At 38.5% G+C, this 72089-nt stretch overlaps 3 protein-coding genes across 3 annotated transcripts; 2 read left to right on the plus strand and 1 right to left on the minus strand.

The window, feature by feature from the left end:
* Nucleotides 1-7019: 7019 nt before the first annotated feature.
* Nucleotides 7020-15925, minus strand: LOC103038446 (ATP-sensitive inward rectifier potassium channel 1). Its single transcript, XM_007242439.4, has 3 exons — nucleotides 15867-15925; nucleotides 11906-12066; nucleotides 7020-9008 (listed from the first exon to the last, which is right to left on the minus strand). The coding sequence occupies exon 3, from the start codon at nucleotides 8983-8985 to the stop codon at nucleotides 7879-7881; it is 1107 nt and encodes a 368-aa protein (XP_007242501.3). The 5' UTR covers nucleotides 8986-9008; nucleotides 11906-12066; nucleotides 15867-15925; the 3' UTR covers nucleotides 7020-7878.
* A 9183-nt stretch (nucleotides 15926-25108) lies between these two features.
* On the plus strand, nucleotides 25109-38839 carry kcnj5 (potassium inwardly rectifying channel subfamily J member 5). The gene is made up of 4 exons (XM_022679945.2): nucleotides 25109-25161; nucleotides 33805-33887; nucleotides 34465-35338; nucleotides 37033-38839. Exons 2-4 carry the CDS (start codon nucleotides 33825-33827, stop codon nucleotides 37344-37346), a joined length of 1251 nt encoding a protein of 416 aa, XP_022535666.1. The 5' UTR covers nucleotides 25109-25161; nucleotides 33805-33824; the 3' UTR covers nucleotides 37347-38839.
* A 15221-nt stretch (nucleotides 38840-54060) lies between these two features.
* LOC111196168 (uncharacterized) lies at nucleotides 54061-57037 on the plus strand. The gene is made up of 2 exons (XM_022685328.2): nucleotides 54061-55044; nucleotides 55481-57037. Exons 1-2 carry the CDS (start codon nucleotides 54660-54662, stop codon nucleotides 56533-56535), a joined length of 1440 nt encoding a protein of 479 aa, XP_022541049.2. The 5' UTR covers nucleotides 54061-54659; the 3' UTR covers nucleotides 56536-57037.
* The last annotated feature ends 15052 nt before the right edge of the window (nucleotides 57038-72089 follow it).

A 72089-nucleotide genomic window follows, 5' to 3' on the forward strand; every position in this document is an offset into this window, starting at 1 on the left:
AAATAAGTGATTAAATATATACTGTTGTGTGTACATGTCACTGATTAAATATGCGCTACACCGCGCTGAACTTAGTTCAGAATCAGCTTCTTATCACTGGTAACGCCACGGCTTTCCTCTCACTCATTCCCGCAGCTTCACAGCGCTGCTTTAAACAGTGCACAGACTTCAATAGCGGAGCAAAGCGCGCGGCCAAACCAGACGAGTCATTGGATAAATGCTGGGCTTTGTCCCGCCCATCGGACGCTCAACGTCTCTGGGGGTCTATGGGGCAGTGGGCTGGCCTCGGCCGGCCCGGACGCTCAGCTTCTGCATGATGATTGGATGATCTGTCTGAGGCGGAGTCCCTTTTTGATTGACAGCGAAATGAGCGAATCAGCGATCTTTTAGTGTAAAAGTTGTGATGGGAGCATTTTCATTGAGTTGAACCTGAGACTTTCCTAATCCTTATAGCGGCATTTTCTTTGATAAAAACGACTAATATTGTGTTATCATTAAAAATAATTGAAATAATTTAAATTAATAAAGGGATTATTCAAGGAAATTAAAACTGTCCAAAAAGGAAATAAATTTACCTGCATTTTTTTCCTTTACCAACTTTAAATATTTTGCGTAATGTTTTTTTTACTGATAATTTTATGTTTATTCATGTCATAGCTTTTTTTTTTATGTAATTGTTCAATGTAAAGAATGGGTACCTTTTTGTTGTGTAGTGAAAACTTGAAAATAATGCCTTTTGTTTACAAAAAAAAAACATCTCAGTGAGAGTAGAATTTTTGTATAAATAAAACAACATGTTAAGATGTAGACCGAAATTGAGCTTCCCCCCTTGAAAGACCAGCATCCGCCACTGGTCAAATCATACCTCACTGAGCAAACATTTAAGGTGTCATCTGTCATTCTCGCCTGAAGACCCTTTAATCTATGCACAGTGCCTCTCAGACATATCTACCTACATCTAAACACCACCTACAACCAAACCTTTCCACGACTGAACTGAACAGTCTGTCCAATTCAACTTCACCATAACCATCGACTCACTCTTACTCTAGAACTAGAATTACAGTAGGTAAATTCTACCTACACTACCCATTTCTTAAAGGTAACAACTGCAACTTAAAAAAATTATAAAAATATATACCGTATTTTTTTTTTTTTTTTTTTTCTCTGAAAAATCTCCAGCGTGCCTTGTAATCTGGTGCTCCTTATGTATAAATTTTTACCAGTCAGGTATTAAGAAGCAGTAAAGCCACTCTGCTGAAGTACAGAGTTATACAGGAGTTTCAGTTTAGTTCTCCAGTAACTGAGACTGCAGACTGCAACAGTATTAGCATTAGCCGCTAACCACACTAAGTGCTAGCTCTTTCGCTGTCCAGAGGTGAGTATTATAGTCCTGTAGCCTGCTGCTAACCCCAGCTAGCACTGCTGCTAGCCTCGTTAAGCAGCTGCCCTTTCGCTGTTCAGAGGTGAGTATATCAGACTGTAGTCTGTGTGTTTACCATATTAAAACAAGCATTGTAGGATGAACCGCTAGTTAATTTCACCCTGGTTCACCTGAACACTCAGGGTTCCTCAGTGTAGGGCTGTGTGGCGGCATTTACTAGCGCTAACCGCAGCTAGCCTTTGTGGAAATCTGCAAATCTAAGCTTACTGTAAATAAACAGAAGTGCTTTACTCACCCAAATAAACAGTTTTCAGGAGATAAATCTGTGTAGTTTAACATCCAGAGCTCATTTGACTTCAAAAGAAATTGTTTTTTTAAGAATTACAGTTTTGTTAAGTTTATTTTACTTAGCTTTACATTAGTTGTGAGACCTGCTGAATTACAAGAAAAACATGGTGACACCCCTGTTCCTTTCTAGTGTTGCTTAATGCACCCTATGTAGGAAAATAGATGTTTATTGATAGTGCGCCTTATAGTTCTGTGTGCTTATAGTAGGCTCACGCAGTAGGCTAATTATTAAACCACGAAGCCAGTGCTAACCCCTGCGTACAAGCAAAGTAAATTTACCCTACCCTATTTTCATCCAGTTCCGCCAGTTTCCTTTCTCTCTGTTTCAACTGTGTTAAGACCACCTGCCTTAGATGAAAACTTGATGAAAATGATTTTAGTATCGCTAACCATGCTGTAAATCTGTGTGTAAAAAAATGGTGTGAAGCGCATTTCGGTAGCATGACAGATATTTTTCTGTGGCCTAAGTAACCAAGACTGTAATTCTTAAAAAATATATATATTTTGAAGTCAAACAATCGCTGGATGTTAAAGAGGACATGAAACATTTCAGTTTTACAAGTTTTCTAAGAGATTAAATATAATGGAATTTATTTGGGGGATTTTTTATCTAAGGAAATGAGCTTCTTGTTTGTGGAGATTATGGATGAAGACGAAGCTGAACTAGGCTAACATGAGCATTTACTCAGAGATCTTTCTTGCAGAAACCTGAGCAGAATGTTTCAGATGCGTTTCTGAGAGCGAGACGTTTTGGAGGTGTCTGTTCTCTCTCTACCTGCAGCGCGTCCACAGCAGGTACTGCCATCACGTTAACTAACTTGTTTATATACATTTATCTATTTATAGCATGTAAAGTCCAGAGTTAATTTAGACGGAATGAAACGTACATGATTTAAGTGGATATTGATATTGTTTGGTTGATAAATCGTTCAGTTTGGAAGTTAGAAGGCTTGCTGGGTAGCTAGCTACATCTAGTTAGCGTTAGCTAGCGTTGGCTAGCCATGGTAAGATAGCTAGATAAGTAGCTAACGCTAGCTATGTTATCTTTTAACTCTCAGCTTATCTAGACTGTCGGTAAGTTACCTCTCGCTGCTCTGCTGGGTGAGCGCGTTGTTTGGCTGGTGCGGCTCACAGTTGCTGCTGCTACAGTACCTCCAGTCGGACGGTCTGTACATCCCAGCTGTTCAGAGGAAAAATTAAAAGCGGAGGAAAAAAGCCTCGGACTTCAGCTTATTTGTCCGACACTAATGCTCCCGACTCAAAACCCCTCTCCTCCACATAGTCCTGGTCTAGAAAGTGCTCGCTCCTAACCCCTAGCGTTGCAGCTAACCGGAGGATTCTCGCGTTTCAGCGCCGCTAACCACCGCTGACGAACAGCTGTCCGCTTAATGGGTGAGATGTGAATAACACCCATATAAAATTTTACTACACCCAGGGGCAATACAAAAGTGCCCCCCCATTCCCCCTACCCGGCAACGGTTTTTGGTTTGGCTTTTATTATTTATTGAGGAACTAAATTACTGTAGACTAGAGATGGAACGATCGATCGGCAGTGTATCGGTATCGGCCGATTTTCAGCCAAAATATGGCATCGGCGATCGGCAGATATTCCTCTGATTTTAGCCGATCTGATTCAGGAGTTTAGGTTTAAGCAGTTAATCAGAGCTGTGTGTGGATGGCCGGTGACACTGCTCGCTCACAGGAAGCTGCAGTTCCTCATCCAACCACTAGTCGGAGCTGCAGCAGCAGCACAAGCCCCGCTGTCTTTACACCAGTCAGAGCTACAGCCCAGCCACGGCTACAGGGCTCAGCTGAGCCAGTCTGGAGCGTTTTTACAGTTTCTGCAGTTCATATGTAGGACTAATGCGCCTCGCAGTGAAAAGAAAAAGGTTTTAACCACAATAACAAGATCAGGAGCAGTGACAGAGCTGTGTTATCTCACAAGCTCAACAGCAAACAGCCGCATCAGTGACAGAGCTGGGTTAGCTCACAAGCTAACAACAGCAGGCGGCTGTAGTCAGTGTTTTTAGAGCTGGATATGCAGGAGTTTTCGCTCCTCACTGCAGTTTCTGTGTGCTCACACTCCAGCTCCTCCACTCCGTATAGGTTTATACTGGACACACTGAGGAAGCTGCAGTTCTGCTCAGATAAAATTAAAGGCACGGTGCAGTTTGCGCGCTGCTCCCCTCAGAATGTTTACCGTTATAATTACGTGGTTTAGTGAACACGGCTGCAGGTAAGACTGTCCAAAGCGACTTGCAATAGTCAAGTACAAAAGTAATAGAAGTTAAAGGTAAAACATCTTTAGATAGGGCTTAAAGGAGGTCGAAGGGAAATAATAGGATAGAGGAGTGAAGGAGGGGAAGAAGGAAATGAGGTTAGACGTAGTTAGTGTGTTAGAGGTGTTAGGAGAGTAAGTGCTCTTTGAAAAGCTCTGTCATCAAATAATATATTATTAGTTATATATTAACAGTAAATATGACCTATTTTAAGCAGTAAGCTCCGAAAAAAAGGCTGTGAGGTGGCTGATGTTGAGACACATTCCTGCAGTATTCTGGTGTCTTATAACTATTTACACATAACTTATATTTCTCCTGAAAAGCGTTTTTTTGGTCAGTAACACTCTTCTGTTTATTTATTATCAGCCTAAATTACATGTTTTTTTTGGTAATAATGGATGTAATTAGGAGAATCTGTACCAGGTTTGCCTGGCACCTGTGTGACATTAATGTGGCATTTGGCCCCGCCCAAGATCGGTATCGGCGATCGGCCGATCGAGATGAAAGGTGATCGGAATCAGCCCCAAAAACACTGATCGATCCATCTCTACTGTAGGCTAATAGTTTATGTTAACTAGGCGTCCGAGAACCAACCTCGTGACGTCACTTTCAGCGCTGGGACAGGATGGCGCTGCGCTTACTTAAAAAAATGGCATTTAGATTGCTCATTATTTTAATTCCGCTTCACTGACAACTGTTAAACTTATAAGATTTGTTAGAGTGAAAATACATCTTGTGAATTATACTAAATACTTGAAGTGTTTCATGTCCACTTTAATCTACACAGATTAAGCACTTCAGTTTAGGCTAGGAATATACAGTATGCCACCACGCTATCTACTCAGCCTTAATAATAAAATACAGAGCTAGCTAGCAGTCTACAAAGCCGGTAGTAGTGTGCATGATAAAAAACGTTGGTACCTTATTTAGGTACCTAATTTTAAAGACCACTGGATCAGAGCACAACAATAATCAATCACACCTACCTATCTTTGATGTGTTTTTCACACAAATAACACAGGAATGAACTGCATGCTGTTCCTAGCGCTGTTAGCCGCTGTCTGACGAGACGGAGTCGCTGCTTTTTTTTAGCTCTGCCTGTGGGCGGTCCCGAGCCGAGGTGGGTGGGGTCATGAATACTAATTCCCGGGTTGATGTAGAGCAGGGGTCGGCAATAGGCGGCCCACGGGTCAGATGTGGCCGACAAGTGTGTAACACCTGGCCCGTGAGTTTGTTTAAACTATAATAAACAATAATGAAAATTTTTTTATGCTTCTTTGACAAGCATGTTTACATCCCTCCCCTGTCTCTCTGTGTTGCACTCAGCGTGACTTTAGTTTTCTCACATTCTCGTTTTTCCACCCATTCTTGGGCTCCCTATCTCCTTATAAGGGCGTTTTTTCCCTGCTGTTTTCCAATTCATTAGTATTTCACAAAGAACAAAAAAACATGGATTTTTGAGGGGTTTTTTTTTGGTAGATAATGTTTTGTTATTTCTGTTGTGTAGAAAATTTCTGGGCTTTCTGATGCTTAAGGATGAAACCCTCATCTGCACACAAATTACATACAGTTAAAAAAATATTAAAACCATGTAATCTCTTAATGTATTTTTGTTTATTTTACCATTTAATTTCACAATTAAAATTATTTTTAAATTGCTGTATGTGAACACTTCAAAACTGTTCAAATGTAATAGAAATCTTACTGGATAACCATACACAGATTATACCTAGCTAACAATTTTTAAATAGTAGAATGTTTTCTGTACGTTAAAAGGTTCAGTCTGTGAAGTTTTCTAGATGTTCTTATGTTTTTAAATGTTCTGATATCGTCACTGCAACTTCACTCTCAGTGTTTTATTAGTTTAAAAAGTTTTGGGGGTGTTACTTTTAACGTTTCCATAATGTTAATAAACGTCTAGCTGGGAAGGTTATGTGAAAAATGTTATGGTAAAATAATACAACCCTTTATTATGTCACACATTTTCAAAACATTCCTGAAACATTATTTCTGTAACGATACAGGACATCTTTCCTGGAACCTTTTTTAAAACATTGCTTAACGTTCCTGAAGCATTCCCTGTTCACTGGGTAGATGTTACCATATTTAAGATGCCATTCAAACCCATTTTTGCCAAAATATAATAAAGTAATGTAATAATCTAAACCTATGTGTTACACAGTTTAAAAGTGCATGATTTGTTATGTTATGTTAATATTAAATAAGATTTAAAATTAGATGATTAATTCATTATTAAATTAGCTCAAATGTTAAATACAAACAAATACAAGTAAAATACATGCTTTGTATTTTACAAAAAAAAAATACAATAGTAAAACATAACAGTAAATACAAACAAAGAAGATAAATAGAAATCAAATGTATTAAAATTTTTTGTTGCATAACAGATCTAAATTCTTATAGTACTACATCTAATGGGCCAGAACGAGGCAGAATAAAGCATTATTTAAACAGTTTCAGTAGAGTTTAACTCATTAAGAGGCTGATCATTAGCTAATTATCAGATGACTATTACAGGAAACTAATCATGGTTAACCAGTGCAGTGCTGTGAGACTGAATCACTGACTGACAGAAACTGATAGAATCCACTTCACTTTTAAAAAGGGAGAAATTATTTATTTAAATACAATATAATTTAAACTTTTTTTCTAATTCATATTTAACTAATTTAAGAGTAAAATACTTATTAAGTAAAATATTTAAGAAACAGTTTAAAACATGCTTATTCACCTCAATAACTTAACCACGCAAGAAACAGGTGTGAACCCTCAGATGAGACAGATTTTAAATAGATTCACCTCAATGTTTTACTTCACTCAGCAAAGTAAAAGTAGATCTCATACGGTCACAGTAAGAACATTTTTTGTAAAGTGTATTAATAGACTGCAGGCTAAATACTACATCTATATACAAACATATAACACATTAATACGAGGAGTAAACAAATGCTTTAGTAAAAGTCACTGGTGAAAATTTTTATAGCATAGAGTATAGCAACAAAACCATCTCCCCCCTTTGGGCTCCCAAATGTGATGAAAAGTAAAACATTTGAATAAAGAGCAGAATTTCTGAAGAACAAAATTTATAAAGATCAGAGCTTTTGAAGAGCAGAGTTTCTGAAGAGCAGATTTTCTGAAAATCAGATTTTATAAAGTAAAGTAAAAGTAAAGTAAAGTTTCTGAAGAGCTGAATTTTTGAAGAGAAGAGTTTTTGAAGAACAGAGTCTCTGAAGAGACAAGTTTCTAAAGAGAAGATTTTCTGAAAACTTAGATTTCTGAAGAGCAGAGTATCTGAACAGCAGAGTTTCTGAAGACCAGAGTTTCTGAAGAGACAAGCTTCTAATGAGCTGAGTTTCTAAAGATCAGAGTTTTTGAAAACTCAAGTTTCTAAAGACTAGAGTTTCTAAAGAGCAGAGTCTCTGACAGCAAAATTTCTGAAGAGCAGAGTTTTTAAAGAGAAGAGTTTCTGAAGATCAGAGTCTCTGAAGAGATGAGTTCCTGAATAGCAAATTTTCTAAAGATCAGAGTCTCTAAGGAGCAGAATTAGTGAAGAGCAGAGTCTCTGAAGAGATGAGTTCCTGAATAGCAAATTTTCTAAAGATCAGAGTCTCTAAGGAGCAGAATTAGTGAAGAGCAGAGTCTCTGAAGAGATGAGTTCCTGAAGAGATGAGAATCTAAAGAGTGGAGTTTCTAAAGATCAGAGTCTCTTAAGAGATGAGTTTCGGAATAGCAAATTTTCTAAAGATCAGAGTCTCTAAGGAGCAGAATTAGTGAAGAGCAGAGTCTCTGAAGAGATGAGAATCTGTACAGCAGATTTTTGGCACTGCAATAGACCACAAATGAAGGTCACATCTCGGTGGCACGAGCTTGGTCGCTGATTTCAATCACTTCAAAGCCCTGGTTTTCTATGCCGTTCCTGAGGTGGTGGTGGCCTTGGTCGTTGTAGTAGCAGTGGGCGCAGTGAGCGGTAGGTACAGGCTCCACTCTCGCAAAATTGGAGAAGTCAACACAGTATTTACCCTCCTTACTTCGGGAGATGATCGGGAGGAACCTGCAGCCCCACTTGATCTCCTGAGGGATGTAGGACGTTCTGACTTGACAGGAGGAACTGGTGTTCTCGTCCGTACCGTCCAGGAACACCACCAGCTCAAAGTCCTGCTGGAGCAGGGTGTCCACAGCCAGGTTAAAGAACGGACTCATCTTGTCGATTACGTGATACAAAGTCAAAGGGCAGATAAAGAAGAGATTGTCTTTCCCAGCATCGACAATGAAATCAACGTTGACCTGGTCCAGGATGATGGTCTCGCCTTCGGGCGTGACCGTCGTCTTTAGCAGCTTGCCGTAGATCTGGCTGCCGATCATCAGGGTTTTGCGGAGGTTGGCTACACGTATCTGCAGGCAGAGCGTGCCGTTTTTAGGGCAGATCACGGCCATTCTGCTGAAGGTGATGGTCTTGGCTCTTTTCTTGGGCAAGGTGATTTTGGCCATGATCAGTCCACACCAGAAGCAGTTGATCAGTAACCCAATAATGGACTGAATAATGAGGAGGGCCACAGCTCCGGGGCAGTAGGGGCTGAGGACTCGCATACCATAACCGATGGTCATCTGGGTCTCCAGTGAGTAGAGGAAGGATGTGGTGAGGCCGAAGACGTTGTATACACATGGTTTGTGGTCTGCAGGTGGGTTTTGCCACCAAACATCTCCATTATTAAGAGCAATCCAGTACCAGATGAGACCAAAGATAAACCAGCTGAGAGTGAAGGAGGCCACAAAGAATAAAATGATGTATCGCCAGCGGATCTCCACGAACGTGGTCCAGAAGTCCAGCAAGTAGGCTAAGCGGCTGGTGTACCTCACGTTTCCATATTCGATGTTGCAGTGTCCGTCTTTGGTAACCAGGCGGTTTTTAGCAACGCGGCGCTTAGACAGGAAATTTCTGAAAAAATTTGGCATCTTCAGAGCGCCGGAATCACAGACTAAAAAAGAGAGAATAAAAACAGTTACGTTTTTTATAGTTTTTTATTAAATAGCCGTTATAACTCAGTTGGCTGTATCTAATTTTCTAACTGAATATTAACAGAATATCAGTCCTTCACAGCTTTCTTTAGTGTCCTTTTCAAAACCAACAGGTTTAGAGCAAATTATTTCAAATTCAAATACATAGAACAACTCAGCGATAAAAAAAACATTAAGCAACATAATAATCAATGCTGTATTTATAGAATATGACAGAATTACCAAGAAAACTTGCAAAAATATTGTGTCACATAGTTAAATACATTTAACCCCAGGCCTCTTAAACCAAAGTGACAGATTTTTATTGGTAGCACTACCTGTAAAGACCATTAACAAGGGAACTTATGAGCCAGAGACCAAGCTAATGTTTTATTTGTAAATTACTATTTTTTAACTCGTTTTGTTAATACTTTCACACTCACATTCCATTTACTATATACGCAGACCATATAAAGTTGCAAAAGTTGATTTCAGGGAGGTTACCCTCTCTGTTTTCTCTCTCTCCTTCCCACACGCGATTAGAGAATAAAAGTCTGTGGCCTGTGTGCGTGTTTGGGGCACTGGTTCTGAATTCTGGGAGATTATATGTGACTCGCGGGCATCAGGGAGCCACTACCCAAATGCAGGAGACTCTCGCAGCTTCAGGGAGACTTGATTTGTCTGTATACGTTCAGATAAATATCTATAAAACTACTTTATCTTTATCTAGCCCTAACTGACCCTAACCATAAACTTCATCTTTAGCCTAAAACTAATCATTTTCTTGTGTAAATGTAAATTGTGCTGCAGTTCTGATACAGGTGGACCTAGTGAATAAAAGTAGATTAAAGTATACTAAGCATTATGATGCTAAAGTGTTCTTGTAGCCACAGAGTTATTAATCAGTATATTTGAAGAGTGCTAAAATGGAACAACTTTTTTTGTACTTATTATACTTTAATTTGTATAAGCACACTTTGTTAAAAATGTACAAAAGTGTATTTGGAAATGTACATTTTAGAAGTTTCAATGACATTAAACTAAAAGTGTGCTTCATAGTCGTTTATTTATTTTAAATATACTACATTGTACTTTAAAAATATGATGATAATATTAATGTACTTTTATTATATTTTAAGTAAGTACATACACCTTTAGTATATTTACAGCATACTTAGACAGAAGAGTATATATTTTTTCACCAGGTTAATTTGTTAATATGTACAGAGTAAGTGGTAAATGGATGTGTGCTTCAAATTGTGATATTTTGTCAGCGGTTATACAGAAAACAACTTTTGTTTAATAAATTATAATTTTGAGCTCAATAAATGATCTTCATGCCGTTAGGTAAATATACAGTGAGTACTGTGAGTGGGATTCTGTATTAAGATGCCGATATCAGATAAATGCTAACTGATTTCACAGGTATAGAAGCAGATGTTCTTCATGAGTTTCTGAAAGATCTCAACAGAACTACATTTTAAAAAAACACAATTAGTTTTACTGTTGTGGAATAAAGCTACAGTAGGTATCTCTCATTTCAGTCATAACCATTAAAATGTAACTGTTAGTACTATAGACAACTGTTTTATTACAGGTTTATTATGTGTCAGATTGCCCTTATTAAAAAGTTCAACTTTTCAAACCCTGTACAACACAGTCAGGATCTTTTAGAGAGGATTGTTTGAAGAGTACATTATATAATATGATATAATAAATTAATTAAGAATTAGCCCTGGTGAAAACAAATATATACTTAATTGTGCTTAAAAGATATTGAGAAATGTCTAAGTATGCTGTAAATACAGATTTATGTATTAACCTAAAATATGTTAAAAGTACATTAATATTATGCTTTCATTAAATGTTTGAAAGTGAACGTTGATCATACTTTTTAAAAAGTACAATTTAATATAATAGTGTATTTTAAACAAATAAACTACTATGAAGTACACGTTTAGTTTAATGTAATTCAATATACTTCTAAACTATTTATTTACAAATATACTTTTGTACATTTTTAGCAAAGTGTGTTAAAAACAACAGTTATAGTAGTTCAATTAAAGTACAATGTATCATGTAACTTTTTAGAAAGTAAATTAAATTATTACATTGTCATGTTTTAAAAATAAATTATTATTAATATATTATTATTAGATGCGATATTAAAATGACTGTTAAAATGTATTTCAATGCTCTGTAATTATGATTAGGATATGACATTATAAATCTTAAATAAAAAAATGTAAAGTAAGTTTGTAACACACCAAAAAAATTCTTAGTACATTTCCAATATACCTGGTTTATAATAAATAGTGATACAGTTGTAAGACTCATTAAGTTATAATTATATTATATTTTTTCTGTAAGTATATTTAAAATATGGGGTTACCTACATGAAGTAGTATATTTAAATGTTACTTAAGTATATTTAAAATACATTTTAGTACAGTTAAGAACACTATTTTTATGCTGTAATTAAAGAATAATAAGTACAAAAAAAGTTGTTCCATTTGATGACTCTTTAAATATACTGATTAATAATAATGTGGCTATAAGAACACTTTAGCACTTTAGTGCACTATAGCATAATAATGCTTGCCGATATCAGATAAATGCTAACTGATTTCACAGGTATAGAAGCAGATGTTCTTCATGAGATTCTGAAAGATCTCAACAGAACTACAACTATATTTTGGAAACACAATTAGTATCTCTATCTGCTATCTGTCATTCCAATCATAGCTATTAACATATAATTGTTAGTATTATAGACAACTGTTTAATCCTTATTAAAGAGGATAGTTTAAAGAGTACATTATATAATAAGGTATAATAAATCAACTAATAATAAGTAAATTATGTATAGTAAACTTACCTGCTAGAGATACCGTCTGAGATATCCAATAATAATCCTCTAAAAGAGAAGACTGAAGAATAAGCTTCTCTGAAACATCAGTACAGCAGCTGTTTGTTCCTCTCTTCTCTTCTCCTCCCTCTTTAAGTCCTCTTGCTGGAGGAGGGCTGTTTAATGTTTACCTGTACACAAAACCAGGCTGGGTTATATATTGGCTCCTTTAAAACCAAAACAATCAAACTGAGCTTTTTCCTCTCCTAAAGACAGTCCTGGAAAATCTCTAGCCGATTCCAACAGGAGCTCCTGAGCTCTGAGTCAGAGAACGAGCAATTTATCTTAAGGTCACTGATGTTTTATTCACATTACTATTGAGTAATTACATACCAATTACTTCAAATCAACCACTAATGTACCATATTTAACTCTGTCTGTCTTTAAAAATGAAATGAACACACCTGTAATTAATATTTAATTAGTATTGATCATGTTCTCAGATTCTGTAAATGGTCTTCCGAATATTGACAAACTCAAGCTGTCCTGAAATTTAAGATTTACAACAATATACAAAATACTCACTGTTTACTTGATTGTAAAGATGAAAATGTATTCAAGTAATTCTGTAGAGAATGTGAAACTCATATATTATATAGATGTATTACATACAGAGTGATCTATTTTAAGCGTTTATTTCTTTTATTGTTGATGATTATGACTTACAGCCAATGAAAACCCAAAATCAGAGTCTCAGAAAATTAGAATATTATATAAGGCCAATTGGTACTTTTAGCAGTGTGGGCAGTGTGCCAAGTCCTGCTGGAAAATAAAATCCACATCTCCATAAAAGTTATATCATAATCAAAATTTCTGAGACGCTGTTTTTTTGTGGGGTTTTTTTGCTGTAAGCCATAATCGGTAATAGTAAAAGAAATCAGTGCTTAAAATAGATCACTTTGTGTGTAATACATCTATATAATATATACAGCTCTGAAAAAAATAAGAGACCACTTATTTAATTGGTGGAATAACTCTGATTTTCAATCACAGCGTTCATGCGTCTTGGCATGCACTCCACCAGTCTTACACACTGCTTTTGGGTGACCTTATAAAAGGCCTGACACAAAAATGCAAGCTGTTCAAATGTGTAATCGTACAAATTGCGGACTTCCCACCATGTACAGCCCATAATAGTTAGTGAATATTATAATATTGAATGAATCTAAAAGGGACATGGCTGACTTCAGGCCCTCAGGAAATGAAGAGACCACTTCAATTTCTGAATCAGTTTTTCTGATTTTGCTTTTTATGCTATTTAAACTACAGATAACATTTCTCCCAAATTACAAATAAAAATATTCTCATTTAGAGCATTTATTTACAGAAAATGAGAAATGACTGAAATAACAAAAAAGATACAGAGCTTTCAGACCTCAAATAATGCAAAGAAAACAAGTTCATATTCATAAAGTTTAGAGTAGAGTTCAGAAATCAATATTTGGTGGAATAACCCTGGTTTTTAATTAGTTCTCATACATTTTGGCATTTTCTCCTCCACCAGTCTTAAGTTTCACATTTTGATCTGAATTATTGAAATAAAGTTAGTCTTTTTAATGATGTTCTAATTTCTTAGATGCACCTATTTTTGCCATTTATTAAGCAGTGCAAGGAGACACAGAGGATAACAGGTACAGTGGTATGAAAAAGTTTGAGCACTAGATTTTTATTTTTACCACTTAATTCTTCATTTTTTTGTTTCCCTTTCTAATTTTTTTGTCTGACCTTCAATATCTGATGTGTTCTTGTGAATAAAATATGGGCATATGAGATTTGGAAATCATTGTGTTCTATATATACATACAGCTCTGAAAAAAATTAAGAGACCACTTAAAATTATCAGTTTCTCAGATTTTACTATTTATAGGTATATATTTTAAATGTTACAAATACAAGCGCCTGTAGAAATGGTAAAAATAATAAAAAGGGTACAATACTTTCAAACCTTAAATAATGCAAATAAAACAAGTTCATATTAATTTAGAAACAATAATGCTAATGTTTTAAGAGTTCAGATATCTATATTTGGAGGCCTTACCCTGATTTGTATCACAGCTTTCATGCATCGCGGCATGGTCTCCACCAGTCTTTCACACTGTTTTTAGGTGACCTTATTCCACTCCTGGCACAAAAATTCAAGCAGTTCAGCATCAGATTCAGAAGTTTTTCAATTGGGTTCAGGTATGGAGATTGACCGTCAACTTATTTGAATGTATTTGAACCTATAAAAAGAATGGCAAATGGCAGCTGGGGTGAAGTGCATGGAAAGAACAGTTCAAAACAATCTCTTAGAGGCAGGACTCAAGCTAGAAAAGGACCTTCTTCTATAAGAAGCAAAGAAGAGTCAGGTTGAAGTTTCCAAAAGATCAAAAGAATTGGACTATAAAGGAACTGGAGTAAGATCATTTTTTCTGATTACTCCAATTTTTAGCTTTGCTCAACACCCGATTGTCTAATGTTTAGATGGAGACCTGCAGAGGTGTAGCTGCAGCCAGTGTGAAATTTGGTGGAGGATCTTTGATGATCTGGGGATGGTGTTTCTGGAATTGGGCTGTTTGGTTTTTGTGAATGATGCATGAATCAAACCACATACAAGATTATCCTGTTAAACAAGAAAACTTGCTTCCTTCTGCTCTGGTAATGTCCCCCAACTCTGAGGACTTTTCTTTTCCATGCTCATTTCCACACAACTAGATCAATTAAGGAGTGGAGGAAGAGCCATCAGATCAAGACCCTGTCATGACCAGCACAATCTCCAGACCTGAACCCCATTTAAAACCTATAGAATATAATCAAGAGGAAGATAGGTGATCACAAGCCATCAAACTAAGCTGAACTGCTGGATTTTTGCACCAGGAGTGGCATAAGGTCACCCAAAAGCAGTGTGAAAGACTGGTGGAGAGCATTTAATTCAATTCAATTCATGCTGAGACACATAAAAGCTATGATTAAAAATCTGGCTTATTCTATCAATTATTGATTCTGAACTCTTCCTTAGATAAAACTTTAGTATTGTTGTTTCTAAATAAATATGAACTTGTTTTCATTGCATTATTTAATGTTTGAAAGCACATAATCTTTCTCATTATTTTTACCATTTCTCAGTTTCTGCAAATAAATGCTCTAAATTACAATATTTGTATTTGAAATTTGGGAGAAATGTTTCTGTAGTTTGAACCACAATGTTCATTTTATTTAAATATATACCTATTGAAAGTTAAATTAGAGAAACTGATTATTACTATTTTTTTAAATAAAAATAGTTAAACACACTTAAGAGCTCCTGTCACCAGAACATTATTAAATAAAATGAATAGAGGAATCTTCATGCTTTAACTTCCAGATTCCTTCATTATTATTTCACGTGAACATAAATGAGTTAAATATTTGACTTTTATTATACTCACTTCACACCCTCGTGTTTCACAACACGGAAAAAGGTTCTTTACCAAGAAGAGATTTAGTGGTTGGGTTCACAGCAGTGACACCTTATGCTATTTAAGGCCTGCAGCCATACAGGTAAGAGTTTAACAGGTGAGTGTGAATTTGACCTGAGCATTCACCCTGATTCAGTTTCACACCATTTCTTTCTATTCTATTCACAAGCATGAGAGTGCAACTCAGGAATGAGTTCAAATCTGTGCAATACAATATCAATTCCAAATGTAAAATGCAAAGTATACATGACAATTATGAAACTGTATTGTAGAAACTTTAGTCCAATCAGGATCATTTAGCTTTTCTACACTTTGCTGGAGAGCAGTAGTTTGGTGGTGTTTCAGTCTAAAGCTTTCTGTTCCTTAAATATTAATCATTATCTAGCATTGCTTGCTTCATCAATCTGTTAATAAAGTACTTAAGGTCCGTTTAGCACCTGAACCTGTGAACAAATCCATAAATCTAATCACATGACTGGTAAACCACGTCTCACCTTAAAGCGTCATTGAGATTTCTCATTCCTGAGAACAGTTTTATCTCCTGTGAGCTCCATCAGTAATACCTGCTGGATACATTCACAATACAATGGAAACTCTGTCACACACACACACACACACACACACTTTTTCTGTTCTCCACTTGAGGTCTCTACTGACACTAATGTTATGTAATCAAATAACTGTGGCATTTGTACTAATAATTCTACACATCTCTACAGCAAATCAGATTCACTTGTTGAACAGCAAAAATAAACATTTAAGACTGAAAAGTGTCCTCAAGGATGTTTGGGACAAATACCCATTTTTCTTCTGTATATTTTCTGCTCCAAAATATAAGTTTCAAATGGGAGTTGTGGAGTAACTAATAAAGTAACTTGTGTAGTATAGCACAATATAGTACAACACAATACAGTGCAGCATAGTACAATCCAGTACAGCACATTACAGTGCGGTACAGAACAGTATAGCACAGTACAGTCTAGTGCAGCACAGTACAGTCTAGTATAGTACAGTATAGTACAGCGTAGTGCAGTCTTGCACTGCACAGTACAGAATAGTACGGCACGGTACTGTAAGGTACGGTAGAGTTTTATGCACAGTACAGTGCAGTATACTACAGCACAGTACACTCTAAAAAACAGAGGTACGATATGAGTACTTTTTTGTACTCAAAGGTACATTCTTTATAATTGTACCCTCAAAGGTACAATACTGGTCTTTACAGGGTCAGATTTGTTCCCTTTGAAGTACAAAGTGTTTTCTAACAGCAATAAGTACAAATTTGTACCATTTAACCTGCAGCCAAAAGGTACATTCAGTATTCTGTATCACTGCACTAATAAACTATATTTATTTTAATTGCACATTTTTTATTTGAAAGCCAGACAATTTTGGATCATCAAGTTCTTGACACATATTCAGTTGATGATAATGTTTATAATCTTTATGATCTTTACTGGCACAAAAATATGGGTACAAAAAAGGACTTTCCCTGAAAGGTACTTTTTTGTACCTCAATATAAGGTACAGCCCCAGCGACAAGCTTTGTACTCTTTTAGGTACAAATCTGTACTTACTTTTCTTAGTGTGTACAGTGCAGTACAGTACATTAGAGTAAAATCTAGTATAGCGCAGCACAGTACAGTCTAGTGCAGCATAATGCAGTGAAGCACAGTACAGTCTAGTAGTACGGTAACAGTAACACAACAGTCTGCTTTAAACAGAGACTGACTCTAAGTATTTGACTACTGTTGTATTCTTGACTCTTTTTGCTGCAGCAGTTCTGATCATAAGAACAAAAAAACTACTGCCCACTTTACTCAGCCCAGTTGGCCCTGTCCCATTTCCTCATGCAGCCCTTCCTCTACATGTTGCACATTCAGGCCTAGGGGCAACAAAGGCCCTCACACCAAACAAAGGGTTATTAGAAATCACCAGCAAGGCAAGAGGGTTGAGCAAGCAACTAGTCAAAAGCAAATATTTTATATTTTCATTGTTTAAAATGTTAATAAGCATTGCATTATCATAGTTTAATGTAAATTGAATATGGCTCTTTTCTTTATAATTTTAGCTTTCAATCAAAGATTAATTAATGGGTAGACAATAATAATTAATTGTCACTCCCTCAAACACACACTCACACACACACACACACACACTTTTGCAGATATATGATGCTCTAAATAGAGACCTGCAACAAAGTTACCGTCACTTCATAACAGCCTTGTAATGAAGCAGTGATTTTTTTAGTTGTTTTATTTTATTTTATTAGTTGTTTTATTCATTTTGACTTTGTATTAGGATCAGAAAGGGTTGTGAAATTTCTTAGGAGGAGGATTTTAACCACTTCTAAGGATGCGAATGAGAAACGTCATTAGTTTACATTTTTTTGCCACACCTGACTTGACCATTGTCAACAGTGGAAAAGGTAAGCACTTCTGTTTTCTCAATGTCAACACTCAAACCTCGCTCAGCATTCTTTAGACTAGCTTTCATTGATCAGAATGACTTCCAGGAAGCAGGTCACCTGTTTAAGGCCCTGTAGAATCTGATCCGGTACACCTTGGAAAATTGAAGGAGCAGAGGACGCTCCGTATGACAACTGGTGTTAGACATACAATCTGTGATGTGTATTAATAGACAAGTACTTTTGGAATCTTCCTCCAGCTCAAGCTGCTGGTATGCATGAGATAATCCAGCAGCGTTGCAGCGTTTTTTAATAGCAGCATTGTTTGTTCTGATTAAAACAGACTCTGGTTGGTTTGATGAGGTTCATTTTAGCAGGTCTTAAATCATTAATCGCACTCAGGTTTTGATCAAAACAAAAGTACAGAGACCCACGAGAGGAGGTGGTCTCAGTCCGGTTGCGGGTCTGTTTTTTTGGTGAGAACTTGATCCGACCTCAATCTGACCCAAATATCAAATATACTCCTTTTATTTGAGCTAAACAGCTGTTCAGGTGCACTTTAACCAGATACATTAGCCAGATAATTGCCATAGCTATAAACAAACACTGACTTTACTGCTCCATACTAAGCTGTTTTTACACTGAAAGTTGCATGTGCAGCGTTCAAATCAAATCAAATTTATTTTTTACCCCTGTTGGCACAAAGCAGCTTTACAGAAACATGATCGTTCACTGTGTTGCACAGACTTAACATTGAAGTGTTGGGCAGGGGGAATGCTTCATCCACAACATTCTGATTTACTGTGGGGTAGGGGTAAGGGGTAGGGCCAAGTGGTGAAATTGGATTGGGCCAAAATCTACACTGATGGGCGTGGTGGTCTGGAAATAGAGTGTGTACAGGTAAATTTCTGGAATATTGTTATCTTGGCATCTGAGACCGCAGGTGCTCCACTGACTGAATACAAACTAGACAGATGCCAATAGTAAGATGTTCATTACTATCTCTGTAACACAGGTTCTTCTAAACATCTTTAAACTTAAAAATGTGTTATTTATCCACTTAAAAGGATTATTCAATTTAACCAGGCAGACATTTAATGTGTAAAAGATTTTTTAAAGTGAAGATTAACATTCCTGAATGTTAGACAGTGTTTGTATAAAATTTAAACTGCTATGCTGCAGACAGATAATACATGTTATATTGATATTGACTCATCATGGTCCAACAGCAAACACATTCTGGTGTAGCTGTAACACTCCATACACTCCATAATGACCAATTAATGCAGAAATCCAAGTATAATCCCAAAGGATTCACATACGTTCTTCCTAGCTTTATCTTGTCTCTACGTGAGCAATGTGTCCCCCTTTTTGAATGGCACACTGAAAAATATTTCTGGATTACTTTTTCATAATTCATAATTTAATGATACATCACATGTTCTCTTGGGTTTACCTGCCAGTGAATCAGCTGATATGTTTCTACTCCAATGACAGAAAAGAACACACTGACCTCTTCTCGTCTTTCACCTCATTTCCAATCATCCATTGTTCCAGTTTTTCCAGGCCGGAGTTTCTGAGCCTCTTTCTACTCCAAAAGCATCTCCATTACCGTCATTAGCATCACCTCTGCTTGTTATGGTGAGTTAGCATCTTACAGACGTTTACACTCACCTGTCTTTAGCCTCTGCACTCCTTTACTTTATTCAGCTGTTAAAATCAGTGTATCTCCTCCTCCTCATCACTGTAATACATTAATAAGGAATCTTTAAAGAAAGAACAAAGTTCAGAGCGGACGTAACAGAGCTTCTTCCCTGTGAAGATAAGGGGATCAGATGATTGGAGATAAGAGTTCCAGCAGCTGATGGTATACTGTATTGTAGTCGGCAGAGGATTTGTTTCATGAGGACGGAAGATTGAGAATGAGTTTGTTTGGTGGATTGTATGGTTTATACTAACACAATGTATTATATTAAGTTTTTCTTTTGTCTTTATTTAAAAAGTAATTCGATTGCATTACTATAATATTGTAATATAGTAATAAGTAATCAATAACCCCCCAAACTCTACTCCAGGATTAATCACTGCTCCTCTGCCCCGCCATCAGCAGACCTGAGGAAAAGAGCATGAGAGCAGTGGGTCAACAGCACACCCCAGTTCACCATAAATCTCCACGTCATTTTTAACCAAACCAAACAAGTAAAGTTTTAGCTTAGACTTAAAGACTGAGATAGTGAGTGGGGTGAACACTGACTGGAAGATAAACTCTACAGTATTCTGTAAAATATTAGAGCAATCACAAACATATAATTGATTATTGATCATGGTCTGTGTTTAGCAAGTGTGTTTAACAGATTCTTTGTCTGCTATGTCTCACAGAACATACAGTTGAAAATATGTGAATCTTTGGGTTTAATAACTGGTTGATCCTCCTTTAGCATTAAAAACCTCAACCAATGGTTTCCTGTAGCTGCAGATCAGACCTGCAGAACGGTCAGGAGGAATTCTGGATCATTCCTCTTCACTAAACTGTTTCAGTTCAGCTATAATATTATGGGATATCTGGTGTGAATCTCTCTCTTGAGGTCATGATGCTGCAGCATCTCAGTTGGGTTCAGGAGATCAGGACTCTCCAGAAGGAGTATTTATTTATTTTCTTCTGTTGAAGTCGTTCGGTTGTTGATTTATTTCTATGTTTTGGGTCGTTGTTCTGTTGCATCATCCGTCCTCTGTTGAGCTTCAGTTTGGGGACAGATGATCTTCAGCTGCAAAGTATCTTGGTAAACTTGGGAATTCATTTTTCCGTTGATGGCGGCGATCCGTCCAGACCCTGAGGCAGCAAAGCAGCCCCAAACCATGATGCTCCCTCCACCATGTTTCACAGTTGGGATGAGGGTTTGTTGATGGTGTGCTGTGCCTTTTTTCTCCACACATAGTGTTGTGTGTTCCTTTTTCTTGCAACTGTACTGACAAAACCGTTTTATATAAATCCTGAAAAAGACAAAAATTATATCATATAAAGTGACCTTATCACAGATTTTGTCTTTGCTCTGGATTTCCTGGATCTAACTTTAATTAATGCACAATTAAAATGATGCCTGAGCAAACGTAATTTTAGTCACTTTACAACATCTGCAAGACCAGCAGCAACAACACAATACAATAAGAAACATACTCAGACAAATCAAAACACAGAAGAATAGAAAATATATAAGGCTATAAAAAAAAAAACCTAACTATACAAGGTAAGGATCTATCTGTAAACGGAGCGGTGCAGTAGATGTTGCTAATGGTCATAAATAATTAAATAATTAACAGAGTAAAGTGCAATGACATTGATTACGAAAGTGACTGATGTGACATAGAAATATAATATAATATAAGTATGCATACGTTACAAGACAGTTCTAAAAAGAGAATGTGAAAATGTGAATACCCAATCATGAGTAAGGTATACTTTAATGTAAGCGAGGTTGGGGAAGTGTTAATATAAATAATTAAGTTGTTGAATAATGTCCAAGTGGTGTGCCTGGATTAAACTCAGTCGTCAGCAGCATCCCGTCCCCGATGGGAGGAGTTAAAGAGTCTGATGGCTCTCGGGATAAAGGATCTTCTGAGTCTGTCTGTTGTGCAGCTCTGTGACAGCAGTCTGCCACTGAACACACTCCTCTGCTTCATGATGGTGGTGTGAAGTGGGTGACTATCATTGTTCATGATAGAAAGCAGTTTATCCAAAGTCCTTCTCTCAGCTATTGTAACCAGAGAGTCCAGCTCCATTCCAACCACTGCCCCGGCCCTCCTGACCAGCTTGTCCAGCCGTGATGCATCTCTCCTCTTCATGTTGCCTCCCCAGCACACCACAGCGTAGAAGAGAATGCTGGCCACGATTGATTGGTAGAACATCTGCAGAAGCTTCTTACAGATGTTAAAGGACCGCAGTCTCCTCAAGAAATAGAGCCGGCTCTGTCCCTTCCTGTACAGGGTGTCTGTATTTGTTGACCAATCCAGTTTGTTGTCCAGCTGCAGACCAAGGTACTTGTAGGTCTTTACTGTCTCCACATCAACCCCCTCGATGGAGACTGGCTGCAAGGGTGGTCCAGACCTACGGAAGTCCACCACCATCTCCTTGGTCTTGGGTATGTTCAACTGCAGTTGGTTCAGTCGGCACCAAGCAACAAAGTCATCCACCTGTCTCTTGTACTCCTCCTCCTGACCACCCTTCACACACCCAACGATGGCAGTGTCATCCGAGAATTTCTGCAGGTGGCACATCTCAGAGTTGTACTGGAAGTCTGATGTGTAGAGAGTGAAGAGGAAGGGGGAGAGCACAGTCCCCTGTGGTGCTCCAGTGCTACTGACCACAGTCTCCGATGTGCCGTCAGTGAGCCTCACGTACTGTGGTCTGCAGGTGAGGTAGTCTGTGATCCAGGACACCAGGTGAGGATCCACATTCATCTTCACCAGCTTGTCTCTGAGAAGTGGAGGCTGGATGGTGTTAAAAGCACTGGAGAAATAAAAAAACATGATTCTCACAGCACTACTCCCCTTGTCAAGATGAGAGTAGGTTCGGTGGAGGAGGTAGATGACTGCATCCTCAACACCAATCTTCTCCCGATATGCAAACTGGAGAGGGTCCAGTGCATGCTGTACCTGGGGTCTGAGGAGTGGGAGAAGCAGTCGTTCCATGGTCTTCATAATGTGCAAGGTCAAAGCTACCGGCCTGAAGTCATTGAGCTCACTGGGGCGAGGTTTCTTGGGAACAGGGACCAGGCATGACGTTTTCCACAGTGTAGGAACCCTCCCCAACTGCAGGCTCATGTTGAAGATATTCGACAAGGGTAACCCAAGTTCAAAGGCGCAAGCCTTAAGAAGTCTCGGGCTCACCTCGTCAGGTCCAGCTGATTTCCCTGAGCGGAGTCTCCTCAGCGCCCCTGTGACCTGGTCTGCAGAGAGGTGGAGGGGGGAGGTGAGGGGGGGCGGACTGGATGTGCTGACAGTCTGTGAGAGGGAGACCTGAGCAGCACTCAGAAGAGGTAGGGAGGTGTCCAGTGGGGCAGAGGCTGAGGTTGCTGAGATAGCAGGACAGACAGAAGCAGGTGAGGATGAAACAGGGCAATCAAACCGGTTATAGAAGAGATTGAGTTCGTTCGCTCTCTCCACACCACCAGCTGTTGCACTATCACTCTTTGGCTTGCACCCTGTGATTGTCCTCATACTGTCCCAGACCTCCTTCATGTTGTTAACTTGTAACGTCTGCTCAACCTTCTTCCTGTAGGTCTCCTTAGCCTCCTTTAAGCAGGACTTGAGTTCACGCTGAATATTCTTCAACTCCTCCTGGTTCTTGTCTTTAAAGGCCCTCTTCTTTTTGTTTAAGAGGTCCTTTACGTCAGTAATATGAAAAAGTTTGGGCACCCCTATTAATCTTAATCATTTTTAGTTGTAAATATTTGGGTGTTTGCAACAGCCATTTCAGTTTGATCTATCTAATAACTGATGGACACAGTAATATTTCAGGATTGCAATGAGGTTTATTGTACTAACAGAAAATGTGCAATATGCATTAAACCAAAATTTAACCAGTGCAAAAGTATGGGCACCCTTATCATTTTATTGATTTGAATACTCCTAACTACTTTTTACTGACTTACTGAAGCACAAAATTGGATTGGTAACCTCATTGAGCTTTGAGGTCAACAATACAGCGCACTTTGCACAAGGAGAAGCTGTATGGGAGAGTGATGCGAAAAAAGCCATTTCTGCAAGCCCGCCACAAACAGAGTTGCCTGAGGTGTGCAAAAGCACAAGCTGAGGTGTGCAAAAGCTTCTTTCTCATCACTCTCCCATACAGCTTCTCCTTGTGTAAAGTGCGCTGTATTGTTGAGCGATGCACAGTGACACCATCTGCAGCAAGATGATGCTGCAGCTCTTTGGAGGTGGTCTGTGGATTGTCCTTGACTGTTCTCACCATTCTTCTTCTCTGCCTTTCTGATATTTTTCTTGGCCTGCCACTTCTGGGCTTAACAAGAACTGTCCCTGTGCTCTTCCATTTCCTTACTATGTTCCTCACAGTGGAAACTGACAGGTTAAATCTCTGAGACAACTTTTTGTATCCTTCCCCTGAACAACTATGTTGAACAATCTTTGTTTTTAGATCATTTGAGAGTTGTTTTGATGAGCCCATGATGCCACTCCTCAGAGGAGATTCAAATAGGAGAACAACTTGCAATTGGCCACCTTAAATACCTTTTCTCATGATTGGATACACCTGGCTATGAAGTTCAAAGCTCAATGAGGTTACCAAACCAATTCTGTGCTTCAGTAAGTCAGTTAAAAGTAGTTAGGAGTATTCAAATCAATAAAATGATAAGGGTGCCCATACTTTTGCATCGGTTAAATTTTGGTTAAATGCATATTGCACATTTTCTGTTAGTACAATAAACCTCATTTCAATCCTGAAATATTACTGTGTTCATCAGTTATTAGATATATCAAACTGATATTTACAACTAAACATGATTAAGATTAATAGGGGTGCACAAACTTTTTAACATGACTGTACAGTACAGGCCAAAAGTTTGTTCACACTTTCTCATTCAATGCCTTTTCTCTTTATTTTCATGAATATTTACATTGTAGATTCTCACTGAAGCATCAAAACTATGAATGAACACATGTGGAGTTTTATGTTCTTAATAAAAAATGAGCTGAACCTCCACAGTCACCCGACCTGAACCCAATCCAGATGGTTTGGGGTGAGCTGGAGCATAGGGGGAAGAAGACAAAGGAGCAACAAGTGCTAATAAACACCTCTGGGAACTCCTTCCTTCAAGAGAAAACTTTTCAGTTTGCCACCTCTTGAAGCTCATTGAGAGAATGATGGCAAGAGTGTGTAAAGCAGTAATCAGAGCAAAGGGGGCTATTTTGAAGAAACTAGCATATAAAACATGTTTTCAGTTATTTCACCTTTTTTTATTAAGTACATAAAACTCCACATGTGTTCATTCATAGTTTTGATGCTTCAGTGAGAATCTACAATGTAAATAATCATGAAAATAAAGAAAACACATTGAAAAAGAGAAGATGTGTCCAAACTTTTGGCTTGTGCTGTATATATGAACACATATATAATCACACTCATACACACAGGTATGGCTATGTAAAGGACATACCCTGATGTAGAGTAAAGCTGGAGAAAACCATACTGCTACACGTGCATTCACACACAGTTATCCAAACTCCCCGTCTTCCACATACCCTGCCTGCTGCCCCCTCCCCACCCCTCCCCCCCGAAGTGAACTCGGGCCGAGCAGTGAAGGACTATCAAACAGCAGCTCAGAACAATGCCTCCACGCCGCAGCATCCACCACAGCACCCGGGCGGAGGTAAGAACAACCTGCTGTGTGTGTGTAATGTGTGTGTGTGTGTGTGTATAACGTGTGTGTGTGCAATGTGTTTGTGTGTTTGTCTGATGCACCATCTGTTTTAAATGAGATAAAATGAAAGAATAAATGAGGTGATCTACTGCATGATGAACACTCACTCTGTCCTGTAGTTCAGAAACACACGTCCACCTTCTACAGGCTCTCCTACTGACTTTCAGTCTGTAGCTCACAGTCAGCTTTCCCAACAAATGTGTAATCAGGCAGATGTTTTGTATGTGCATTCGGATCCATTGTGTGTGTGTGTGTGTGTGTGTGTGTGTGTGTGGAAAGTGCATTTAATGTAAGCATGAAAAATGAGTTTAATTGCAAATTGAAGTTGCGATCAGTAGAAGAGAGGGGTTTTTGACAATAATTAAATGACTGGGACACATTAATGAGAAACCAGAATGTAAATGTTAATGTGAAAGTGTCATAATATTTGCATCTCAAAATATTTGCATTTAAAGGAATCTGTCATACATAATGTCTGTGTGAATAATTTGTAGACAGGATTTGCTTTAAATAAATCTCTTTTCCATGTTTAGATTACACAGCTCCATTACAGTTTCATTTAGAAGAATAACTACAGTAGTATGATTTTCCTTTATAAATCATTGGTTGTTCAGATCAGTAATTTCAGTTAAATATATCATATTATCATATACCAGACAAACACAGAGATATTTGAGAAGTGAAATGAAGTTTATAGGATTTACAGAAAGTGATCAATAATTCTTTAAACTAAATTAAGCAGGTGCATAACTTTATGCACTCTTGTAAATTTGATTGATTTGAATATCTTTAGCACGAATTATTGGAACACAAAAAATATGTTTGGTGAACTCATTGACCCTTGACCCACATACACAGATTATGAGAGAATTATTATGAGAAAGAAAGGGTTAAGGTGGACAAATGCAAGTTTTTCTCCTCTTCGCATTTTCTCCGAAGAGCAGCAACATGAGAGCATTAAAACACTTACTGATCTGAACAACCAATGATTTAGAAAGAAAAATCATAAAAATGATCAGTGGTGCCCAAACTTTTTTATACGACTGTACGTGTGTGTGTGTGTGTGTATGCAACAGACAAGGAGCATTTTTGGTTCCATATTTTATGGACTAAAAGGCTCAGTAAAAAAAAGAGATTAAAAAAAAAGATTAGCATCCGGGCTAATGATCAATACATAAAATACAATTAAACAGTTGGGGAGATTCAATAAGATCACAATCACAATTTAAAAACTACACCACTCTCTTGTATTATAGTTAGGCTGATCTGTGTTTTAAAGCAGTAAAGTGATTATTAATCCTCCTCTAATAAATTCCCTTTCCATGTACAGCGTGGCCTGTGTGTTCGGCCCATGGGTCGGTGTTTTAGTAGCTGGAGTGTTTACGCCGCTGTAGGGACGGGGGTAATATCTGTAGAACAGGTTAGCAGGGAATGCTAACGGGCTAACTGTGAAATCAGGACCGGACCGTGAGATCGGACACTTCTAACGGCAGAAGAAAAAGCTGTCTCGTAGTTGCAGTATTACGAGATGATTCCTGGCCGTGATTTAAGTGGAAAAAAGAAACTGTATCTGGCTAAACCAGTCAGTATCAGGACGGCACAGTACCTGGTAACCATAGCAACCAAACTTAGCAGTGGCCGTTACTATGAAGCCCCTAAGGTGACATCTTGTAAAAAAAAAAATGTTGAGGAGTAGGAAAGAGATCCTAAGGCGCTGCCACGACTTATTAAAGCGTGGGAACGAGAATCTTATGCCTGTAAATTAATACCATGAAGAAACTTAAGTAAGAAAATGGAGAGTGAACTGGTTTCCATTTTTTTTTATTTTGGAATAAATTATGGAGATATTTTTGAGTCTCTTTCAGTGAGACATGATGTAATTCTAAATAAAAGACACTTAATTCTCATACTAAAAGCTGACAGGCTCAGACGCAGACAGTATGCAGACCCGTTAACCTTCCTTAGGCAGTCATATCTCGCTCCCACATATTAGGATCTTGTTCCCATACGTCATGGCCACACATTTTTTTTAACATGATGTCACCTTAGGGCAGGGGTCGGCAATAGGCGGCCCACAAGCAGAAAACATCTGGCATATAAGCTTTAAACTATAATGAACAATAATGAAAAAAAAAAAATCTTCTCTGGGGAGATTTTGTTTGCATTCCTCCCCTGTCTCTCGCTCTCCGTTGCGCTCGGCGTGACTTTAGTTTCCAACCATTTTCATTTTTCCACCTGTTCTTGGACTTCCTATCTCATTATAAGGGCGTTCTTTCAGAGGTAGTGTATTGGACCACGACCCTGATTTACCTGCTTTGAGATCAACTGTTCTGCAATTGGGTTCAACAACCCTCTGGGCTGAAGAGCTACTAGTCTGTAGCACTCCACTACATTAATTTTCATTTTTCAAAACTAGGGTTTTTTTGTGGCCCACACTTAATTGTCGACCCCTGCCTTAGGGGCTCCGTATGTTTCAGTAGGGAACACTGTAATAATTTTCTCCTTCGTGTTCCTCGGTGGCGCTTGATCGCTATAAATAAAGAAGCCTCTCAGTCTGATCAGATCTTTGTGTTTGTGTAGATAATACAGTCACACAGTTTAGTTAAAAAAGCAGCAGATTAATACTAAAGTGAAATCTTTACACTCTGATAAACCCACCTCATCACTCAGCTCTCAGTTCATCTCTCTGTTCCTTCAGAACAGTGCAGTCAATAATGTCCGGTAACGGCGCTCTGAGGACATCCTTCAGCTTTTGCAGATCCAGCACAAAATAATTAAATAAGTAAACAAGGACACAGAAACACACGTAAAGGACACTCAGGCACGCGAGGCATCGAGGATCAAAGACATTAATTTGATCCCTGTTTCTAACAAGGTTTACATACCCGCCCCCCCCTTCAGTGCTCCTTAAGATACTTCAGAATGTCGGGCCAGGAATTAGCCTTAGCTTGGTTAGCATTTGCTAGATAGTTGGTTAGGAAAGTATGCAGACAACCCTGCAAAAACTCCTTTATTTAAGCAATAGAACACGAGAGGAAGTGTGTTACTGCAAATAACATAACACAACCTAGAGACTTGTAGCACAACACACAACCTGAACTGTAGCTAAAAAACGGCGTATGGTTTATACAGGCTAACACCACAAAGGTTAGCTTGAAATCAAAATAGGAAATTAAGTTGGTTGGTAAACGTTCGGACCATAAAATAAAGCAGGTCCGCCCCCCCACCGGCTCTGCAGAATCTTCTTAATGTGAAAGCAATGTGTTTGTGAGCATTTCAGCTTGTTTTTTTGGGTGGTGTTGGTAGGTTAGCCGGCTGGACTGTGGTTAGGTTAGCGCAGCTTGATTTAGCTCAGCATTAGCTTAGCCTAGCCTGGCTAGTTACCGTTCCGGCTATCAGACTGCGGCAGAGGTGACTAATGGATTTTCTTTCTTTTTTTTCACAAAAGATGAGCCATGATTATCACAAATAACAGCACGGCCTTCCCACACAAAATCTGTATCACTCCGCGGCTGCGTTGCCGAGTAACGGCATATACACACAGCAGCCTCTCAACCAATCAGATTGTGAGGTCGGAATGAACTGTTGTATAAATATATATATTTATATATACTGTTGTTAACAGTGCAGCATGTTAGGGCGCCGAGTGGTCTAGCAGGAGGTCGCAGGTTTGAACCCCCGCTCATGCAGCTTTACCAACAAGCTGTCGGCGCTCAGAGGGAGCAAAACTGGCCCTGCTCCCTCCGGGTGGGTAGATGGCGATCTCTCCCCACATCACTCCTAAGGTGATGTTGATCAGCACAGGGCGCCTGTGAGCTGATGTATCAGAACCGAGTCGCTGTGCTTTCCTCCGAGTGTTAGCGCTGTGATGCTGCTCGGCAATGCTGCATCAGCAGCAGCTCAAAAAGAGGCGGAGTCTGACTTCACATGTATCAGAGGAAGCATGTGTTAGTCTTCACCCTCCTGGTGTGTTGGGGCATCACTAGTGATAGGGGGGAGTCCTAATGAGTGGGTTGGGTAATTGGCCGTGTAAATTGGGGAGAAAATGGGAAAAATTATAAATAATTTTATAAAAACAGTGCAGCAAGTTGGGTGAAATGTGTTTTATATCTTCTATTTAATACAAGCAGCATTAATACAAGTAGCATCTGGTTTGACCTTTTGGATTTAAAGTTTAATTCACAAATTAAACATGTTACTGAATATTAAAGGCCTGTTTCTCTTTCTGGTAAATCAGCAGAGTGATGTTTAGTTTATATTTACAGTGACTAGGATCAAAATGTAAGGGGTCTAAGCACTTAAAGAGGCAAGCTCCTCCCCTTTTTACAAACCCCTCATTTTAACATTTAAAATTTTGTTGAGAAAAAGGTGAAATTCAGAAGAGTTGTGTGAAATTCAGATGTATGCACGACACTCAGGTGATCAGGTGTAACTTTAATTTAACACCTTTTGGGCAGATAAGAAGGTAAGAAGACTTTATCTTGCTAGATAAAAAACATTAGATAAGCTCTCTTATTACACAATAACAGCATATAAAGAGCACAAATCGAGGGCAGCAGAGATGAGTCTAAAAGTACAGATCATTCATTTTACTGAATCCAATCATGCTTTACTGACACAATAGTGTGTGTGTGTGTGTTTTTAATTTGTTTCAATAAAAACTTCTTTAAAATATAAAAAAAATAGCTTTTTACTTGTACTTTTGTGGATACTGGATGCTGTCGATGTGCACTTTTGCAAACTTTTAGTAAGCAGGGGCTTCTCTTGTCGTGTCCTTCCATATACACCCTGTTTGTTTAAAGTTTCTCGATTGTAGACTCATGAATACAGGTGTATGTACTAGTCTGTCACTCTGGGTTGTTTCTTTACCTCATTGATGAGTCTCCATGTGCTTTTAGGGTAATTTTGACTGGGCGCTTACTTCTTGGCAGAGTATCTATAGTCCCTAATTGTCTTTATTTGTAGATTCTTTATCTAACTGTAGGCGGGTAAATAAAGTCTTTGGAATCACTTTGGAATCCTTTCCAGCTTCACGTAAATCAATTCATTTTAATCGCAGATCCTTTGAAAGTTCTTTTCGCTGCAGCATGGCTCACATATATATTGTCGCTGTCCAATGAAAAACACTTATTTCCATTTTTATTGATTTTTAGTTTACTAAGTAATTTGAACAGACAAACTGTCCGTTACACTGTGCCAAAATGTCTTGATGAACGGACCAATAAAAACTGTTCAAAATGGCCTAAAATAAACTCTTTTTACATTGACTTCCATTGAAAGTTTACAAGTTTTTTTTTTCTCCTGTAAAGTTGCTGTTTTGGAGATAAGTGTTTTTCATTGGACAGCAACGAGATTCTTCTTGTGGAGAGCAAACTCTAAAAGTTTTAAGTAGGTTTTGTTTTTTTTTTATCAGTCAGATTAGCTCTAGTCCACACGTCCAAACTAGAAATACTCCAGGTATGCTAACACCTGACTCTAGTTATTGTTTTTGAGATCATTCACACCAGGGTTCTCATACCTTATCCACAAGCACTATGTTGTTTTTATGGTCGTTCTTTAATGAAGACATGAATTACCACGTATCAGATCAAATCACATTTCATAACAAATTTATGCAGAAAACCATGAAATTCCACTCTATTTTCCAAACCTTAGCCACTGTCTGTCTCGTGTTTTTATTTTCTTTCTCCTTCCTGACCTGCGTTTCTGGATGTCTGGTTTGCAGCTTTGCAGTTGTGTTTTTTTGTTTTTGCCCTGTGCTGTTTTTGCCTTGTCTTGTGGTTGTTTGTAACCCCACCACCTCGTTACCTTCCCCAGGTGTTTCCAGTCTCCCTGTGTATATGGAGCTGTACTCTGAACCCCATTGCATTCAATTGTTTCCCCAGCAGCAGAGAATTTTTGCCAAGGGGTGGAGCAGTGCGGGAAGCGGTTCCACGGTAGAAAGCCAGGGGAAAAACTTCACTACACTCATATAGAGATAACAGGACGAAGATCAGAGTCAGAGCCTTATTCTGATTTCTTTTGCATTTTAGATAGCAAGAAACAAGAACAAAAAGCCATCCCCACGCATGCAAACACACATATATAGATCATGATCCCCATCAAGACTTATTTTCACAGATATCTGTCAACAAAGTCACACACACACACTGAATTCTGTTTCAGAGGTTGTTGGCCTGGTGAGGCTGGCCATGCCCGCTTCCTCCAGTGACACTCATTAGCGTGTGAAAGTGTGAGAGTGATTTATGACTGTCCTGGCGCCGCTCTCGGGAGCGGTGGGGGAGGGGGGCTCATAAAGTGCCCTTTTAAATGCCCTTCCATATAAGAACACACAATAAAGCATCCTTACAGTCTTAAAAACACTGAAGAGAAAGATGCCGTTTCCTACAGTGTCCCGTACAGCCTGGACAGGCTTTCCCATAGTGGGATATATTAGATTAATTTAATTGTGTTTGATTAAGTTAAGTTAATCTTTGTAGTGTTTATTTGGATCAGGGGCATCACCCGAGATTTATGAATGGGGGACTAAAAAACCTTTTGGAACTATGTGGCTCAAAGCCGCCTCACATCATCAGATTATAGCAGGTATCAGTAATAGAAGTGGGTTTCTAAACTGACTAAACTGACAGGTTCAGTGGGCTATCCTCTCTAAAATAGATCTAATGACCATGATTGAACCAAATATTTAAAATAATCAATTGATTAAAAAGCACAAATTAGAAAATACTTTAAAACAGGGACCAAAAATATTGAAACCCATATCTACTTGCCTTTTTCACATTCATTTTAAAATTTGGTTTTGGTCTCTAGTATGAATGAATACCATGTGAGCCGTTTTTAGTCCTGCTTTATTTCACTGAATTAGAGGTCTCTGCCTCCTACTCCGGCTTCAGCGCTGCCTGTGGGCGGTCCTGGGCCGAGGTGGGCGGGGCCATGAACTTACTGGTTGACGTTGATACCCTTACGTCTCTCTGATCAACTCGTATTTCTGAGGATTTCTTTTACTCGCTACTGCAGACAGTGGAGGCTAAATAACAGTTTCATGTGCAGCATCATAAACATCTCAGAGAGACCTATATTATTATACAAAAAACAAGAACAAATCTATTTTAGCAGAATGAGATCTTTAAACTTGTACTCAAATAATTTAAAACTTTCTGTGTGTATCTTTGTGGTGCATGCATTGTACTGATAATCCACAAAAAATGTGTAATTTGTGTAATTAATCTCACTGTATATTTTTATTATTTTATGATTATGTACATTCAGCTTTATAATAATGTTTCATGTGTCTCAAAAATCATATATGTATGAAATTTAGGCTAACGTTCAAATTTATGTCGCATGTCAATGGATCGGATATGTATCTGATTGAGGACCACTTGTGAAAGAGACTCGTTCACATAGCTGTGAAACCACCGATCTGAACCACATTGAGAAATAAACCTGATTTGAGTCACTTTAGCCTGGTAATGTGAACGCAGTGCAGTGTGAGGAGGTGATAAAGGAATAGTTTAGTGTATAGTTGTAATGTGAATGTTAATAAACGAGGATGATTATATTTTACATGGTGCATCACGCAGCGTTTTGAGTGCAGCCGGTGAGGTGGTGATGTGGTGCAGTAGGTGCTCCAGTCAGAGTCGGCTGCTGCCCGGCGCCGCGGCTGTTCCACGCTGTTACTGCTATTCCTGTTCCCACAAGATCACGGTTCTTCACCTTAACCTCCATTTAGGGGCAGTGAGTCCCACCAGCAACACAAGCCTCCACTCTCTCACGTCCCGCAGGATGCTGAAGGTCAGAGGAGGAGAACGCTCCTGGCCCCGAGCCCAACAGGCTGCTCCTGATACCGGAGACGCTTTAAGTAATTTGCCCAGAGCAACCTTACAGTGTCCCAACCGTCAGTGATAAGATACTGACGTTCCCTCTCAGCTCTCTGACTTTAGTCTTCTTTCTGCTCTCTCTCGCTCTTTTTCTCTCTCCCTCTCTTTAAAGATCTCATTCCATCGTTTTTTAATTGATTTTAAACAGCCTTGTTGTGTCTCTAGTATGAATAAAGCCATGTGAGATGATTTTTTGTGGGAAAAAAAAGCTCAGGTGTTTCTATTTAGCCCTGCTTTAGATCACTGTATTAGAGGTCTCTGAAGAAAGACAGGATTTCGGCTTTTGCTCATGAATATTCATACATGCAAATATATCATCTCTGATTGGCTAACAGCACTGCAGCCGAGAACATTTTTATTTAAATAAAATTTTAAAATGTATCATTTTCATTCCAATTTCACAATGATGTGCTACTTTGTGTTGGTCTTTCACCTAAAATCTCTATAAAATAAATTTGAGTTTATGGTTGTAGGATGAGAAAATGTGGTTCAAAGGGTATAAATACTTTTGCAAGCCACTGTATATATTTGTATTACACGTAGTAAAGCAGAACACTATGGTCAAAATGACTTCCTGAGCCATTTGACATGAACAATAAGAACTGTAAGTAAAGAACAGGGATGGATACAACACTGAGTAAGATATGGGTTAGATAGAGTGGGTGAGAATGCACAGTCGATCCTGTTCTAAACTGTGTCTGTTTGATTACAGGTGTGCAGCTGAAGCAGAGGATGGCAGGAGACTTTTGTGTTCACATGGACCACAACATGGAGACAGGAGTGACGCCCAGTGAGGTCAGAAACTCCATTATTAACAGCTGAAAAAAACACTGCCTCATTAAACTAGTAGAAAAACAACAATGTGAATAAAGGCAATAATTTATCGTAAATTCTAGACCATATTTTATTTAAAATAGAACCTAGAACGAATATCAGATGTTGAAAGTGAGACATTTTACTATTTTATGGTATGTTAACTGATATGCATCTGTAATGTCGCTGAATTACAGTGGCAATACTGCACGAAAAACTTACAAAACAGACAGGCTTTTACACACAAAGATGAACGCCCACAGCTGAAAACAATCCTACAATTCTGGGGATGATGAGCGTGAGAAACAAGCTGATTGGTTGAGTCTGAACATGTGATAGAGACAGATGCATGCTGGGGCTTGGAGTCCTGAGACAGGAATGGAGGAGTCTGGGTAAAGGATTTCAACCTGCCATTGGGAGCAATCAATCAACCATGCATACCAGCCAAGTTTAGTGTTGTTTTCAGAACAAAAAACATATTTAAAGTATTTATAAATGTATGTAATACTTATGAATTTAATAGTTAAGTTTAAACTGATATTGCATCTCTCTTTCTCAGGTGAAGAAGCTCCCAAAACACCTGAGGGAGGCGCAGAGCTCCACAGATCGTACCCATCTGATCGCAGACTCACTGAAGAAGCCAAGGCAGCGCTACGTCCAAAAAGACGGCAAGTGCAACGTGCACCACGGCAACGTTCAGGAAACCTACCGCTATCTCAGTGACCTCTTCACTACCGTGGTGGACTTGCGCTGGCGCCTCAGCTTCTTCATGTTCACTCTGGTCTACGTGCTGAACTGGCTGTTCTTCGGTCTCCTCTGGTGGCTCATTGCTCTGATTCGAGGAGATCTTTGGCACCTAAATGAGGAGGGATGGACTCCCTGCGTGGAGAACCTCAACGGTTTCGTCTCTGCTTTCCTGTTCTCTATCGAAACAGAGACGACTATAGGCTACGGTTACAGGGTGATCACAGAGAAGTGTCCTGAAGGAATCATCCTGCTCCTGGCGCAGGCCATTCTGGGCTCCATCATTAATGCCATGATGGTGGGCTGCATGTTTGTGAAGATTTCTCAGCCCAAGAATCGAGCAGAAACTCTCATGTTCTCAAACAAGGCAGTGATCTCAGTGAGGGACAGTAAACTGTGCCTGATGTTTCGGGTGGGAGACCTGCGTAACTCTCATATAGTAGAAGCTTCAATCAGAGCCAAGCTGATCCGCTCAGAGCAGACCAAAGAGGGGGAGTTCATCCCCCTCAACCAGACCGACATCAACATCGGCTTCGATACGGGAGACGACCGCCTCTTCCTGGTGTCGCCCCTCATCATCTCACACGAGATCAATGAGAAGAGCCCCTTCTGGGAGATGTCTCAAGCACAGATGGAGAAGGAGGAGTTTGAAGTGGTGGTGATCCTGGAGGGAATGGTAGAGGCCACAGGTATGATCGTGGGGTGGTGGAAGCTTTTGTTTAATGTAAAAATAAAATATATATATATATTTATATATTTCTATATATATAAGTTTATTCTTGGTCATGTTTTGTAATATTATTCAATGTAATAATGTAAGTAAGATTTGACAATTTGATACAAATGAATTGATCAAACATTTAGTATTCACACCTATTACTCATAACATAATAATTCACACATGTATCTCACTGATACTCTAATGTACTTCCTGTTCTTTTAATGTTCTTATTTTTATTTGTCTATAGTTTAGATACACATAGTGGAAATGTTTTATATCCACCCATAAAGCAGTATAATGTCACAATGGCCAACTGTTAGCTTTGGCTGTGTCCTTGTGACCTGTTTAGTTGTGTTTTTACTGCCACTAGTAATAGTGCTGACTATATCTATGAGAAGTGTAATTAGTGTCTTCTTTGCTGTAAAGTCTTATACAGTTAGAGATGCATGTCTGGACATTAGGGAAGAGCAGGGTTAGCAACTCACTTTCAGAATCACTGTTGGCCTGTAAATGTACTTTTCATAAAAAAACAAAGTGATAAACTACCAAAACAGTTCTTTATTTAACAGATACAATGATGACTAAAAGGTTTAAGCACTGGATTTAAAGTACAGTTACAGTAAAGTACACCTAAAAGTCCACTTTTAGTTTTAGATTATGTCTAAAAATCGGTATCAATCGATTAAAAAATGTAATTAAATTAATTACAGTATTCTGTGATTAACTGTGATCAAGCTCACTTGTTCTTCTTAAGACGCAGGTTTTTATATTGAATATTTAAATGTAAATAAAAGAATGAATGTAAGGAATTTATAATTAAATGATATTTATATTAGTGGTGTCAATTAAAAGCATGATAAATTAGATAGAGGATTTTTTTTGTTACTTTATTAAAAACATCTCAGCCTGGTTGTAAGGATTTCTGAATTAGATCTTAATTCACTGAGTATAAAAGAGCGTTTTCACACCTGCAGTTGTGAAAGTTTCTATGATCCGGATCAGTTGATGAGTTTGTCTTTTTGGTTTGGTTTCACACAGGTATAAACCTAAACGCACCAAAATGTGCACCAATAAACTACGCAAGCACATCGTCTCCTCTGATTGGTCAGAGCTAATAAATATTGGGAAAAGAATTTGTGTTTCACTGTGTATATCTGTGCAGTGTGAAGCTGCTTTAACACAGAACACAATAAAAATATGCTGCACATATCGCACTCTTACTGTGTAAACAGCATGGAGCAGCAGAGACAGCATTTGTTCAGAACAGCTAATATATCAGATTAAACTGCACCTTATCAGCAGTTTAGCTCAAATAAAAGGAAGGATATTTAATATCTGGGTCGGATCGAGACCAGATCACCGCTTCATAAAACAATCTGTGCTATTAGTGGGGGTGGGACAGATTACGACAAAAGTTGGGGTCAAAATTGAGAAGATAATTGAATGTGTTATTGATTCCACCTTAATTGCGTGTGTTAACTCTTAACTTTGACATCCCTACTAATAATATATAATAAAGTAATATGAGTCGTTATTTACAGATTATTGGATTTGATGCTGTAGTAATGAATTAGCTCTCACCACAAGCAAATCCACTTATTTCTATATCTCAATATTAATACTGACACTTTGCAATATATATGTGTGTGTGTGTGTGTTTAGGCATGACTTGTCAGGCACGCAGCTCGTATCTGGACTCGGAGGTTCTGTGGGGTTATCGCTTCACTCCTGTTCTCTCACTGGAGAAAGGCTTCTATGAAGTGGACTACAACAACTTCCACAACATCTATGAAACCAACACGCCCTCCTGTAGCGCCAAAGAGCTCGCAGCCAAACAGAGAGACAGCCAGCAGCCTTCCCACATCCCCCCGCCCAGCTCCAAACCCAGACCCCACGCCCTGGACCCGAGCGAGCAGGAGAAAACGCAGGGAAACACCAACAACGGCTCAGCTAACACTCAGGAGCAGAGTCCCTGAGAAAAGCTCCAGAGTACATACTGATAAGAGCCTATTTCCAGCTTCTATAGACTGATCCCTGACACTAAACCAAAGAAATAAATACACTTCACTTCACATATATTTTTACTCCAGTTGACAGTACATACAGTGTATCACAGAAGTGAGTACACCCCTCACATTTCTGCAGATATTTAAGTTTATCTTTTCATAGGAAACACTGACAAAATGACACTTTGACACAATGAAAAGTAGTCTGTGTGCAGCTTATATAACAGAGTACATTTATTCTTCCATCAATATAACTCAATATACAGCCATTAATGTCTAAACGACCCGCAACAAAAGTGAGAACACCCCTAAATGTCCAAATTGAGCACTGCTTATCATTTTCCCTCCAAAATGTCATGTGACTCGTGTAACTAGATCTCAGGTGTGCATAGAGAGCAGGTGTGTTCAATTTTGTAGTACAGCTCTCACACTCTCTCATACTGAACACTGAAAGTTCCAAAGTGGCACCTCATGGCAAACAACACTGAGAATCTTACAAGACAAATTGTCTACACAACACGAAGATGGCCAAGACTACAAGGAGATTGCCAACACCCTGAAACTGAGCTGCAGGACAGCGGCCAAGATTATCCAGCGTTTTAAAAGAGCAGGGTTCACTCAGAACAGACCTCGCTTTGGTCGTCTAAAGAAGCTGAGTGCACGTGAAGCTCAGCATCATGTTTAAAAGCTGTCTTTGAAAGATTTTTGAAAGAAGCATTGCTGCAGAGATTGAAGAGGTGGGGGGTCAGCTTGTCAGTGCTGGTCTGCATGACTGTCACCCCAGAAGGAGCCTCTTCTGAAGTCTGTACACAAAAAAGACTGCAAACAGTTTGCTGAAGACATGTCAACAACTGGAACCATGTCCTGTGGTCTGATGAGACCAATATTAATGTGTTTAGTTTAGATGGTCTCAAGCATGTGTGGCAACAATCAGGTGAGGAGTATAAAGATAAGTGTTCATTTCTACAGTTAAGCATGGTGGTGGGAGTGTCATGGTCTGGGGCTGCGTGAGTGCAGCAGGTGTTGGGGAGTTACTGTACATTTCATTGAGGGACACATGAACTCCAGTATGTACTGTGTGAAATACTGAAGCAGAGCATGATCCCCTCCCTCCAGAAACTGGCTCACAGGGCATGATAATGTGTTCCAGCATGATAATGACCCCGAACACACCTCTAAAACAAGCACAGCTTTATTGAAGAGGCTGGGGGTAAAGGTGATGGACTGGCCGAGCATGTCTCCAGACCTAAACCCAACAGAACATCATTGGTTCATCCTCAAGCTGAAGGTGGAGGAGTGTAAAGTCTGGAATATCCGCAGCTCAGAGATGATCGTCATGGAGGAGTGGAAAAGCGTTCCAGTGGAACCTGTGAAGCTCTGGTAAACTCCATGCCCAGTTGAGTTAAGGCAGTTCCTGGAAAATAACTGGTTTAGACATTAATGGCTGTATATTGAGTTATTTTAAGGGAAGAATAAATGTACTCTGTTATATAAGCTGCACACAGACTTTTTCTTTATTGTGTCAAAATGTCATTTTGTCAGTGTTTTCCATGAAAAGATAAATTTGCAGATAAATCTGCAGAAATGTGAGGGGTTTACTCACTTCTGTGATACACTGTATTTGTTTCACTGATAGAAGGGAAATGACCCTAAAGAAATAGCCATGATCACAACTTACTACAGGTTATTATTACTGTGCATTCAGTAGGTATGATGTAACACTTTTCTATCATGTATACTGATATACTCTATTAGCAGTGTCCGAGCTGAAGAGAATTCACTGTTTAAACTTTATTTCTGTCACTTCTGTTCTGTTCACTCACAGCAGGGAACACAGTTATGTATATGTGCATATTTACATTATTATCTGAATCTGAATCTTCCCAGAAATCCTCATGGGAACATCGGACACTGCAACAGAGAAATGGTGACTCACAGTAAGTCTGAGATCAGCTGATTAAGTATCTACACTGGTGTGATTGGTGAAAATAAAGCAAACTTCCAGTCTAGTTACACTCTAAACACCACATCAAATCTGTTTCCTCCATTTTAACAGTGTAACAGATTAACAGGCTAACAGAATAGAAGGGTAACAGTAACATAACACACTAACAGTGTAATAGGATAACAGTGTAACAGAATAACAAGGTACCAGGATAAAAGAGTAACAGTGGAACAGAGTAACAGAATAAAAGGGCACCAGAGTAACAGTGGAACAGGGTAACACTTTAAAATGGTAACAGGGTATCAGACTAACATAGTAACAATTTAACAGTGAACCAGAGTAACAGGGAAACAGAGTAACAGGGAAACAGAATAACAGGGTATCAAAGTAACAGGGTACCAGAGTAACAGGGTAACATAGTAACAGAATAACGGGGTAACAATTTAAAGGTGTAAAAGGGTAATAGAGTAACAGAAAAACAGTGTTATAACTAACAGACCACTTAGAGTTCAAAGGACCACTCAGTAGCTGAGCAACAGAATAACAGAGTAACACGGTAACGGAGTAACAGGGTAATAATGTAAATGATTACAGTGTAAAAGGATAACAGGGTAACAAAGTAACAAGGTGACAGTAACAGAGGTAACAATGTAAGAGTGTACCAGTGTAATAGGGTAACTGACACAGCAACAATGTAACACTGTTACAGAGTGACATTAGAGGGTAATGGTTTAATAGGGTAACTGTGACAGAGTAATAGTGTAATAGGATAACAGTGTGACAGAGTAACATTAGAGGGTAATGGTGTAATAGGGTAACTGACACAGCAACAATGTAACACTGTTACAGAGTAACATTAGAGGGTAATGGTGTAATAGGGTAACTGTGACAGAGTAATAGTGTAATAGGATAACAGTGTGACAGAGTAACATTAGAGGGTAATGGTGTAATAGGGTAACTGTGACAGAGTAATAGTGTAACACATTACAGGGTAATTTGGTAATTGTGTAACAGTTACAGTGTATTAAGGTAATGGTGTTGGAGATCTTATGTTGCATCACTCAGAGTTTAGTGTAGTCTGGTAGTAATAAACTGTATACTATATTACACATGTGTCATATTTAATCTGTTTAGGGTTTTTCTTTGATATGTGTGCATGTAGGAGTATGTATCTGTGTGTGCATTTGATTGTGTGTGTGTATGTGTGTGTGTGTGTGTGTGTGTATTGTGAGAATATGAAGGCTGTATTAGCTCTAGTGAACAAAAGAAAAGAACTGTAGAAAATGTTTAACAGCAGCATTGATTTGCCTCGGTTAACACTGAGTTTGCTCTGTCTGAATCATTCTTTATAAAAATAGCCGAGCTGAAATATATTTAAACACCTTAATATTTGTCATTTCATTTTTGTTAAATAATGTGTCACTGTTTTGATTATTTTGTCTAATCTGTGAACCAGGTTGACAAATGTGATATTAAAATAAATAAAAATATATTTTTTACATTACCTGTTTTATACTCTCTGATATGGAGCTTCAGAGCTAAACTGAACTGATGCACTGTGACAGTCGGAGGTCAGGTGTTCAGGATCAGGTAAGGAACAAAACCAGGTAAAAGTCCGATATTAGGCCCCTCCCAAAACTGGAAAACTGGGCTGCACTAGTAGGACAGCGTATGGAGATAATTTCATTAATAGATTATGGACCCAGCTTAATAGAAGATCATACAAAATACTACATAAGGCCCTGTTTTAGTGATCTTTAGGTGAACCGTGCATTGTGTAGATTGATTTAGGGCATGTCAGTGTGTTTTTGCTATCATAACGACGGGAAAAGTACACCTTGCGTGGCTCGAAACTCGCAAAAGACATTTTATTAATCACGGTTGTTTTTCGGCCATCACTTGCCATTCCCTTTAAGAGACAGGTGAGCTCTGACTTTGGTGGATTGCTATTGTAGCGGTGCAGCTACCTGGACGTGTTCAACAAACTCTTCTCAGCAGAGGAAACTGAGCTGCTGGTTGACGCTGTGAAGGAGCTCCAGCAGCTCATTTACGGGAACAGCAATGTTATTTTATTTTATTTAAGTGGGGGTGTACGCTCGCCTCGGCACGGCTTGTAACCGAGATAGCGATGAACGTCTGACTGTTGGCGTCTGTCTAGGTTGTATTCAGTCAGTGGAGCTCCTGTGTTTTCTGTTACCAAGATAAACAAGATAAAACTCCAGAAATGTACCTGAACACACCTCATTTCCAGAACACCACGCCCATCAGTGTAGATATATTCAGAAGATCTGCTGCTGTTTAAACAACGCAAGTGGGAAGAGTAAAAATAGACTGTTGGACAAAAAGCATAGTGAATAAAAACAAGCATGCAAGCACTTACACGTAACAGTGCAAGTATTTATACATAAAAAAAGAGACCATTAAAAAAAACAGACAATAAAATAAAAAATAAAATAAAGTATGCAGGTAAAAATATATTAACAGCAGTAAGCTTTCCTAAAAAGATGAGTTTTGAGTAAAGATTTAAAAGAGTTTAGGCTGTCTGCAGCACGAATATTACTGGGGAGCTGATTCCACAATTGTGGGGCAGCAGAGGAGAAAGCTCGGTCGCCCAGAGTCCGCAGGCTGGGTTTTGGTACAGTGAGTAAACCAGAGCTCGCTGAGCGCAGGCAGCGGGACGGGTAGTGTGGGATTAAAAGTTCAGAAAGGTAAACCGGAGCAGTGTTGTGTAGAGTTTTGTGTGTGAGTAGTAGTACCTTATATGTGATTGGATATGACACAGGCAGCCAGTGTAGGTTTTTGAGTATGGGTGTGATGTGTTGGTGCAGATGAGTTGATGTTAGTAAGCGGGCAGCTGCATTCTGCACAGTCTGCAGTTTGTTTAAGGTACGTGATGGTAGACCATTTAGAAGAGCATTACAGTAATCGAGACGTGACGTGATAAATGTATGTATAAGGCGCTCAGCATCAGTGAATGAGAGATATGACCGAATATGTGCAGTGTTTCTGAGGTGAAAGAATGCAGACTGCCTGATTTTACTGACATATGATTCAAAAGATAATTTTGTGTTCAGGATAACACCAAGATTTTTTACATGTGCAGATGGAGAGACATTTGAACTATCGATCGTAACTGTAATATTGCCAGCAGACTCAATAGTGGACTTGGGCCCAATTAAAAGTACTTCTGTTTTTATCTGAGTTAAGCTTCAGGATATTGTTGTGCATCCAATTTTTTATGTCTTGTAAACAGTGGTTTAAGGAGATCAGAGTGGATGGAATATCAGAACTAGTGCAAATATAAATCTGGGTGTCGTCTGCACAAAGGTGATAGCTCAGACTATGCTGGCGGATAATGTAACCAAGTGGAAGCAAATAGGTACTAAACAGAAGTGGTCCAAGTACAGAACCTTGTGGAACACCCCAGGCAGGACTGGTACAGGAGGACTGTGTATCGTTAACTCTCACATACTGTTAAACAGATAGGACTGAAACCAGGACAGTGCTGGATCAGTTACACCAATGAGACTGTGCAAGCGCTCCAGCAAAGTTTGGTGATGCACAGAATCAAATGCAGCTGTTAGGTCAAGCTAAATGAGGATGCTCAGGCAGAGTCAGCGTTTAGAAGCAGGTCATTGGTGACTCTGACAAGTGCCGTTTCTGTACTGTGGTTCTTCTTAAAACCGGATTGGAAGGGGTCTAGAAGATTACACAATAAAAGATGTTCCTGAAGTTGGTTAAAAACAACGAGTTCAAGTACTTTGCTCAGAAAGGGGAGATTCGTAATGGGCCTGTAATTAGTTAGCAAATTAGTGTCAAGGCCAGGCTTTTTTAAAACAGGTGTAATGGAGCCAATTTTTAGGATCGTAGGAATATAGCCAGTGGCCAGGGATTGGTTTACTATGGTAGTAATTAGTGGACAGAGCTCTGTTAGGCATGATTTGAGTAGAGATGTTGGAATAGGGTCAAGGCAACAGGTTGTGGACCGCATGCCTTTAATAACTCTTGTAATCTCTGCCTCGGTGACTGGGCTAAAATGTGAGAACTGAGAACCAGAAGGCATGAGTAAAGGTTGTATAGCTGGACTGGGGCAAGGGGAGGCCGCTATCTGGTTTGTGATGTCGTCAATTTTTTTTTTTTGGAAGAATGACATAAACTCACTGGCAGAAATAAGACTTGTAGTGGGAGGTGGTTTAAAAAGAGAAGAAATTGAAGAAAACAGAGCTTTTGGATTATTTCTATTAGACTCAATTATTCCAGAGTAGTGGGCAGACTGGGCAGACTTTATTGCATTTCTATACTGAGACAGATGTTGACTGTAGATTTCAGCATGGACACATAGTCCAGTTTTCCTATATTGTCGCTCCATTCGCCATCCGAACTTTTTCAGAGAACGCAGCTCATCTGAATACCAGGGAGCAGAGCGTCTAAAAGAAACAACCCTATTTTTTAATGGAGCCAATTCATCAATGATAGAGGACAAAGAGGAATTGTACCTTAAAACCAGTTCATCTATTGTATTCGGTAAGTCACTTGAAAGAGGTTCACATGCCTGTGATAGTGCTCTAAGGTCTAGTGATTTGAGATTACGATACGTGATGAAACGTTTTGTTGCACGTGATGATGGAACATTTAAATTCATAGAGATCATTAGATGATCAGAGACTTGTAAATCTCTACTAACTATGTTAGTTACTGATGCAATGAGATAGCAATGAGCATCACGACATGACTTGTGCAGAGTGTAAGATACTCTGCCCGTACAGTCTCCTCTGAATGTATTAAAACATCAATTCATTGATTTGTTTGTAAAACAAAAAGAGATATTTGGTTTTGAAATGGTGAAAAGGTGAATATGGGTCACTGGGTCAGAGTGTCCCACATTCAGCCGTTATGTTCTAATATTTACACCTCGCTGTGTTGAACAGCCCAGAGCATGGAACATGATGTTTACAGCTTAAACCCACTGAACCATTTCTATAAGTGTACAAATTAGAACATATAACTGGTTCTGGATGACATAAGACAGGCTGATGGATCTGAATATCAGTTTGTGGTTTCATCTCTTATCTTTATAAATAATTAACCATCATGTGGGGAAACCCAAAGCTGAGATTTCCTTGTGGAACAAAGCTTTACAAACAGGAGGTACAACAACCATGGAAACAAATAGACAAATATCAAACATGTTGTCTGAAAAATAGCAGAACTCCTGCTTCCATCTATTACAGCAAGTTATCTAGAACCTGAAACAGTAAAGTAGCCCCAGATCATCACACTTTCACCATGTTTTACGTTCAGTTTGATGATCTTTTTCTGAAATTATGTGTTAGTTTTACACCAGATGTAACGGCACACACACCTTCCAAAAAGTTCCACTTTTATCTCGTCAGTCTATAAATATTTACTCAAAGTCATTTGGGATCATCAGGATGTTAGATGGTAGATGTGAGAGGGGTGGTTGTGTTGTTTTTGGTCAGCAGTGTTTTTTTTATCTTGGAATTCTCCAATGGAGACCATTTTCACCCAGTCTCTCTTTCTTATTATTAAATCATTAACACTGACCTTAACTGAGGTGAGTGAGATCCTGCAGTTCTTTAAATGTTGTTCTGGGTTCTTTTTTATGGATCTCCTGGATGAGCTCTTCATGCCCTTTTGGAGTAATTTTGTTCGGTCGACCGGTCACTCCTGGGAAGGTTCACCAGTGTTCCATGTTTTCATGTTTTATATTTATTTGTCTGAAAGATGAAACTTTCTTTGCCAATCTGAAAAATGTACGCATGACAAAAATGCAAAATGAAAAGAAATCTGTAAGGGGGCAAATACTTTTTCACGCCACTGTACATATCAAGCTGATAACACACACACTCAAATAAAGAGTAAATATGGTAAATATAATGTAGTGAGTTACATTCCAGTTACAATTTAAATATGATCGTTTTATTTTGAATTACACTGATCAGTGGAGACAGTTTTTGGTGCACAATTATAACTAAAGAAATGTGTTGACGGATTTGATCACCAGGGAGAAGTTTTGAAACTATTAATTCAAATTCAAATTTTGTCCCCAATTCAGAAATACTGGCTACCTTACTGCCTTAGCATTTAAACACATAAATAATATGCAGTATTTTACAGTGTGTATTCCTGTTCACTACTGTGTGTTCACTATCTCGTTTTCTCCTCTCCATTTCACACAACATATCACAATCATGCTACCTCCACCATGCTTCACAGATAGCATTAAGCATATTGTATATTTTCATTGCACCAACACCTTACTAATGTTCTTCTGTTTGACCCAATGTCCTGAAACTTTGACTCATCTGTCTTTCTTTCAATCTTCGTCCAGTGTCTTTTCTCTTTAACCCTTCACAGTCTTTTCTTTTTACTGACCCGTGTGAGGTATGGATTTTTTAGGAATTCTGCCATGAAGTCCAGCAAACCAGGTGTATATTATTCCCACGTATTACTCAGGTAAAAGTATTTCATTTGATTTATTCATATAAATTAAGATATGAAAGATGTGAATGGTCCATAATGAGTCACCTATTTTTCTTCTGTCCATTTCACACAGTCCGGCGAGTTTTGGCCGCCCACAGCTGTTTATATCACGCCTGCTTCTATGTTGTTATGTTTGTTTTGGAACAGCACACGGCACATTCAGCTTTTTGGAATAAACTCTCTGGAATTATTAGTTGTCCTTTTAACTCTGTTTAGGAGTTAAATCTGATCTCTTGTGGGAGTTAAAATACTTTTCCCATCTAGAGTAAAAACCGCTCTAAGCTGAAGTTAATTTTAACATAAACTCCTTTACAGTGTGAACAATTAATGCAAAAATCTGATAGATAAATATAGATATATACATATATATCTATACAACGATATAAAAATACAAAAATATACAACTCAACTAAAAAAATAAAAACCTGTGCAAGTATTGTATTGTATTTAGTAGAATGTAAATGTGTCTAGGAGTGCAAATGTACAGGATGTACAGCAAAGTGTCAGTAGTGTTCAGTTGTGCAAAGGTACAGATTGTACAGTAAAGTAATTGAAGGAGTTGAAGAGTCTGATGGATCTCGGGACAAAGAATCTCCTGAGTCTGTCTGAAGAGCAGCTCTGTGTCAGGAATTTTCCACAGCTGGGAAATAATATTTATATAATTAGTTTCATAATATTAAACTAATAATATTTCAAAACCCTGTAAGATTGAGGAGAAACAATAACAATTTGATGCTCACCAAGTGTATACCAGTGTATTTTTCCATTGCATGGTAAATTTAATCCAGCTTTAATTGCCAGCACTTAGTCACAATTTACAGTACAGAATATGGTAACTTGCTCTTATAGCCTAAAACATGCTGGCTAGGCAAACACCCATTGTATCAAATATAATAATGAAATATCCAATGGGAGGAAGCCCTGATGGGGAGCTAGGATTGGGTGAAGGGGGGGCATGCACATTATGTAAATAAATGATGCTGAACATTTCACGTTAACACTTAAATATTAAACACTGTCAAATAATTCCATGACTGAACACCATTTAAATCTGAATGAGATAAACTTACACATTAAGAGTGAAAATCAACCGTCAGCTGTTTAAATTTTAACTCTCCAGTTGTTGCTGTGCACTTACTCCAAACAATGCACATTTAACACGTGTTGATATACTCAACTTGTACGCTGATGTAAAATAATGATGATTAATAATAATTATGTTTGTTATTATTTATAATTTGAATAATGTTGTTCCTGAAATAAAACTCAAAATCACATTTAATTAATGTATTAATAAATCCACATCACAACAGTATTTAAAAGCACAAGACAGAGATTAGAAATTACCAAAACACCAATCATTTGTTTTGGGCAAAAGTCAAACTGTGACATTTATATTAGCTGTAAAATCTGGTAGAAAAAAGTAGAAATGTTTATTATAGATTACAAAATAAATTTTAATGGAAGAACTGAGTACACAAACACTTCACCTGCTGTGTGTGTTTACTATAAACACCATTAACTCAAAGGACAGCTGTGTTTTCTCTATTTCAAGGAACTGTTTGTGCTTTTATTAGGTTTTTGGGTTTTTGTGTGTGTGTGTGTGTGTGTGTGTGTATGTGTGTGTGTGTGTGTGTGTATGTGTGTGTGTGTGTGTTGTTTATATACGCCATTTGTGTTATTTTCACTGCATTTGTTTTATTTCCTTCTTCCTAACACTCTCTTTTCTCTTTCTGTTTCCACACTATTTTTTATAGGAAAATCAAAATCAAGTATATACAGGTGTTGGACAATGAAACTGAAACACCTGTCATCATTTTAGTGTGGGATTTTAGGTTTCATGGCTAAATTGGAGCAGCCTGGTGTTCAATCTTCATTAATTGCACATTGCACCAGTAAGAGCAGAGTGTGAAGGTTCAATTAGCAGGGTAAGAGCACAGTTCTGCTCTAAATATTGCAATGCACACAACATTATGGGAGACATACCAGAGTTCAAAAGAGGACAAATTGTTGGTGCACGTCTTGCTGGAGCATCTGTGACCAAGACAGCAAGTCTTTGTGATGCATCAAGAGCCACGGTATCCAGGGTAATGTCAGCATAACACCAAGAAGGACCAACCACATCCAACAGGATTAACTGTGGACGCTGTAAGAGGAAGCTGTCTGAAAGGGATGTTCGGGTGCTAACCCGGATTGTATCCAAAAAACATAAAACCACGGCTGATCAAATCACGCAGAATTCAATGTGCACCTCAACTCTCCTGTTTCCACCAGAACTGTCCGTCACCACAATCAATTATTGTGCTCTAAAACCAGGTGTTTCAGTTTCATTCTCCAACACCTGTATATATATATATATATATTCAAGCACCAAAAGTGCGGGAACCCTAATGTTTTTGTTAGGGTTCAAGTTCTTCGGGTTCTTCAGATTCTTCTTCTTCTTTTCTCTAAATAAATAGAGACCACAGCACCAACCGTAAGTCAAACGGACATTACACTTTGTCAACAGGTACTAGCCCCTCCCATACCCTACAAATTTGCAAACATAAGTTTGCTAGTTTGCATAATATGGAAATTCACACAAACTTTTGGGCGAGAACTATTCTCTGGAATTTCGCCCCACAAACACATATATGGTATCAAATGAAAGCCAAGAACCAGATATTTAATAATAATAAAATAAAAAAAGAAATTTGAACACATTTAGGCCCCGCCCAAAACATGGCTGGAATTCAGACCACAACAACGCTTTTAGCGAATAATTCAACACGTCACACACCTCTCCACTGAGGGGCGTCTGAGCTGAACCTCAAAAAGTTTTATTGAACTGAACCTCTAGGTGGCGCTATAACCAGCAAAAAACTTGCCACACATTGTCTGATTGACATAAAAATTGGCGTATTAGTGATATTAGGTACTAACGTGTCCTGGATCAGCATCTACAAGTATCAGTGCTGTTCACTTTTTAAACACTAAAATGAGCTAATTTCACATAATGTTCAGGTGACACAAAAAAATGTAACATCATCTGATGCTGTACAGTAATCCTGATAACTTTGCTAATGATTCTACAATTGTTTAAAAGAGACCTATTTCAAACTAGTCCTAAAGTTTTACATCTAATCATCTCGATTGTGGTCTTACAACAAAAAAATGTAGCACGCTAGAAAATAATCATCAAAAAAAGAGGAATGTGGACACAGCGTATCGACACCATGCCAATCAATGTATGTGGGCGGAGCTTCCAAAACTCTGTGGATAATAGCTCGGCCATGAATTTACCTAAAGGGACTGAAATAAACAAACATATATATCATGTGACTTTTGCTATAAGGGTGATTCTTAGATTATGTGCACCTTTGGCCTTGTGTTGAGTGAAAAAACATTCTACAAATTTAACTCACACAGCTTCATATGTTTAAATAACCATTGTAGTATTGAGATCCATTAGATTTCAAACTAAATTTACAAGACTAATGGTTATTTTTTACATTTTATAATAAACAAATTCGGGAATAAACAAAAGTCATTTCCCCCACATTTCATTTAACACATATAAATAACCAGTGCAATAATTTAAACATTGTAGAATTTTCTAGGACCATTAACTTAACTATTTGTACCAGTGATGACTATTTACAACAATAATTCATTTCTGAATGACCCAATTTAACTGTCCTAAGGATCAAATGCTGTACATTTTTCACAATGTGAAATGTAGTATTATTTTGGGTAGGTACTTTTAATAATAAATCATTTGTTTTGTTACATAAAATAATGCAAGTCATCAATAAATGTAAATATTTTTATACGAGCTGACAAATTTTTGGAAATTTTGTGAAAAATATGCGCGGTGATGGAAATGACAATGACTTAACACATAGAGAAAAATTAGCTATATTCATTAGAAAAAAACATAAATTATTCAACACCCTGTGAAAACCAACCACACCTGTTCACTTTAGTGTTGCAATAAGCCAACATCTAAATTCTGGCTTTTTGACAAAATCTTTAAACTCTCACAGAACTGTACCAGAACATGTGAAAAGCAACCCAAAAACTGAGGGTTTGGCAAGAATACTTCAAAATAAATGAGAGTCAATAGAGAGTCTCTCCTCAATGAACACTAAACTTGCGCGCGCTATATAATCAGAACTGTATTTGAGATTCAATACTGACGAAATCAATGAACTTTTAACCTTCATTCTTGCAATGCAAAAAATTCGTATTTCTAGTTATTAACTATTTTGTATCTGTCTGTGTGTGTGTGTGTGTGTTTATTGAAGTACATTGTAAATGTATAAAGTATATATAGTATATAGTAAAAGTATAGGGCCTATTAAATGAGTTTATTTACTTAAAACAATCTATATCACTCATATCTATAATCTGAAGTGTGGTGGAAATGACTGAGGTGGAAATGACATTTCTACTGTTTTTAATAAAAAATGAATGATGGCTTCAGTGATTAGCTTTGAATTGATAGTTAGCATTTCATGCAGCAAAATAAAGCTTTTCATGTTAAATTTGTGTTTGGAAATGACATACAACAAATATATTTGCTGATCAAGCAATATTTACCTTGTTTTTTCTTCAACAGTTGTGAGTGGAAAGTTAAGTGGCTTCCATGTCCAACATGTGCTCTGATGTCACTTTACATTTCCATGGAAACAACCTAAACAATCTTTACCAGAACTTTTTTAAAGGAAAAGTAGGCATTGTGGTGGAAATGACGCCAATGCTGTGATAATAATATTGACAGTGGACTCAAATCAAATATTTTTATATATTTTATTTATTTCAGTATTCCTTACTACAGCTGCATCAACAATTCTCATATAAATTATTATTTTTAACCTTTTTCATTGTGGAAGTTTGAAACTCTGGGGTAAGACAAGGAGAAAATAGTGATTTTGCAATTTCCAGGTGGATGAAAAGTATTGAAAAATCATATTCAAAAAGAGTTTTCTATCACCATTTCCCTACAGAAAGAGGTATTTGTCCAAAATTGCAATTATTTTTTAAAATATGACCCGGGACTAAAAGTGCACAAATCCTAAGAATCACCCTTAAACATAGAGCTATATGAGCCTCAAAACCCATCCCCCATCATTTCTGCTGCTACCCTGCTGAGATGCCAGTACACACAAACACACACACACACACACAGACCCAAATACATCATGTTTATCTTTTACATAAACATGATCTATTAAGGTGGCATCTTTCTTTCTTTGTTTTCTCTATTAAAACTCTCCATGTGTGTAATCAAATCTACAAGCTTGTTTAGAAACACTGTAAAACTGTAGAATGGTGGCCTGTTGTACTTAAATGTGGTTAAATATGAAATGAAACCATTCTATATTTACACATAGTAAATCAGGAAAGCTACATTTGGTATGAGCTCCATGGTCCTGCTGTTTTAGGTCAGCAAACATTCCCCCCATGAAACACAATTCCAGGAATTAGTACATTATCTGTGAAAAGATACTGTAATTAATTGATTTCATGTCTTGATTTTACCCACGTTTCTGTCATAAAAATGATATCAGCACTCGTTGTCTACTGTCTTCCAGATCACAATGTTAATCTTTATTCATTATAGAGAATAATGTTGTGTGTCGGTGGTGCAAATCTTAATAAAAAGTTACACAACATATAACATATAAGCTCGTCCTGCTGAAAATATTTTTCCAGACACAACAGCCTTTTAAAAAGTTACTTCTTTCTAGTAATTTAGTTGAAAAATGAGAAAATCTTAATACATATGTTATACAGATGTATTATTTAAAACGTTTATTTCTTCTATTGTTCATAATTATGGCTTACAGCCAATGAAAACCTCTATAGAATATTAGAATAGTATATAAGACCAATTGGTACTTCTGCAATGTGGACAGTGTGCCAGTGTTCCTGCTGGAAAATGAAATCCACCTGCATCTCCATAAAAGTTGTCAGTAGCAGAGGGAAGCTGTAAGATATGAAGTGCTGTAAGATTTTGTGGGAAAACAAAACTGCACTGACTTTAGACTTGATAATAAAACACAGTGGATCAACACCAGCAGATGACAGACATGTCTCTCCAAACCATCACTGATTGGTGGAAACGTCACTCTAGACATCGAGCAGTTTGGACTGTGTGTCTCTCCAGTCTTCCTCCAGACCCTGCTCCCTTGATTTATAAATGAAATGTAAAATTTACTGATGATCAGTGATGGTCAAATAAAAAATTCTATATTTAATAATATTTAAATAAAAAATATTTTTAATCATATATTTCAAATTTGAAATAAAAACAATATATATATTTATTGTTAAAATCTCATCACATTTTTGAGAGATCAGTGCTTTGTCTCACCCCTACTCAGAAGTATCTGGAGAGTGACTCCCAGCAGCCATGAACCCAGTCTGCTCTGGTGAAATAAAATCTGTAATCTGAATGTAAGGTTTAATTATTTCCATCTGTGTTTCCCACAATGTAGGAGGTTAAACCTGAATAGTTCATATAGTTAATTAACAGATATTCTGAAGTGATAGTACAGAACTACGACACATTCTTAATGCAGTGCACACTGTATATAAATCATTACGCTGGTCAGTGTCTGCGAGACAGACACAATTCATAAAAGTATAAAGAGTTTCTGACGGACCACTTTCTTCCATGGTACAAAAAGAAGAACCGTGTGTTCCAGAGCAAAATGATCTTCACGCAGGATAATGCTCCATCTCATGCTGCAGAGAAAAAAGGAGAGAAACTCATGGTGTGACTCCATCTCCCCCTGACCTCCTGAACCCTGTAGAGAACCTCTGGAGGATCATCAAGCTGCAGATATAAGAGGGTGTAGGCAGAATAAATATAGAATAAATAGAACCTGTCTGACAACATGAAACAGATAACAGATCTCAAAATGCAACACATTATACCCCAATCTGAAGTAAATCTATCACATCATTTCAGAAAAAGCTCATTATACTGAATGTAAAACATGGTGGTGGTAGTGTGATGATGATGATGATGATGATATGGAGCTGCTGGATAACTTGCTGTAATAGATGGAAGCAGGAATTCTGCTGTTTATCAGAAAATCCTGAAGAAGAATATCTGTTCATGACCTCAAGCTCAGGTGTACTTGGGTTCTGCAGCAGGACAATGACCCAAATCACACAAACAAGTTCACTGTCTCTGAATGGATTAATAAAACTAAATGCAGGTTTTGGAGGATCTAGTTAAAGTCTGATTGAGATGCTGTGGATGATCTTAAACAGGACTTTTATGCTGGAAAATCCTCCAGTGTGTCTGAATTAAAATAATTCTGTAAAGAAGAGTGGAACTAAATTCCTCCACAGAGATGAGAAAGACTCGTTATCAGTAAAGCTTGATTACAGTTGTTGCCGCCAGGAGTAAAGAGCACAACCAAGTTATTAGATTTAGGGGACAAATAATTTTTACACAGAGCTAGATTATTTGGAATAGTTTTTTTTTCCTTTAATAAATCAAATTATAAATTAAAAAGTGCTTTTTATATTAACTCAGATTATCTTTGTCTGATATTAAAGTTTGTTTGATAATCTGAAAAATATCATTATGAGATGTCCCACATCTTCTTCTGGAACTAAACAGAATCATCTATTTTTCTCTCTTTTTTCCGATACACACTACAGACTACACAAACACACATGTTTTGGCTGCCCACAGCTGTTTATGTCACCACTGCTTCTGTGTTGTTCCAAATGTTTATTAAGAAACTGTGGAAACTTCCAACACTTTTTCACAGGTAATTAACTTTACTTTGACCTCGTGAAAAGCACAGCCTAAATAGATTACGCTCAATAGTGCTGTCAATCAATAAAAAAATCAGATTAATCTCAGCAATATTCTGTGATTAACTGCGATTAATCGAACTTGTTCTTCTTCAGAAGCACACTTTTACAGTGGATATTTAAAACTAAATAAAAGAATGAATGGAAGATATGTAAACCTTTTGGAATTATACTTGGATTTCTGCATAAATTGGTCTGTGTTGCTTAATGCATCAAGTTAACTTTTTACTTTATTTAGATTTTTATTAAATACAATTTTTATTTATTTATTTTTTTTTTTTTTGTAAAAAGCAAAGAAGGTGTATAAGACCATTAACTTTACTTTTTATAGTGTGTTTTGGAAGAAATTTGTGTTATTTTTTCTAGTTATTTATTGTATGATGTCACTTCCTGTTTGGGTCACTTCCGGGGGATTTCAGGAGCTGCTGTTTTGCTTGTCAGGAGGCTAGTCAAGCTCATCCACTTCCATCCTAGGCACATTTCAATGAGGCAATGCCGTAAGTTCATCTAACAAAATGCTTGTGTTATAGTTCAGCTACCCGTGTTGATATGGTTAGGAATTATGTTTGTTAATTTAGTTAAAAATGCATTGAGCTGTGTGAGAAGCTAACCGCATGGTTACTGCTAGTCAGAGTACAGGACAGCTTTGTACACACATTGTTGCTTCCAACTACAATGTAATGTATAATTAAGACAGAACATGTGTTTTGTGTTGTTTGTTTACAGTTTTCACCTCAATGTTAATGAAGAAGAGTGAATAAATGGTCAAGCTTACTGCGACTCTGTCTTCATTGGCTCTGGTTTAACTTGGTGTTTAGTCAGAGTTGCAGCACTCTGCACGAGAACACTATTCACGTTTTTCCGGGCATCCCAAGGGGGGCGTCCATGACGTCCCACTACTTCCGTTTGCCGGTTTTTTGGTTCCGCTCGCGCTAGCGTTTCAGCGCTGCTAACCAAAACATTGCTAGTGAGACGAATACAGCTGGCTTTGATACGGATTACGTGCTTCTAAAATGAGCTCAGGCTCGACGTGTGCAGTTGTCGGGTGCCACAACAACTCAAAAAAGTTGAAGTTGTTGTTGGAAAGTACATGTTTTGAACACCAGCAGCTTCGTAAACACTGTCCGTGTCCGGCGCCTTATGCTTTGCACTCCGTACCGAAGGAGAAGGGAAGGAGCCTAGCGTGGCTTGCAGCTTTAAAACTGAAATATCCTCCAAAGAGGATATATGTTTGCTCGTTTCACTTTGTTGAAAAGAAGCCTACAGAGCTGCATCCTGACCCGGAGCTGTATTTGGGTTACGAAAGACCACCAGAAAAAAAGAGAAGAAAGCTAGTTCGGGTGAGCCAAACGGCATCTACAGCCACCAACCTTAATGAAGATGCAGACGGTGAATCTCGTGAGTGTGATTAACTCTTCTCTTGTGCGGAACCCTTACTAACTTTTTTTGTGGTATTACAACATTGTCTTGCAGCAGGTTAACCAGCTTTTTACCAGCATAGTGTATGTGGAATTAGATTTTGATGATGTCGGTTGGCCAGTATGCTTTTACTAGTCGACCAGCATGGTTAAGCTTGGTCATAATGTTTTTCTAGCTTGGTCAAGTTGGTCATGCTTGTTAACCAACTAAGCCATTAAACTGAAATTAAAACATACCATATGCAGGTCAAAATTGGAGCTAGTTGACCAGATTGACTATCTTAACTAGCTTGAATTGACCAAGTTGTATTTGTTAGCAGGGATCTAAGTAGTGATATAATTCTCCTCTTGCTATTTAGATATAATTGTATACTTTTTTGTCGGTATTTATTGTGTGTGTAAAAATTTCTTATCAGATTGCTGTGTGGCCTTCCCCCTGGAACCCTCTGACACAGGACCCTCAGGAGTTGAAAGCAGTCAATGTACATCTGCCTCACAGTGCCACTCCGTTCACACACAGTGGGAAGACCGCACCCTACTTGATCATGATTACACAAAGACAGGCAAGGAAAAGGCTATGCGGGACCAGATGACACAGTGTAATGACTTTGGGTACTTCATGCTTCAGAATGACACAGATTCCCTGCTGTACACTGGCTTAAAACTTGAAACATTTGACACCCTTGTTTCAACAATGGAAATGTTTAACAGCAGTGCGTTTACAATGCCCATAGGAGACCAACTACTGTTGACCCTTATGAAATTGGAACTGAACCGTGTGTTAGGAGATCTGAGCAGGCAATTCTGTGTATCACAGAGTATGGCAAGTAAGATCATCTCATATTGGATTGACAAATTGGAGGAAGTCTTACGACCCCTTATTCCATGGCTTCCAAAGGAAACTATCCAGGCAACAATGCCAGCCGCATTTAAAACATTTCCAAATGTTACATGTATTTTAGACTGCAGCGAGAGCCTACTACAAAAACCCAAAAACTTGGATTCAAGGGGAGAATCATATAGCCATTACTATTCACACAACACAGTAAAATATCTTGTAGCAGTTGCCCCATGTGGACTTATCATGTTCATCTCTGCAGCTTATGGTGGTCGATGCAGTGATAAATTTCTAACAATGGACTGTGGGATTTTAGATTACTTGAATGCTGGAGATGAAGTAATGGCAGACCGGGGCTTTTTAATAAGAGATGTACTCTTTGAAAGGAAAGTAAAGTTAGTAATGCCATCATTCACTAAAAAAGGAGCTCAGCTCACTGAGGAACAGGTCACTGCAACTAGAAGAATAGCAAATGTTAGAATCCATGTGGAGAGAGCAATTAGACGTTTGAAAGTATATAAAATTCTGTCACAGGTTGTACCAATTACCATGGCTCCTAAGATAGACAAAATTCTCAGAGTATGTGCTGCCCTTGTGAACCTGAGGGATGAACTTATTCGTGATTCTGAGTAATTTTATGTAAGGGTACAAGTAACACTACTATATGTATTCTACATTAAATTTAAAAAGTTGTGGCCATACAAAGCACCAGATCTGACACTGATCCTGTTTTTTGAGAAATATATTGTAACAAAACACAGACAAATAAATGTCTAGAGAAAGATATCTTGGAACAATGCATGGATGTAATACATTACCAGTGTTTAATTGATCAGCAAATTTTATACATGACAATTTACAATATATTTGATGCATGTAACTACAAATCTTTAAACACAGTCTTTCACAAATAGCATGTTTAACTCCCTACTGTGAATATTTGTACAGAATGTGCACTAAAGTTGATTATTTATTTGTAAAATATTTAGTGTTTTTTTTTTTCATAACAGTATGCAAACCATTAATAGCTTTTGAACCTTTTCTGTGTAATGAATTGTTTACATTGCCTCTAACTTGTGATTTGTATTGTTGTTGTAGTGAAGATCATTTGAATAAAACAGAATAAAATATTGTATTTCTGTGTAACTTTGCACATGCTTTACATAAAAATGATTGTAATTTATTTACACAGCTCAAATGCATTCAGAGATGTCATTCTGATGTACAGCACACATTATACTTTTAATCTAGACCTTTCTCATAATGTCAACATATCTGCTATTCAGTGTAAACCGCCCCCCAGCAAATTCATCTACAAGGTGAGGCAGCATACATGAAAAGTAAAAACCTTTCAGACGCTGTACATGCTCCTGTACATACACTTCGTCAAAGTCAACTGTAAGAACAACATTCTCATTAGGTGTCCAGATGAACAACCTGGCTGTGTTCAGACATGTACAGAACATTGCAAGTTGCAATTGCATGTAGTATCCTCTGCTACCAGTTTTCTGCAGCTTTCCATCCACTAATTTGAGGTCACTGCATTTATGAGTAAGCTGATCAATTAGTGACGTGTGGCTTTTGTTTGGCACAGGACATTTTATTTCAAGAAGCACACTGGAGTCAATGACTCTGTCTGGACTTGCTGAGAGCCAAGGTTCTTGGAGACTTATAACAGTCCCTCTGTGTGAAATGTTCATCCCTTGGTCTTTGAGTTGTTTGCAAGCTATAAGTTCATTTTCTTTCCCATAATTGGTTGCATAGTTGCCTCTAAAGGTAGGGTACATGTGCTCACATAGAAATTTGTCTTTTTTTGTGGTAGTATGTACTGGAACCTTTTTTGCAGAACTAGCTGTAATTCTGAGTTTTCTTGCACTGTGCCACAAATCAGATGCACTTTGCTCTCTTGTCTCAAATTCAATTTGAGTTGCTTTTTCATCAGTAACCTCAATGTATGCCTGGTAGAATGCCTTGCATTTTTCACAAATTAGATCATTACTGTGAGTTTGGTGTGCCACAAAGGTTGTTTTATCTACTGTGTTTGTTTGCCCACAAGGTTGCCCCTTTAAAGGAGTGGCACTGTAACACTTCTCCAGTAAAGTATTCTTTAAAAGAAAAAGTGGCCTGGTAGGAGCTGTTTCTACACTCTCTTTGAACTCTTTGTGTGACAGGTGATGTGGTGTCTTTGGGAGTGACTGAGATTCTACTGCCCTGTCCTTGCACTCATACGTCTCCTCTGCTCTATGGTGTCTGAAATTAATCTCACACAGCCGTTTAGGCTGAAGATTTTTTGATGTCCCTGCATTCCACCTGCACTGTTCATCTGTACATGTACCATTACACTCACAAAACCAGGCAAATACATGGTAAAGAGTTTCAATACCAACAGGCCCATCTCAGTTCATAAAACAGATGTTTCTGCAACCAGTGATGACCCTAGTAAGAACTGTCCAGTACACAACAAACCGCACCCCCTCAAACTATGCAGGACATTCAGAAACAAGCCATTTAATGACAGAAAGACCCTTCTGAAGGAGAAAGGCATCTGTTTTAAATGCTGTTCTTCAGTCTCCCATTTAGCCAAAGACTGCAAATTAATGGTGAAATGTTTTGAATGCAGTAGCACTGGTCATGTTGCAGCCATGCATCCAGGTCCACCACCTCAAACAAGTAGGGCTCCTACACCGCCAAAAGAGGATGGCGGGGAGGAAGATAATTCTAACACTGCTGTCATCAGAACAAGCTGCACAGAAATTTGTGCTCCAGGTCAGTGGAATCGCTCATGCTCGAAGATCTGCCTTGCAAGATTATACCCTGAGGGTTCCAAGGATAAGGCCATTAAAGCCTATGTAATTCTGGATGACCAGAGCAATCGGTCATTAGCCAGACCAGAATTCTTTGAGCAGTTCAATGTGAAGAGCAACACTTTCTCATACAACCTCAGAACTTGTTCCGGAATGGTTGAAGCAAATGGCAGGAAGGCAGAAGGATTTCAGTTAGAGTCATTGGATGGCAAGATTCTCATCTCGCTTCCACCCCTCATCGAGTGTCATGAGATCATGAACAATAGATCTGAGATTCCAACGCCGAATGCAGTTTTACACCAGCCTCATCTCCGTCACCTTGCCAAACGCATCCCAGAACTAGACCCAAAAGCAGAAATACTCCTGCTACTTGGAAGAGATGTGCTGAGGGTTCACAAGGTTCGGCAACAGGTCAATGGACCACACAACGCCCCTTTTGCCCAGCGCTTAGACTTAGGCTGGGTAGTGGTAGGAGATGTGTGTTTGGGCAGTGTACATAAGCCAACAATTAATGTGTTCAAGACCAATGTGCTGGCAAGTGGCCGTCATTCAATTTTTCCACCCTGCCCAAGCCTAATGCATGTCAAGGAGTTGCAGCAGAGCTTTTACAGGTCTGACGAGGTAAGGGAAAGAATGCTGGGACAGACGGTGTTTGCTCAAACAGAACATGACAATAAACCTGCTCCATCATTAGAAGACGAAGCTTTCTTAAAGATAATGGACACAAATGTCTACAGGGATGACACCAACAGTTGGATTGCACCACTACCGTTCAGAGTACCACGCCAGGTTTTGCCAAACAACAAAGTGCAGGTAGTCACACGGTTCACATCCCTTCAACGAATGCTTAAAAGAAAACCTGAGATGCAGAACCAGTACATAGCATTCATGGAGAAGATATTTGCCAATGGCCATGCTGAAGAAGCACCACCCTTGAAAGAAGGTGAGGAATGCTGGTACCTCCCAACATTCGGGGTTTACCACCCACAGAAACCCAACCAAATAAGGGTGGTTTTCGATTCAAGTGCCCAGTATCTTGGTGTCTCCCTCAATGATGTGCTTCTCACTGGTCCTGATCTCAATAACTCACTTCTTGGTGTCCTTCTTCGCTTTCGGAAAGAGAGGGTGGCTATCATGGCAGATATTCAGCACATGTTCCATTGTTTCTTAGTGCAGGAGGAACACCGCAACTTCCTTCGTTTTTTATGGCACAAGGATAATGACATCACTAAGGAGGATATTGAGTATCGAATGAAGGTCCATGTGTTTGGCAACAGGCCATCTCCTGCTGTAGCCATCTATGGGCTGCAAAGAGCCATCAAAGAAGGTATGCAGAAGCATGGTGCTGATACTGTAAGGTTCATTAAAAGGCATTTTTATGTTGATGATGGCTTGATATCCTTACCATCTGAAGCTGAAGCAGTTGACCTGCTTAAACGAACACAGGCCTCGCTTGCAGAATCAAACCTTCGCTTACACAAGTTCATGTCCAACTGTGAGGCAGTCATGGAAGCCTTCCCTCCAGAAGATTGTGCATCAGCCATCAAGGATCTGGATCTGAATGGAGAAATTGCACCTACACAGCGGAGCTTGGGTCTGCTTTGGGAGGTCAAAACGGACACATTTACATACTCTGTATCATCAGCCAACAAGCCATTCACCCGACGAGGAGTTCTCTCGACTGTCAATAGTGTATTTGATCCCCTGGGTCTGTTAGCACCCATCACTATTCAGGGAAGAGCCCTCCTCAGAGAACTGACCTCTGAGCTGTCTGACTGGGATGTACCACTCCCAGCGGATAAACTGAACAAGTGGGAAACTTGGAGAGATTCACTTCAAGATCTTAAACCCCTTCACATTCCACGTGTGTATGCCACAATCTCACTTGCTCAAGCAGTACACACAGAATTGTGTGTGTTCTCAGATGCGTCAGAAATGGCAATTGGTGCTGTAGCATATGTGAAAGTGGTTCAGGAAGATGGACAAAGTGAAGTAGGATTTGTAATGGGCAAGGCAAAGCTAACGCCCCAGTGCAGCCCTACAATCCCAAGGCTTGAGCTCTGTGCTGCTGTCCTGGCTGTAGAATTGGCAGACCTTATCCAGGATGAACTAGACGTGAAGTTAAGTGCAACCAAGTTCTACACAGACAGTAAGGTAGTCCTTGGTTATATTTGTAATGAGTCCAAGCGATTCTATACATATGTCCACAACAGAGTTCTGCGTGTTCTGCAGTCCTCAAAACCTGAACAGTGGCACTATGTACGTACAGAGGAAAACCCTGCTGACCATGCTTCTAGATCCTTATCTCCTATACATCTCACCCAGTCTTCATGGTTCACCGGACCCTCTTTCTTGTGTCAGCCACCTGCACAAAAAACACAGACAAGTGAGACATTTCAGCTAATTGAACCCGAGAATGACCCAGAAATACGTCCACAAATACAAACCTGTGCTACCAACCTGGAAGAACCAACACTTACCTCTGATCGATTCCATCGGTTCTCCACCTTCACCTCACTGGTAAGAGGAATTGCTTTCCTTATCCACATAGCAAGATCCTTTAAACTCTCAAATCAAAGCAAAACATGCAAGGGCTGGCACAGATGTAATTTACCTCGCACTCCAGATGAGATGGACAAAGCAAAGCATGTCATTCTAAAAGCCACACAAAGACAAGCTTTTGCAAAAGAATTGGTAACCCTCAGAGCCAACAAAGTAATACCCAAAGGCAGTCCTTTGCATAAACTCAGCCCCACTTTGGTGGATGATCTCATTTGCATTCAAGGCAGGCTCAGGCACTCTAGCCTTGCTGACATGGAAAAAGAGCCAGTAATTCTGCCCAAAGGGAGTCACATCTCTCTACTACTAACACGGCATTACCATGAGCAGGTGAGACATCAGGGCCGTCACTTGACGGAAGGAGCAGTTCGGGCAGCAGGACTGTGGATTTTGGGAGGCAAGAGGTTAATCAATTCCGTGCTCCACAAATGCATAACTTGCCGCAGATTGCGTGGAAAGCTATCAGAACAACGCATGGCAGACCTGCCACCTGAACGCCTTACAACCTCCCCTCCTTTTACGTATGTAGGACTTGACGTATTTGGACCCTGGTCCGTCTTAGCCAGACGTACTAGAGGAGGACATGCAGAGAGCAAGCGGTGGGCCATCATGTTCAGCTGTATGTCTTCCAGAGCTGTGCATATTGAGGTCATTGACTCCTTGGACACATCCAGCTGCATAAATGCTCTTAGGCGCTTCTTTGCACTCAGAGGGCCTGCAAAGCAACTCCGTTCCGATTGTGGCACCAACTTTATGGGAGCGTGCAAGGAGCTTGGAATGGACAAAACTGTGCAGAGATACCATAGTGAGAAGGGATGCAGCTGGGAATTCAACCCTCCTCATGCCTCTCATATGGGAGGCTCCTGGGAGCGTATGATCGGCATTGCCAGAAGAATCCTCGATTCAGTGTTCCTTCAGTTGAATACTCACCTAACCAATGATGTACTTTGCACATTTATGGCAGAAGTTACAGCCATTATGAATGCACGACCGCTGCTACCTGTTTCTGTGGATCCGGAAAAGCCCTTTATACTTTCACCATCAATGCTACTCACACAGAGGATTGGAGTTCCCCCTCCACTTGGAGACTTTTCAAGTAAGGACCTGTATACAAAGCAGTGGAGGCAAGTTCAGGCTCTTGCAGACCAGTTCTGGGCTCGCTGGAGCCGTGAATACTTGCATTCATTACAACAAAGACAGAAGTGGACAGTGCCAAAAAGGGATCTGCAAGTTGGTGACATAGTCCTGCTCAGGGATAAGCAGACTTCCCGGAACTGCTGGCCTATGGCTAAAATAATTTCCACATTCCCTGGTAACGATGGACATGTAAGGAAGGTTGAGGTGAAGATCACTGATCAAGACAATGTAAAAACCTTTCTGAGGCCAATAACAGACATTGTTTTACTCCTATCCACGGACTGATCAGGTTTTCTGCAAGTTCTTAGTGACCTCACATAGGTCAGGCGGGGAGTGTGTTGCTTAATGCATCAAGTTAACTTTTTTGTAAAAAGCAAAGAAGGTGTATAAGACCATTAACTTTACTTTTTATAGTGTTTTTTGGAAGAAATTTGTGTTATTTTTTCTAGTTATTTATTGTATGATGTCACTTCCTGTTTGGAGTATGTGAATCTTTGGATTTAATAACTGGTTGACCCTCAGAATGTGTTTGTCTGTTGTTGTGATTTAGATGAAGATCAGAACACATTTAATGACCAATTTATACAGAAATACAAGTATAATCCCAAAGATTCACATACTTTTTCTTGCAACTGTACTAGTATAAACTTCTATGTTTGAGGGGAGATAAAGTCATCGTGGGATGCTGGAATAAAGAATGCATGATAAATTGAATAAGGGAAAAAAAATTTACTTTATTATAAACATCTCAGCTTGGTTGTAAGGATTTCTGAATTAGAACTGAATTTGCTAAGTATAAAAGAGTGTTTTCACACCTGTAGGTGTGAAAGTTTTTATGATCTGGATCAGTTGATGAGTTTGTTTATTTGGAGCGTTTCTACCTCTGTTTGGTTTGGTTTCACACAGGCATAAAAACGCACCAAAATGTGAACAAATAAACCACGTGAGCACATTGTCTCCTCTGATTGGTCAGAGCTGTCTGGTGTCTGAGCAAGAAAGTAAATATAGTGAGAAAATTATGTAATCCAGTCTGTATACCTGTATATCTGTGCAGTGTGAAGCTGCTTTAACCTAGAACGCTGAAAATGTACTGATGTGCTCGTCAACACAGTGTTTTCAGTGGGACGTGCAGCGCAGATGTGAGCAGTAAACGCTGCACATACCACGCTCTTAGTGTGTGAACAGCATGGAGCTGTTTATAGCACGTTTTTTGTCTTATACATCAGATTAAACTGCGCCTTATCAGCAGTTTTGCTCAATTAATAAGAAGTATACATGATAGCTGGGTCGGTTCAAGACCAGATCACGTTCTCACCATAAGCAAACCGCTCCAGAAAAACAAACTGTGCTTTGGGGGGGGATAAAAATTGATGGAATCGTGTTTCCAAATGAATCACATCTGTACATCATAATGTATTTCCAACAATACATGATGATCAAAAAATATATAAATGTTACTCCTTACTATTAAAGGAAGAATTACACATTACTCAACACGAGCACAAACTGCTCATCTGAGTGTTAATCAGTTTAAATCAGCTGATTTGTCAAATGGAGAACACAACATTTACTGTTTAGAGCAGCATGGTATATTTTTATAATGTACAAGCTGTACATTTTAAACTGTAGCTATACAACTTACCCACAGGGAATTCAGACTGATATGAAGCCGATTCTATTTGAATAATGTTGGCCACTAAATGTATATGATCTAAAGCAAGTCATGGTTGTTGTGCTTTTCAGTAAATACTTTGTTTTCTCTCTTTTCTTCATGAACTGGGCTGATGTTGTTATATGGAGAGGAACATGATGGTGTGTCAGTGTTGCTGTTCAGTATCCAGCATTACATCACACTGATATTCTAAAGCACTGGGGAGTTTATGTGTAAGTGTGCAGTTTGTAATAATACTGACATCTAGTGTCCAGAACCAGTAAATAACAAATCAGTCACAGAAAGGTGGCACTTAAAAAGTTACTTTATTTCAGTAATCAGGGGCACTGCCTGGGTATGTAAAGATCTGTGGCTCAGCCCAGTTAATAATATGTTTATATATATTACAATAAGTATCCTGATATATAATGTTTAACACTATAATGTGTAGTTTATTAGCTGATCAGTTGGATCCGGTGAAAAACTATTTTAGGGCAGAGACCAGGGTTAATAAACTCATTTAAACTGAGTATAGTACTAAATTCTGTCTCTCCACAACATCCAGCTTCTAGCTAACAGGTTACCTAAATTAATTTTCCTTATTTATAGTTTACAGTAATCCTGCAATCCTAAATGAATCAAAACTATCTGAAAATAAAATAGTGAATAGCTGATCAGGCACATCAGGGCAAGTTAAACATACATAGGTTTTTTCTCAAACCTTGACTACATGGTTAGCCTACCGTTACCTTTCTTTTCGAAAAATCGTTGTATATTCAGATATGTTTTAACATCAGCACTGAAACCCACTGCAAGGATTTAAAAACCCTCAAACATCCTCTCCATCCTCTCTACTAGCCCACCATGCTCTGCAAAACCAGCAAGCTGATTGGATGTTTCTCCTGAAAGGCGGAACTTTATCAGTGATTGGCATTTAGAGATTTTCCATTCACACACGGCCAGTGGCCTGTCTCCTGATTAATAATACAGCTGAGCTGAGCGAAACGATTCGGGGCTACTGGAAATTTATTTGGGGCTAAAGCACCGGAACCCAGGCCAGGCGACGCCCCTGTCAGTAATTCAGTTAAAAATGTAAAATTCATATATTATATAGATGTACTATACACAGAGTGATATATTTTAAGCGTCTATTACTTTATTTATTTTATTGTTGATAATTATGGATTACAGCCAATGAAAACCTCAGATTTTATTAATCAAATTAGAATATTATGTAAGACCAATTGGTACTTTTGGCATTGTGGGCAGTCCTGCTGAAAAATGAAATCCTCTTGACTTTGGATATAACTCAGTGGATCAACACCAGCAGATGACATGTCTCTCTAAACCATCACTGATTGGTGGAAACTTCACTCTAGACCTCGAGCAGTTTGGACTGTGTGTCTCTCCACTCTTCCTCCAGACTCTGATCCCTTAATTTATAAATGAAATGTAAAATTTACTGATGATCAGTGATGGTTTGGAGAGTCATGTCATCTGCTGGTGTTGATCCACTGTGTTTTATTATCAAGTCTAAAGTCAGTGGATTTTATTTTCCAGCAGGTGTTTTTGGGGTGATGTGCAGTGCTATTTTACCTCCAAACATGATGCGTATTATGGCGTCCAAAGAGTTTTATTTTTTTCTCATCTGAACAGACTTTATTCTCCCAGTATTTCACAGGCTTGTCTAAATGTTGTGCAGCAAACTTTAAGCTTTTTCTTCAGCAATGGAGTCTTGCGTGGTGAGCGTGCATACAGGCCATGGCGGTTTGGTGCATTCCTTATTGTTTTCTTTTAAACAATTGTACCTGCTAATTCCAGGTCTTTCTGAAGCTCTCCACAAGTGGTCCTAGGCTCTTGGACAACTCTTCAGATAATTCTTGTCACTTCTCTGTCAGAAATCTTGCGAGGAGCACCTGGTCATGGTCGGTTTATGGTGAAATGATGTTCTTTCCACTTCCGGATTATGGCTCCAACAGTGCTCACAGGAACATTCAGAAGTTTAGAAATCCTTCTGTAACCAATGCCATCATTATGGTTTGCAACAATAAAGAGAGCTCTTTACTTTTACTCATCATGAGATGTTTCTTGTGTGATACCTGGCCATCATTTTGCACTGAACCTCTCTTGGCTTTCCATGCCTTTTTGCACCTCCCTTTCTTCACGCGTTCAATACTTTTTCCCTGTGCCATTCCACATTATAACACATAACTTAATTTCTGGAAATCTTTGGTTTGATTTATTTGCATGTATTGATTACTTGGGTTGTTACTGACATCTGATGTAAAATGCATGTAAATAGCACCTCTAGAAATATATTTACTGAGAAAAATAGTGATGTGTTCAATACTTGTTTCACCCGCTGTACATGATAACTAATTTCCAAACAGTCCTTTGGAACAGTGCATTTTGAGTTTTTTTTATTTTTGATAAATATATACTGTTATCATCAGGAGATTTGTTCAATAAAATTGGATTTATACTCTATCCGGTCATGACTTTAAATTATACTGACTGTCATTTGCACTGACCTTTAAGGAAATTCTAAGAAAAATATTACTTGCATAATAATTCGGAACATGGTGTAATATCAATGTGAGTTCAGTTAATTTAAAATGACCTATATGTAAAAACTCAACACTGTCTGAGTTTCCATTCAGAGCTGCAGCGGGTGTGTTAAAGCAGGGAAACCACTGAAATGTGCAGGATTAGGAAACACTGGGGTAAGTGGTGAACTCATTGGCTGCTTGTTGTGTGTTTGTATTTACTGTAAACTCCTGGCCTTCCCTGAAACACAGCTGGGCATAAATTCAGGGAATTATTACGTCAGCATGTACCTAACTCACTTTAACTTTTCATATCGGTGCCACGGCAGCCATAAACATCTGTCTTATACTTTATATCAGAATTATACAATTACACAGTATCAACTGGTCCCACTCTACAGAGAGTAAAATTACACTGAGAGCAGTGTTAAATGGCACTGTGCAGTGTACCGTTTACTCATGCTAGTGTTTATTAGTGTTATATCAAAACCTAAAGAGTTCATTTTTACACCATTTGGAGTATATATGGTTCCACACAACAAAAAGTAAATATTACAGTATTCAAGTGTTAAACTTAGTATTAATGACATTGAATAGTGAAAAAAAATTAAGATGAAAATGTATCCTTTTTATTGTTAAGGTTCCTGGTATTTTTATTAAAAATGCAACACATTTAAACACATTCATAGATATGAATCAAGTTGCAGTAGAGTACAACAGGAGTAATTTCAAACACAGCAAAACTTACCTATTGCATAGTTTAAGGTGGACCAGAAAACAAATCCACCTTAAATGGTAGCTACAGAAGTTATGTAGCTAGCCTTCATGCTGGGACTTCAAACATCAGAATTTAACAACCGTACCGTTTAGCTGGATAGCTAGAGTTGGTTTTCCTGAAAGAACTTTTCAATTTCACCTCAGCTAGCAAACTACTTAACTTTAGGTTGTTTCTTGCAATAAGTTGCCCATTCATTTTAGTTAAGCTTAGGCTAGCTAGCTATGTTAGCTAACCTAGCCTTTTCTGGCAAGAGGTTCCCAATTTAACCCAAATGAAAGCTAGCTAACGCTCACGTCAGCTAGCTAACCAGCTACATTAAGTAAGTAAGTAAGTAAGTAAAATTTATTTATATAGCACTTATCCCAGACAGATTGTCACAAAGTGCTTTACAGAAGATCAAAACAACAAAAACAAACATTAACATAAAAACAGAAAATAAACATCAGCACACCTAAAAAGATTAACCCAACGCTTATTTAAACAAATAAGTCTTTCTTATACAAATACAAATTGTACAAATTAGCTTTTTCTTATTAGAAGTCCCTATTTCACATCAGCTAGCTGAGCAAGTTTAGTTGTTTAAGAGAACGTAGGTTAATTCTTCTCCTCAGCTTAGCTTAGGTAACCAGTTTATTGTGAGAAATTTCCAGTTTCACCTCAACTAGCGTTAGCTAGCTAGCTAGCTAACTAACTAAAGGAGCCCAAAAAGGATTCCACATGATTAATAAAAATGCATTTAAACAATATTTAGAATTAAAAACAAATTTAATACATGGTAAAACAATACAAAATATATTTAATGTCACTACTTATCAAATTGGAGAGTTTGAGGGAAAAAAGGCACACCTGCTGCTATCACTGAATCATGAAGAAAATGAGCAGCTGATGAATTTTGAGTGTAGTAAAATGTGGAGGTGGAGCTTGTGAGACAGAATAACACTGGGAGGAGTTGAAATTTGTTAAATCTGGCAAATAATTCCAACTTTATGTGAATTGTAACACTGAGATCTGTTAGGATAACACCCAGGGAGTCAAAACATGTTTACACTGTGATTTTAACACTATAGATGTTACTGTGTACAAATCAGGAATTAAACTTTTTTTTTTTAAAAACAATGTCGTTTACATTTAAGTTACTTTAAAGCTCTTCTTCTCCTAAAATCCTTTTTCTTGTTCTTTGTGAAATACAGTAGGTCCTTGAGTTGTTTATGATGCTGCACATGAAACTCAACCTTAGAAATACGAGTCGATCAGGAAAAGCACCGTATTTTGTGCGAATAACACATCAGTTAGAGCTAAGTCCTTAGTTCAGAGCTAAGGAACAAATGGTTAGAATGTGTCTATGGAGGAACACCACCAGCCAATAGAACTTACCCAGTAATCAGATAAACACTATGATTATCATTACTAATGTTTTTGTTCAGGAGTTTGGGGAACCTGAAACTCACTCTGTTACCAACTGATGATGATGATAAAGAATACAACAGTTTTTTACAAAACTGCAAGTCAGGGTGATAAAAGAGTTTTGTATAAAGCAGCGGTTCGGCTGTAACCCCACACGTTTCCTCTGCTACCAAACTCAGAAAGCCCAGTGAGATTTAAAAAAAAAAAAAAAACAGAGTGTCTATTTGCACCCGGGTGCAAATAGCACGTGCCACACAGCAAGGCTATTTTCACCCCTTAATTAAAAAAAAAGAAAGAGAACTCATCTGCGCATGTCTATCAATGAATGCGAGGGAGCGAAAAGGCGCAAATTCACAGATGGGGAAACGGAGACCATAGGAAATGGTAAGCAGAATTTGGTTATTATTTATGTATAAAAGGCCCATCACTCAATTTAACTCTACATTTTAAGATAAATATTTAAGACAGAGTGTGAGAATTATTATCTATCGAACACTGTTGACTGAAAACGAATAAGCTAAGCTAGTGTTTTGCTGGATCTCAGTTTAAGTTATTTGATTGAATTAAAGTTTGAGGCAGTTAGGTAACTTGTATCTAACCTTATTTTAGTTATTAAGTAAAAAGTTTTGTATTTTGTTGCTTATTCTGATTAATTTAGCTAGCTAGCTAGCTTATTGCTGGCTAGTACAGAGGCCGGGAGGGGCCGTGGGTAAAAAAAAATAATTAAATCGAGCGAAGGATGTAGCAGTTCATGCCAACAATTTCTCTAATTCGTGCGAACGATTTCTTTTATTCCAGCGAACGATTAAGCCAACTCTTATTTCTAGATAGCAAAATGAATTATATCAGTAGTATAGTCCACAACAGACAGATGATGTGTATTTAGAGTTTTGAAAATGTGACTACAGTAAACTGTGAATTTGAAAAAGAGAATATTTTGACAAATTAGCCGTTGCAAATGTTATGTTGCCATGTATTTCCCTGTGCTGAGGGCGCAGTTGTGAAATAAAAGTAGCTTGTTATTCTGGAGTTTGATCGTAGGGTAAAAAGGTATACTTGTTTGCTCTCTCAAAATTCTTTCACTTCTGATCAAGCACTAAATTGTAGGCCTGGCTTAAGTCCAGTGTTTTCCAACCTGATGTTCCTGGAGACAACCTGACCTGCAGATTTTAGTGATATTCCTGTTCCACAAAACACTTGAATTCACTAACCAGCTTCTTAAAAAGAAGTGGATGTGTGTTCACTCTGTGTGTGTGTGTGTGTGTGTGTGTTTGTGTGTGATTTTTCAGAATGCTGAAGCCCTTTTGAAATTTGGAGTTCCTGCATCCATAAGCCACAGCCAATTGAACGAGATCCGGCTATACATTCGGGATCGAATTGTAGCAGCAGGGACTAATAAAGACTAAATCTTGTGAGGTCCCCCCCAGCCCCCCCACCCTCCCATTTCCCCCCCACCCTCCCATTTCCCCCCACCACCCCCACCCCCATTCTTCCCATTGCCCCCACACTCCCCCACTCCACATCCCACCTCAACCTAAAAATACCATAATTCCAGAGAACACAGTTCCACTTCTCTATAGCTCAATGCTGGGGCTTTATACCCCACTTGCTCACGCCTGGTATAGGCATGTTAAGAAACCTTTGTCTGACCACAAAACCTTCTCCCAATAACTTGGTTCATCTTTCAAATGATCATTGGCATACTTGAGGCGCGCCTCCACATGTGCTCTCTTCAGCAGGGGTACCTTTCGGGCACTGCAGGATGTGAATCCATTGTTGCGCAAAGTGTTGCCAATTGTTTCCTTGCAAACTGTGGTCCCAGCTGCCTTCAGGTCATTTGCTAACTCCTGCCGAGTGGTTGCAGGACGATTTCTGACCGTTCTCAGCATCATTGCCACCCCACGAGGCGAAATCTTCTTTGGAGCACCGGGCCGAGGTCTGTTGATTGTCATGTTATACTCTTTAAACTTTCTGATAATTGCACCAATAGTTGTTACTTTCACATCCAACACCTTACTAATCTTTTTGTAGCCCATTCCAGCTTTGTGAAGGTCAACAATTCTGACTCTGAGGTCCTGTGACAGCTCTTTGGTTTTACCCATGTTGGAGACTTGAAATCTGTGTGATCTGTCTGATTCTGTGGACAGGTGTTTTTCACACAAGTGATTAGTGAGAACAGGTGGCTTCAGGTCAGGTAACAAGTTGATTGGGAGTGTCTAACTGGTCTGTAAAAGCCAGAACTGCTAATGAATACTAAGGGATCAAATACTTATTTCACTCCATGAAATACAAATCAATTAATATATATTCCTTAGATTTATTTTCTGGATTTTCTTTTTAATATTCTGTCTCTCCATGTAAGAATACATCTACCATTAAAAGTATAGAATGATCATGTCTTTATTAGTGGGCCAACGAAGAAAATCAGCAAGGGATCAAATACTTCTTGGACTCACTGTATACACACACACACACACACACACATTATACAGTGTGCTACATAAGGGTGCTACAGACTTTATATTAACTTACATTTTGTTTTAATATTATAATTTATCACTGGCGGTGTATATTATAATGTAGTATATACTGTAGCATGTGATTACTGTCATTAGTGGCAAGCGACTTAGGATAATTAAAATGCTATTCAAATTCTAAGAGCATGGTAAAGAAAAACAAAGAAGAGACTCCCAAGTGAAAAACTAAATTCAATAAGAACAAACTTTGAGGTCCACCCCATAATCCCAAACAAAAGTATGTTCACCTCTTGTAAAATAATCTGTAAGTAAAATTTGTTTTGTCACAAAACACAAAAGAATAGTACTAATCTCTTCTAAAACCATAATGTCAGGTGCAAATAGCACACACTGCTATGTAAAGCCGGGTGCAAATAGCACACACTGCTGGATTTACCCGGGTGCAAATAGCACACACTGCTGCGTACACCCGGGTGCAAATAGCATGTGCCTTTAAAAAATCTCATCATCGTTTTACCTGCGAGACTGAGACCATCAATTTACAGGATGATGAGGGTGAATAAATAAATAACTTTTGAATGACATTTAAATATTACATTTTGTGCTACTTTGTTTAAGAAATAATCTACTGAAAAATGAATTTTTAAATACATATGAATTGTGAAGTCTCAAGTTATTATTCAGTAAATCTAAATTTAAAAAGTGTTTGTTCAGGCCAAATGGTTTGTTTAACTTATTTTATAACCAGCCCCATATATCAGGAGGAGATACCACTTAATATGCTGGAAATACACACGTTTTATAGCAAAGTATACTGATAAGTATTGAACT

Source organism: Astyanax mexicanus, unplaced genomic scaffold (assembly GCF_023375975.1).
Source record: "Astyanax mexicanus isolate ESR-SI-001 unplaced genomic scaffold, AstMex3_surface scaffold_37, whole genome shotgun sequence".
NCBI classification, from domain to species: domain Eukaryota; kingdom Metazoa; phylum Chordata; class Actinopteri; order Characiformes; family Acestrorhamphidae; genus Astyanax; species Astyanax mexicanus.

What these genes read in the sequence shown, in the direction of transcription:
- LOC103038446 (XM_007242439.4), bottom strand. Translation starts at nt 8,985, where the DNA reads ATGCCAAATTTTTTCAGAAATTTCCTGTCTAAGCGCCGCGTTGCTAAA.
- kcnj5 (XM_022679945.2), top strand. Translation starts at nt 33,825, where the DNA reads ATGGCAGGAGACTTTTGTGTTCACATGGACCACAACATGGAGACAGGA. An exon ending in CAGGAGTGACGCCCAGTGAG is followed by an intron (nt 33,888 to 34,464) that starts GTCAGAAACTCC and finishes TCTCTTTCTCAG; the next exon opens with GTGAAGAAGCTCCCAAAACA. An exon ending in GGGAATGGTAGAGGCCACAG is followed by an intron (nt 35,339 to 37,032) that starts GTATGATCGTGG and finishes GTGTGTGTTTAG; the next exon opens with GCATGACTTGTCAGGCACGC.
- LOC111196168 (XM_022685328.2), top strand. Translation starts at nt 54,660, where the DNA reads ATGAGCTCAGGCTCGACGTGTGCAGTTGTCGGGTGCCACAACAACTCA. An exon ending in AGATGCAGACGGTGAATCTC is followed by an intron (nt 55,045 to 55,480) that starts GTGAGTGTGATT and finishes ATTTCTTATCAG; the next exon opens with ATTGCTGTGTGGCCTTCCCC.